We start from the raw sequence: 72,089 nt of genomic DNA, 5'->3' as shown, positions 1-72,089 counted from the left end.
TCTCAGAATGTTCGCTGATCCCCGGGAACTGGCCAGATTCCCAGGGCCCAGGAAGCTTTGCAACTTACTCCCTTTGCTGATTCTCAAGACCGACTTTCGTGGCTTCTGCTGGTCGGCAGTTTGGCGTGAAACTCTTCAGGGTCTCTGTTCAGTCAAAGGCTTATTATTGCCTCTGAAGCCTGAACAAGACTATTTTATTCACTTCCCTATCACCTGGGCAGCCTGGCACTAGTAGTGCCCCCTACCTGGCGGCAAAGGACGCTGAGTGGGGCGCCGACCACGTCTCCTGGATTGCCTGAGGGTCGTTATGTGTAAAAACTCTTCTTGGTAATGGGGAGGTAGCGGTCAGTGGTAAAAAGACATGGTCCCTGCCCTCAGGAGCCCAGAGTCTGCTTGGGGAGACCCACAAAAAAGGACAATGGCTGCACTGAGTGGAAAGAAGCACGGGAGACTCAGGGAAGGAGGGGTGGAGCCTTTGGAGGGGGACAGATAAGGTTTCCCAGAGGTGATAGCCAGTACGAAGCTGAAAGACGGCTTAGCTGGGTGAAGAAGTTGGGCGAGCAAAGGAAAGGGGATATTCTAACAACGAAAATTTCAGATATAAAGATAGAAACCCAGGGCTTCCCTGGTGGCACAGTGGTTGGGAGTCTGCCTGCCAATGCAGGGGACACGGGTTCGAGCCCTGGTCTGGGAGGATCCCACATGCCGCGGAGCAACTGGGCCCGTGAGCCACAACTACTGAGCCTGCGCGTCTAGAGCCTGTGCTCCACAGCGAGAGAGGCCACGACAATGAGAGGCCCGTGCACCGCGATGAAGAGTGGCTCCCGCTCGCCTCAACTAGAGGAAGCCTGCGCACAGAAACGAAGACCCAACACAGCCAAAAAAAAAAAAAAGATAGAAACCCAGCTCAACTACAGAAAAAATATGGGATATCCAAGCATGGACTTAGAGATGCTTCATGTATTAGTTACCTAATGCTGAGAAACACATTTGCAACGCTTAGTGACTTAAAGCAACAAACATTTATTATCTTGCAGTTTGAGGGTCAGGATTTTGGTAGTGGCTTAGGTGGGCGGTCCTGGTTCCAGGTCTCCTATGGGATTGCAGACAAGATATTGGCTGCGGCATCCAAAGGCTCGACCAGGGCTGAAAGGTCCACTCACATGGCTGTGGGCAAGAGCTCTCTGGCTGTTGGCAGGAGACCTGGGCTCCTCACTTGGGTCTTTCTTTAGGGCTGCTTGAACGTCCTCTGACATGGCAGCTGGCTTCTCCCAGATCAAGAGATTCAAAAGAAAAGAAGATAGAAGCCACAATGCCTTTAAGACCTACCTTCAAAAGTCTCACCCTGTAATTTCTACCACATTATATATATTAGAAGCCACTCACCAAATCCAGCCCACCCACAATTCCCCAATTAAGCTCCACCTGTTGAAGGGAGGAGTGCCAAATAATTTGTAGACATATTTTAAATTCATCGCACCAGGTTTGACTAGATTCAGGGATGAAAATGAGGTCTCTCTCTCTCTCTCTCATTCTTTCTCTCCTGCTTCCTTTTCACCAAAACACATGTTAGAAATGCCTTGGCTACTCCTGTTAAACCATTTCCCTCTGTTCCTCATTTACTCAATCAGTGTTTATAAGGCACTTACACAAAGCAATGATTAAGCCAAAGGAATGTATTTCTAACAATAAAATATCAGGCATTGTGGAAGGTTGGTAGGGGAGATATTTTGGGGTAAGAAGTGTAACTATCTCCTTATTCCAGGTAGAAAACTATTTCATCCCATAATAATTAAATGTAAGGGACCACCGCTTTTCATATCTTTTTTTTTCATTTCATCCTTACAGCACTTACTGGCTATGCCATCCTACATGAACACCAAGGTCCTGGCTATATGAGTGTGACCATCAATGCACAGTGTTCAACACCAGTTACAGGCTTGCAGAGCTGGGCCAAATAACCACCACCAACAGCAAGAATAGCAGTTTAAAAATTCCAGGCACTGGTCTAAGTGTTTTATCCATATTATCTTGTGTGATTCTCACAACAGCTCCAAAAGGTAAGTACTGGTATTACTGTCATTTTGTAGCTGAGAAAACTGAGGCTCAAAGAAGTTAAGTCAGTTGTTCACAGTTACATCCTAAAATGTGGTGGTTTTGAACCCAGGTAACGTGATTCCAATTGCTCTGCTCTCTGCATTCTGCTGAACTGACTTTGGTTAACACACCACATTCTAGGTCAACGACATGACCCTCTGGGTGGAGACTCGCTTATGTGGGTTGCATGTGGCCTCTCCATGTGTTCTATGGAAATGGCAGATGGATACTATTGTGAACTCCCCACGACCCCTGCGCCCTGCCCGGGAACATTTTGTTCTCCGTGAATCTCCAGGCAAGGTCAGGATTTCAACCACTGTCGCTCCCCTGGGAAATATCTTACAAGAAATAGCAAAGTAAAGCTTAGCAAAAAAAAATGCAGCATATCAGAACAGGAGAATATAGCATAACCGCGTGCATTTTCTCTCTGCATCTTCATACAGGTGCACTGCACTGAGAAGGGGCTCTGAAAGCATGCTTGAGCAGCATCCTGGGAAAGGCCAACCCAAATGTGGTCATTAGGAATGCGGTTCTCTGATTTTCCTCTTTCTGGGGCATGGCAAGGTCAAAGCTGCACACACCTGCCACTTTGAGGTCAGGTGTGGCCATGTGGCTTGCATTGGCCGGTAGAATGTGAGTGGAGGTGACATGTCTCACTTCTGGGTGGAAGCCATGCTCCCTCCCTCTGCTGCAGGGCTGGCCAAGCTGCAGATGACGCATGTTCTGTCAGCCTGGGTCTCAGAGCGGCACAGCCCAGCGGGCAAGTGATAAGCATGCAGTGAGAGAGAGAGTTACACTTTTCTTAAGCCATTGATTTTGGAGTTGTTGGCTACTAGATCATGATCTGGTATGTCATGACTGATGCATCAAGTCTGTCTGTCCCCCTGCTGAAGGAATTACCCTAGGTCTCTAATTGATCTAAGGGACAGATCATGCTTTGGAGACTGCTGTAGCTGGATTTGGGATGGACCCATTGCTTACCTCAAAGTCACACTAACCAAAGAAGATTAAAAATGGAAAATTGAAATGAGGATCATAATGGCCCTTGATCGATGCATGGATATTTAATTTTTCAAAGACTTTCTGCATTGATCATAATTTTTGCCCAGAATAACAACAAAAACTATATGTGACAGATTCTATTTTTCAATATCTACCATCCCATTTGCTCTTCTGCAATGTGACCTTGCCCTTCCTCCGTCAAGAGATGAGGTTGATTTCCCAATCCTTGATTCTAGGCTGAACTTTGAGGACTTCGAGTACTTTGACTGATAGAATAAATCCAGTGGACTTTGTGCTTTGCCTGTTCTGGGAGTAGCTCTTAATTGACTGCATCTTGTCTGCTGTGTTTAAGCTCTGAGATGAGATACCATGTGGAGAGAGAGAGAGAGAGAGAGAGGGAAAAGATATATTAAGAGGTACTATTGTGCCAGATATGTGAGTGAAGAAGCATCGTGGAAGTGGATTCTCCAGCCCCAGAGGCCCCAGCCGATGCCACGTAGGGCTAAGATGAACCACCCAGCTGGATCCTTCCCCAGATGTGTGACCCATATAATCATGAACAAAACAGATGGTTGTTTTTAGCCACTATGTTTTGTGGTGGTATGTTATGCAGAACTACACGACCACAACATGAAAACCACAGTAAAACCTGGAGATAGCTAAGGCGTGACTTATTTTCTTCTTTTAAAGGTAAGGAAACTGATGCTAAATGACGCCAACTCCTTTGCTCGGGTAACAGTGCTCCTTGGTGCAGTAAAAAGGGCTAGAACACACATCTTCTGACTATCAGCCTTGTCCAGGGTTTTTCCACAACAAAAGACATCCTGGCACATAGGATGCTTGGAGCATATTTTGCAGAGGATCTACATGAGAGGAAAATGAAGCTCAGAGAGACTGAGGGCCTAGCTCAAGGTCACCTGGGGAGTCTGGGCCACTGACCAGACATAATCCCCCACCTTTTGACTCCAGGGTCCAGTTCTCTGCCCTACAATCTTCTGATTTCTCTATTATCCGAAAGAAGAAGAGCGAATTGCTTGAACAATTAAAATGTGTTTTGTTGCCTTTGTTTCTTGGTAACACCCTGTAAAAGCAAGATCATTCTTGGGAGGGATGGTAAATAAAAAGCTATGAAAGTATTTCATTGCCACAGGCTGAACATTTGAAGGGAAATTTGCTGAGCTTGAGCCGTACTTGAAGCCAAGGGAACCGAGGAGACAAGGCAGCAGTCTGTTCCCACAGCCGGAGACCCCAGCCTCGCTCAGACCCACCCTTGGCCATTTGTTTTCTCAAGATAGAAATAAAAATATAAATATCTTGATATGCTTCATATATAATATTTAATAATTATATATATATTATAATTTATAAATTATATAGTTTATATAATGGTGTAACCATTTTATCGAGTGGTTTAAATCCCCGTTACTGTCTCCAATATGTTCTCTCACATCTTTCTCTCTCCATAATGTTACCTCTAGAAGATTTTATAGCTTTCTGGTCACTTCTTGGTCACCAGAACCCTGTTTTCAGGTGTTAAAAGGTCTAGTCAGATCTAAATAAAAACCCTAATCTCACATCTCACTTCTCTTCTTCCAGGTTAGAATGAGCCAAACTGAGGGATCTACAGAGGGAAAGGAGGGTACAGTGACCTTGTCATGCTTCCTTGATGTCCTTCCGTGGCCCTGCTGCTGGCTCCTGCTCCCACTACTTTTTCCCCCAAAGGTACACCCACAGCATCTTACCTGCTCACCTGGCGGTCACTGCTTTTGAATAAGATTCCATCAGACTGCCTCAAGCCCACTAACTCCTGTGTCCACTGGACACATGGGAATCTCATACATCCTTGCCTTACCAAATGGTGGCAGTGCAGCCACAAACTCTGTCCCATCTCTCCTTGTTCTGACATTATGGGCAGCTATTGCCAGGCTCTGCCCTCATATTTCCAGGCATGAGTCGCTAGGCTCATGTATCACAAATCACAGAGTAAATTTTCAAGGTGTATCAGTTAGCTAGTGGTGCAATAATGCTATGTAACAAACCACCACCAAACTCAGCAACATGTAGCAATAAGCACTTATTCTCACAATCGTGGGACTTCAGTTCAACTGATACAAGTTTGCCTTGTCTGGCAGCTCAGCTTCAAGTGATGGTTCTAGGTGGTCTTGGCTCCTTGCTGCTGGTTGGGCTCAGGTTTGGTTCATGTGTGTCCCTTCAGGGCCAAAACTAAAGGGGGAGCAGCTTCCCTGGGGAAGCTAAACCCGGGAGATGACAGAAGTACAAGAGAACAAACCATGCATACTTCAAATCTCTGCTAATTACCATGTCTGCTAATATCTCATTGGTCAGAACAAGTTCCATGACTGAATGCAAATCCAGAGGTGAGGAGGTAGGTGTACTCTGCTCACCATGGGGTCAAAACAAGTCACATGACCAAGTCCAAAATCAGTGGGGTAGGAAAGAACACCCCCATGGAGACGGTTGATTGGAAGGAATATTTGCTCAATAGAAATCTAGTTTACCACAGTCACTAAGATGGGATTTTGTTTCTGCAACTCAGCTTCTAGCTGGAGAGCAAACTGCCAGCCCTCCTTCTTGCAAGCACCTTCAGTCTCTCCAAAGAGTTCTCCTCTTCCTGTCTTGAGCGGGGGCACACCTTCCCCTCCACAGCAGAGGAAGGGAGGAGACCAGTTCTCGAATCCTACCTTATGTTCAATGAGCTCTCTTTGAATGACTCATCTTCTCAGTTATAAGCGGGATGGAGTATTGGTTACTGGACTGGTTTTGCTGTCTTTTAACTAGTCCTGCATGGATGTGTCTAGGGATTCTCTTTAGAACGGGTGTATATGTACCTCCTTTTGTTCTCAGCTTTGGAGCGTCAGCCAACCAGAAGAAAAGTCCAATTAGCTGGTCTCTTTCCACAGGATTATCTGTTTCTCCCCCTACTCCCCTGCAACACCAATCAGTGGACATCTTTCCATGCCAACATATAAACTCTCATTCCTTTTAATGACCTTAGAGTATTTCAAAGTATGGAGATATCATTATTTAAATACCCAAGCTCTTAAATGGTAAGAATTTAATTTGTTTTTATTGTTTTGTTATTTTGAACAGCTTTGCAATAAGTATTCCTGGCATGCATCTTTATAGCTTGTTTATTTCCATAGAATATATTTCTAATAGTGGGATTGCTGAATTAACAATAAACTCCAAAAAATAATTTGTGTTTTTTCATGGGGAAATTAAAAGCTAACATAATATTTCCATACAACATTTCTTTACAACCACTACTGCCGGAGGCATTACTCTTTTACATTTGTGTATACTGGCAATTCTGATGTGAAAGTGGAAAGTCCCAATGGTAAATCTGATTTAGAGTTGAGAAGATACAGGCAAGAAAAACACCTCAGTTGCTCCCTTTTCCTTTCTCTAAATTTTGTTGTATACATGCTTGAAAGAATGTATTGCCAGGTTGTAGTGCCAGGTTGAAAGAATATCTTAAGACCAAAGGAGAGACCAGTCACTGGAGTTTCTGCTTCTTTGCAGGGTCTCCAGATTCTTTGCAGCAGCAGCATTTGGTGTCTTCTGAGCCAGACTAACATGCCAAATGCAGGAGTGACAAGGAGGACTGTTCAGATAATACATAGCCACTTAATGGGATGGACAAGCTATAGATCATGGTTGCATCCAGATTCCCTGAATTCATCATGTACACCATGGAACATAAACTCTTATATTGAATGGTAATAAAAGGTAATATCCCAGCATCTATTCTTCTGTCTTTGTTATTTGAGTAATACTATTACATTGTAATAAATTTAAAATATTTTAAACTTATTTCTTTTCTGATTATTAAAGAAATATAGTCTCTTTTGAAAGTAGAAGAAATGTATAAAGATGCAGAGAAAGATTTACCCCATAATCTCACCACTTAGAGGCCTATAGAATAAATTTGGTGTTTTGGCCCTGATTCATACAAATATTATTGCTGAGTCTGCAAAAATGGAGTATCGCCCCCTGATGGGAGCTTCCTGAATTGCAGGTAATGCAGGTGATCGATCATTTACTAAGAAAGAAACAACGGAGAAAAGGAACTGATAGATTTGTTCACCTTTATTTCAAGACAAACGGCCTTGGAAGATTCAGCAAGAGCTGGGGAGAGGGGATGGAAGAAGCACAGGCTTGGAATCAGAGGAGGAACACAGAGGTGATGGATAAGGTTTCCCAAAACGATTCATTTATTCAACTCTCTTGTCCTAAGGCATCTCTGCTTGTTACTATTATTAAATTTCTTCATATTTCATTGGCTACAGTATAGTAAGTTGAAGACAGTGTAAACCTGCTGTTTTGATTGAGTAGCTCTTTTGGAGCAAATTGAAACATAGGCTTCCCACATTTGAAAACCAGGCAAAACTATTTACTCTTTCTAACGTTAGTTTCTATAACTTTAAGAGAGCAAGATGAAAGAAAAAAGTAACAAAGACAAACAAACCAACCTAACCACAACCTTTCTCTTTGGGTATTAGAGAACTGGCAAAGTGGCTGTGAGGAGAATCTGTGACCCGGGGACCCTGGAAATGGGATTTATTTGCAGGAGCTAAATAAAAGGGGCATGATTCTCTTCCATTTAAACCATGCTCTAAAAGGTTTCCACTTTAATTATATTAGTCACCACAGGAGGCCCAATGCTCGGGCATTGCCTAGGCAACCCTCTGTCACAGATGCTGATGCTGCGCTGGGGGCTGGGGAAGGGCAGCTGGACCATAGCAGGGATTTCTGACCTTGTCAAGTTTGAGGGTCTCCCTAAATGTCGAGCTATTTCTGGTACCTCCACAGGCTAGTGCTTGTGCTTTCAGAAGCTCTTTGTATATTGGCTTTGTTCATTGCCACAGCAGCATCAAGTTTGAAAAATGCAAGCTCGCGTGTGGAACAGGTGCTGCTACTTTCTTAGGCTGTGCTCACTGCTTGGTGAGCATGCCAATTCCAGGGGCTCTTTGGTTGCTCTGTGGCCCAATACTGGGCCTTTCTAGGCCAGGAGACCTCTGTAAGCCTTTCATGGCAACGATGGTGATGGGCCTCCCAAGACTGCCCTGGGAAAAACTGCAAAGAGGCCCTCTTACCCTTATCTCAGTGTAAAATTAAAGAGCTCATAGATGGGCAAATTCTCCTGAATGTAGGGCCTTTGATCTTGGAGTCCCTGGACTCCGGCAGGGCAGGGCATGGAGGTTGGATGAGGGGCTTCTGGTCTGCATTGAAATCCTGTACCAGATCTTGTGTGTGTGTGCTTTTCGCTAGGGTCTGTCATTTATCCAGATTCTCAAAGAGAGTCTAGGAATTTGGGAAAAATTCAGAACTGCTCTGCCTTAAAAGATGCAGGTCTCATCAAGACACGGCTGAATGGAATGATGGCAATCGCATGGATTATCATTGCAATTGTAGCAACAAATCCCAATTACTGGGCATCTGCGTCAGGCCGGTACTGTGCTTGAGGCTGTGGGGACGTATTCTTCTTCTGTAACCCGTGGTCCTCATGAGTGTCCTTCCCGGTGGGCATTACTCTCCCCTTTCACAGAGTGAACTCCTGAGGCTCAGAGTGTCAACACCTCGCCAGGGTCCTGCAGAGACAGAGTGGCAGAGACTGGACAGGGGCCCAGGTCTGGTGCCTTGATGCTGGTGCCTTTCTGGGAAATCACCCCAGGAAGGTGACAATGGTTCAAGTGAGGTGTCCTCTTGGGAATCCCTGCAAATGTGTGAGAGACTTTGCCTTCCCACCTGTCTCTTCCTGGAGAGCTGGGAGGGAGACCTTGTTTTTAGAGTTGGTGTCAATCTCCTGAGAAAATCCACACGTCACAGGCAAAGTCTCAGGTGAGGTCCCTCCAATCAGCAGGTGGGGACTTCCCTGGTGGCGCAGTGGTTAAGAATCCGCCTGCCAATGCAGGGGACACTGGTTCGAGCCCTGGTCTGGGAAGATCCCACATGCCACGGAGCAACTAAGCCTGTGTGCCACAACTACTGAGCCTGAGCTCTAGAGCCCGTGAGCCACAACTACTGAGCCCATTTGCCACGACTTCTGAAGCCCACACGCCTAGAGCCCGTGCTCCGCAACAAGAGAAGCCACCGCAATGAGAAGCCTGTGCACCGCAGCAAAGAGTAGCCCCAGCTCACCACAACTAGAGAAAGCCCACGTGCAGCAACAAAGACCCAACACAGCCAAAAATAAATAAAAAATTAAAAAAAAAATTAAAAAGAAATCAGCAGGTGGCTTCTCACCCACAAACCCACAGAGTGCTGGGCTGGTCCCAAGAGAAGGTGCCTCATTCATTTCTCTAAAGCTTAGCCATTCAATTTTGCCCACACAAGACCTCAGCTGCTTTTAAAGTGGGAAACAAACACTTGAGTTCAGGGTGCTAATGTCCAACACTGGACATCAGTGGCCCTCTGTCACTGGGGGACAGGTGCCCAAAGCCTCTGCTGAGATGAGACAACAGCACAGGGGAAGAGCCTGTCTGGACCTTGTTACAGGGTCTTGGTGGGTGTCTCCGGGTCCAGGTGAGGACCTGGGCACCTCTTTCAATGTCTTTGTCCTGCAGGCCACCTGGCAGACCCCACTCACCCTCCATGCCATCCCTTGGGTGTCACCTGCCTCCTCTGGGACCCTTTCCCGACTCCCGGGGAGTCTCAGCCCTCCTCCCAACACGACCCAGCCTGCCCTGCATGCGCTGTGCCCTTTTCACTAGGTTTCTCTCCTGAGGGCGGGACAGTGCCCCCCTCATCTCTGTATCCCCAGCACCCTCACCGTCCCCCCTCCCCCTGCCAACCTCTCACCTTTCAGCTTCACTCTCAGACTAGCTGTTAGTGAGAAAAGGGTGTGGTGTGAAGTCAGAGCCCTCACCTATCACAGCCTCCAGGGCAAGGCTGCGTTCTGTCTCAACCTCTCTGTGCCACTTACAAGCTGTGTGACCTCGGGCAAGTTACTTAACCTCTCTGTGGCTCAGTTTCCTCACCAGTAAAATGGAGATAATAATAGTGCCTATGTCATAGGGTTTTGTGAAAAGTAAATGAGCCCATACATGTAAAATGCTTGGTACAGTGCCTGGAATAGAGTCATAAATGTTAGCTCTTTTGGTCATAATTACTATTATTATTCATTTTCAGCTCAACAACCTATATATGCTCCTCATTAGCCAGAGGATAAACTTAAAATTTGTTTTTCATTGACCCCTCTAATCTGGCCGCAAATCCCCATTTAGGCTTATCACTCATTGGAGATGAAAAACACATTCCGTGTATTTTTCCTTCTGACACTTCTGGTCACCAAATGCGTGAGGGCTTTCCCACACCAGGCAATTGTGCATGACACCAGCTGGGTGTCCTTTAATTCACTTCAAATCTGACATTGTCTACCTGGAGTCAGCTTCAGATCCTACCAGGGAAGGGCTTGGTCGCACAAGACTGTCCCCACTTCAGACCTGTCACAATACCCAGGTCTTTACCTGCATTTCTGAGCCACTGGCTACACATCAGGGTTCCCAAAACCCCTCCTTGGATTTGATCATTTGCTAAAACAGCTCACAGAACTCAGGGAAACAATCACCTATGTTTACTAGTTTATTATATAATAAAGGATACAGATGAACAGCCAGATGAAGAGATATAACAGGTGAGGTCTGGGAGGGTCCCCAGTTCAGGAGCTTCTGTCCCCGTGGAGATGGGGTGCATCACGCTCCAAGCACACGGATGTATTCACTAGCCCGGAAGCTCCTAGAACCTGTACTATTGGGATTTTTATGGGGCGTCATCATGAAGGCATGATTGATTGTTAACTCCATTTCCAGACGCTCTCCCCTCTCTGGAGGATGGAAGGTGTGGTGCTGAAAAATTGCAAGCTTCCAGTCATGGTTTGGCCTTTCTGGTGACCAACCCCCACCCGAGAGCTACGTAGGAGCCCACCCAGAGTCACCTCAATAGAACAAAAGATGCTCTCATCCCTTAGGAAATTACAAGGGTTTTAGGAGCTCTGCATCAGAAACTGGGGTCAAAGGCTAAATGTTAGAACAAAAGATTCTCCTAGAGCCCCTATTTACAAGGGTTTTAGAAGTTCTGTGTCAGGAACCGAGGGCAGAGACTAATGTATATATTTCTTTTTGTTTTACACTAGTGCATTTGACACACTAGTCCAGCTTCTACCTCCTTCTTTGTGCTGTTCCCCTGCCTACTTCTCGTTTCTCTGCTCCTTTAATTCCCTTCAACTTTTGTGACCCCAGGGATGTTGCATGTCTTCCATGAAAACTGGTCTGGACACAGAGCCCAGTAGGGGTGGCCTTGACTTTCTCCCACTGCTTCAGGTGTGGAAGCCCATGGAGGGCAGAGCCTCCTCTGTCTGCTCCTCTATTTGGCTGGTGCAGTACTTGGTCAATTTTTATGGAGTGAATTTGTGGTCTACTTTGGTGTTCGGAAAGAAACTTCCTATGCCTGGCTTTATTAAGATGAAAGACCCCCTTTATCTTGATTTTCTTGGAAGGCCAAAAAAAAAAAAATCAAAGAAATAAATCCTGAAACGTCTACAGTTTTATATAGAAGGCATTATTTCTGAGCTAAATGATTTTTTTCCTAAAGGAAAATTTAGAAATTGTAGCTCCTGGTGGAATTAAAGGAATGAAAATGAAGTCATGCATAGATTCACAGCAGCTGAAGAACTCTGTTTGGGACTCTATTTTGCTACCTTCTACACTTTGGTAAAAAATTCAAGCTTCTGGGCTTGGTTCAGCTTTGCAGTAACCCGTGTCCCCTGGGCTTCTCCCCAAATTGCATCTTTTCCTAGTTTCAGTCAATTATTTTCCTTGGAGTGCATTAGTTTTTCTGAGAACTTCTACACAACCTGACTCTTCCGGTTGTTCACTGGCAAAGAAATCCTTTGATTTCAAACCAGAATGTCCTCACAGATCATTTGGAACCCAGGGTGACAGGGAAATGTCTCACTTTATCCCTTCCATCACGTCAGCCCTTCCTTTCCTCCCTGTTCCTTTTCTGTCACAGAGCTGTGCCTCTTTATTTATTTATTTATTTTTATTTATTTTTTTTAAGGAATTCCTTTTTATTTTTATTTAATTAATTAATTTATTTATTTTTGGCTGTGTTGGGTCTTCGTTTCTGTGCAAGGGCTTTCTCTAGTTGCAGCAAGCGGGGGCCACTATTCATTGCGGTGCGTGGGCCTCTCACTATTGCGGCCTCTCTTGTTGCGGAGCACAGGCTCCAGATGCGCCGGCTCAGTAGTTGTGGCTCACGGGCCTAGTTGCTCCACGGCATGTGGGATCTTCCCAGACCAGGGCTCGAACCCGCTTCCCCTGCATTGGCAGGCAGATTCTCAACCACTGTGCCACCAGGGAAGCCCAACCTCTTTATTTTTTATTGGAGTAGAGTTGATTTACAAGGTTGTGTTGGTTTCAGGTATACAGCAAAATGATTCAGTTCTATATGTATATATTCTTTTTTCAGATTCTTTTCATTATAGGTTATCACAAGATATTGAATACTGTTCCCCGTGCTATACAGTAGGTCCTTGTTGTTTATCTATTTTATATACAGTAGTGTGTATCTGCTAATCCCAAACTCCTAATTTATCCCCACACCCTGCCAGCTTTCCCCTTTGGTCACCATAAATTTGTTTTCTATGTCTGTGAGTCTGTTTGTTTTGTAAATAAGTTCACTTGTATCATTTTTTAAAGAATTTTTTGAATTTTATTTTATTTATTTTTTTATACAGCAGGTCCTTATTAGTCATCAATTTTATACACATCAGTGTATACATGTCAATCCCAATTGCCCAATTCAGCACACCACCACACCCCCCTGCCCCCGCCGCTTTCCCCCCTTGGTGTCCATACATTTGTTCTCTACATCTGTGTCTCAATTTCTGCCCTTCAAACCAGTTCTCTATACCATTTTTCTAGGTTCCACATATATGCGTTAATATACGACATTTGTTTTTCTCTTTCTGACTTACTTCACTCTGTATGACAGTCTCTAGATCCATCCACGTCTCTACAAATGACCCAATTTCGTTCCTTTTTATGGCTGAGTAATATTCCATTGTATATATGTACCATATCTTCTTTATCCATTCGTCTGTCGATGGACATGTAGGTGGCTTCCATGACCTGGCTATTGTAAACAGTGCGGTAATGAACATTGGGATGCATGTGTCTTTTTGAATTATGGTTTTCTCTGGGTATATGCCCAGTAGTGGGATTGCTGGGTCATATGGTAATTCAATTTTTAGTTTTTTAAGGAACCTCCATACTGTTCTCCATAGTGGCTGTATCAATTTACATTCCCACCAACAGTGCAAGAGGGTTCCCTTTTGTCCACACCCTCTCCAGCATTTGTTGTTTGTAGATTTTCTGATGATGCCCATTCTAACTGGTGTGAGGTGATACCTCATTGTAGTTTTGATTTGCATTTCTCTAATAATTAGTGATGTTGAGAAGCTTTTCATGTGCTTCTTGGCCATCTGTATGTCTTCTTTGGAGAAATGTCTATTTAGGACTTCTGCCCATTTTTGGATTGGGTTGTTTGCTTTTTTAATGTGGAGCTGCATGAGCTGTTTATATATTTTGGAGATTAATCCTTTGTCCATTGATTCATTTGCAAATATTTTCTCCCATTCTGAGGGTTGTCTTTTCGTCCTGTTTATGGTTTCCTTTGCTGTGCAAAAGCTTTGAAGTTTCATTTGTTTATTTTTGTTTTTATTTCCGTTACTCTAGGAGGTGGATCAAAAAATATCTTGCTGTGATTTATGTCAAAGCATGTTCTTCTTATGTTTTCCTCTAAGAGTTTTAAAGTGTCTGGCCTTACATTTAGGTCTTTAATCCATTTTGAGTTTATTTTTTTGTATGGTGTTAGGGAGTGTTCTAATTTCATTCTTTTATATGCAGCTGTCCAGTTTTCCCAGCACCACTTATTGAAGAGACTGTCTTTTCTCCATTGTATATCCTTGCCTCCTTTGTCATAGATTAGTTGACCATAGGTGTGTGGGTTTATCTCTGGGCTTTCTATCTTGTTCCATTGATCCATGTTTCTGTTTTTGTGCCAGTACCATATTGTGTTGATTACTGTAGCTTTGTAGTGTAGTCTGAAGTCAGGGAGTCTGGTTCCTCCAGCTCTTTTTTTCCCCCTCAAGACTTCTTTGGCTATTCAGTGTCTTTTGTGTCTCCAAACAAATTTTAAGATTTTTTGTTCTAGTTCCGTAAAAAATGCCATTGATAATTTGATAGGGATTGCACTGAATCTGTAGATTGCTTTGGATAGTATAGTCATTTTCACAATATTGATTCTTCCAATCCAAGAACATGGTATATCTCTCCATCTGTTGGTATCATCTTTAATTTCTTTCATCAGTGTCTTATAGTTTTCTGCATACAGTTCTTTTGTCTCCTTAGGTAGGTTTATTCCTAGGTATTTTATTCTTTTTGTTGCAATGGTAAATGGGAGTGTTTCCTTAATTTCTCTTTCAGATTTTTCATCATTAGTGTATAGGAATGCAGGAGATTTCTGTGCATTAATTTTCTATCCTGCAACTTTACCAAATTCATTGATTAGCTTTAGTAGTTTTCTGATGGCATCTTTAGGATTCTCTATGTATAGTATCATGTCATCTGCAAACAGTGACAGTTTTACTTCTTCTTTTCCAATTTATATTCCTTTTATTTCTTTTTCTTCTCTGATCGGCGTGGCTAGGACGTCCAATACTATGTTGAATAATAGTGGTGAGAGTGGACATCATTGTCTTGTTCCTCATCTTAGAGGAAATGCTTTCCGTTTTTCACCATTGAGAATGATGTTTGCTGTGGGTTTGTCGTATATGGCCTTTATTATGCTGAGGTAGGTTCCCTCTATGTCCACTTTCTGGAGAGTTTTTATCATAAATCGGTGTTGAATTTTGTCAAAAGCTTTTTCTGCATCTATTGAGATGATCATACGGTTTTTCTTCTTTAATTTGTTAATATGGTTTATCACATTGATTGATCAACGTATATTGAAGAATCCTTACATCACTGGGATAAATCCCACTTGATCATGGTGTATGATCCTTTTAATGTGTTGTTGGATTCTGTTTGCTAGTATTTTGTTGAGAATTTTTGCGTCTAAATTAATCAGTGATATTGGTCTGTAATTTTCTTTTTTTGTAGTATCTTTGTTGGGTTTTGGTATCAGGGTGATGGTGGCCTCATAGAATGAGTTTAGGAGTGTTCCTTCCTCTGCAATTTTTTGGAAGAGTTTGAGAAGGATGGGTGTTAGCTCTTCTCTAAATTTTTGGTAGAATTCACCTGTGAAGCCATCAGGTCCTGGACTTTTGTTTGTTGGGAGATTTTTAATCACAGTTTCAATTTCATTACTTGTGATTGGCCTGTTCATATTTTCTATTTCTTCCTGGTTCAGTCTTGGAAGGTTATACCTTTCTAAGAATTTGTCCATTTCTTCCATGTTGTCCATTTTATTGGCATAGAGTTGCTTGTAGTAGTCTCTTAGGATGCTTTGTATTTCTGCGGTGTCTGTTGTAACTTCTCCTTTTTCATTTCTAATTTTATTGATTTGAGTCCTCTCCCTCTTTTTTCTTGATGAGTCTGGCTAATGGTTTATTAATTTTGTTTATCTTCTCAAAGAACCAGCTTTTAGTATTATTGATCTTTGCTGTTGTTTTCTTTGTTTCTATTTCATTTATTTCTGCTCTGATCTTTATGATTTCTTTCCTTCTGCTAACTTTGGGTTTTGTTTGTTCTTCTTTCTCTAGTTCCTTTAGGTGTAAGGTTACATTGTTTATTTGAGATTTTTCTTGTTTCTTGAGGTAGACTTGTATAGCTATAAGCTTCCCTCTTAGAACTGCTTTTGCTGCATCCCACAGGTTTTGGATTGTCGTGTTTTCATTGTCATTTGTCTCTAGGTATTTTTTTATTTCCTCTTTGATTTCTTCAGTGATCTCCTGGTTATTTAGTAACGTATTGTTTAGCCTCCATGTGTTTGTGTTTTTTACGTTTTTTTCCCTGTAATTCATTTCTAATCTCATAGCATTGTGGTCAGAAAAGATGCTTGATATGATTTCAATATTCTTAAATTTACTGTGGTTTGATTTGTGACCCAAGATGTGATCTATCCTGGAGAATGTTCCATGTGCACTTGAGAAGAAAGTGTAATCTGCTCTTTTGGATGGAACGTCCTATAAATATCAATTAAATCTATCTGGTCTATTGTGTCATTTAAAGCTTCTGTTTCCTTATTTATTTTCATTTTGGATGATCTGTCCATTGGTGTACGTGAGGTGTTAAAGTCCCCCAGTATTATTGTGTTACTGTCGATTTCCTCTTTTATAGCTGTTAGCAGTTGCCTTGTGTATTGAGGTGCTCCTATGTTGGGTGCATATATAATTATAATTGTCATATCTTCTTCTTGGGTTGATTCCTTGATCATTATGTAGTGTCCTTCCTTGTCTCTTGTAACATTCTTTATTTTAAAGTCTATTTTATCTGATATGAGTATTGCTATTCCAGCTTTCTTTTGATTTCCATTTGCAAGGAGTATCTTTTTCTATCCCCTCACTTTCAGTCTGTATGTGTCCCTAGGTCTAAAGTGGGTCTCTTGTAGACAGCATACATATGGGTCTTGTTTTTGTATCCATTCAGCAAGCCTGCGTCTTTTGGTTGGAGCATTTAATCCATTCACGTTTAAGGTAATTATCGATTTGTATGTTCCTATGACCATTTTCTTAATTGTTTTGGATTTGTTTTTGTAGGTCCTTTTCTTCTCCTGTGTTTCCCACTTAGAGAAGTTCCTTTAGCATTTGTTGTAGAGCTGGTTTGGTGGTGATGAATTCTCTTAGCTTTTGCTTGACTGTAAAGCTTTTGATTTCTCCATCAAATCTGAATGAGATCCTTGCTGGGTAGAGTAATCTTGGGTGTAGGTTCTTCCCTTTCATCACTTTAAGTATACCATACCCTTCCCTTCTGGCTTGTAGAGTTTCTGCTGAGAAATCAGCTGTTAACCTTATGGGAGTTCCCTTGTATGTTATTTGTCATTTTTCCCTTGTTGCTTTCAATAATATTTCTTTGTCTTTAATTTTTGCCAGCTTGATTACTATGTGTCTTGGCGTGTTTCTTCTTGAGTTTATCCTGTATGGGACTCTCTGTGCTTCCTGGACTTGGGTGGCTATTTCTTTTCCCATGTTAGGGAAGTGTTTGACTATAATCTCTTCAAATATTTTCTTGGGTCCTTTCTCTCTCTCTTCTCCTTCTGGGACCCCTGTAATGCAAATGTTGTTGCGTTTAATGTTGTCCCAGAGGTCTCTTAGGCTGTCTTCATTTCTTTTCATTCTTTTTTCTTTATTCTGTTCCAAAGCAGTGAATTCCACCATTCTGTCTTCCAGGTCACTTATCTGTTCTTCTGCCTCAGTTATTCTGCTATTGATTCCTTCTAGTGTAGTTTTCATTTCAGTTATTGTATTGTTCATCTCTGTTTGTTTGTTCTTTAATTCTTCTACGTCTTTGTTAAACATCTCTTGCATCTTCTCCATCTTTGCCTCCATTGTTTTTCTGAGGTCCTGGATCATCTTCACTATCATTATTCTGAATTCTTTTTCTGGAAGGTTGCCTATGTCCACTTCATTTAGTTGTTTTTCTGGGGTTTTATCTTGTTCCGTCATCTGGTACATAGCCCCCTGCCTTTTCATCTTGTCTATCTTTCTGTGAATGTGGTTTTTGTTCTACAGGCTGCAGGATTGTAGTTCTTCTTGCTTTTGCTGTCTGCCCTCTGGGGGATGAGGCTATCTAAGAGGCTTGTGCAAGTTCCCTGATGGGAGGGACTGGTGGTGGGTAGAGCTGACTGTTGCTCTGGTGAGCAGAGCTCAGTAAAACTTTAATCTTCTTGACTGCTGATGGGTGGGGCTGGGTTCCCTCCCTGTTGGTTGTTTGGCCTGAGGCAGCCCAACACTGGAGCCTACCTGGGCTCTTTGGTGGGGCTATTGGTGGACTCTGGGAGGGCTCACGTCAAGGAGTACTTCCCAGAACTTCTGCTGCCAGTGTCCTTGTCCCCACAGTGAGCCACAGCCACCCCCCACCTCTGCAGGAGACCCTCCAACACTCACAGGTAAGTCTGGTTCAGTCTCCCCTGGGGTCACTGCTCCTTCCCTTGGTTCCCAATGTGCACACTATTTTGTGTGCGCCCTCCAAGAATGGAGTCTCTGTTTCCCCCAGTCCTGTTGAAGTCCTGCAATCAAATCCCACTAGCCTTCAAAGTCTGATTCTCTAGGAATTCCTCCTCCCGTTGCCAGACCCCCAGGTTGTGAACCTGACATGGGGCTCAGAACCTTCCCTGCAGTGGGTGGACTTCTGTGGTATAAGTGTTCTCCCGTCTGCGAGTCACCCACCTAGCACTTACGGCATTTGATTTTACTCTGATTGTGCCCCTCCTACTGTCTCATTGTGGCTTTTCCTTTGTCTTTGGATGTGGAGTATATTTTTTAGTGAGTTCCAGTGTCTTCCTGTTGATGATTGTCCAGCAGCTAGTTGTGATTCTGGTGTTCTCACAAGAGGGAGTGAGAGCACGTCCTTCTACTCTGCCATCTTTGTTCCTAATCTCTCATTGATTCTTATTGAGGCCTTTCTTATATATCTTGCCACCAGGTGACTCCTAAACTGCTTGATCCAAATGGAAGGTAGTGTGGGACTGTCAAATGGAGATCACGTGCATGATGCCCTGCTTTTCCAGCTTCTAAGGGATGCTCGCATTCTGTGTTCTGTGGCCCCCTTCCAGGCAACGGTTGTATCACTCCAACCTCTATCTTCACATCCCCTGCCTCTCCATTTGTATCATTTTTAAAGATTTCACATATAAGTGATATCATGATCTTTGTCTTTGTCTGTCTTACTTCACTTAGTACAGTATGATAATCTCTAGGTCCACCCATGTTGATGCAAATGGAATTATTTCATTCTTTTATATGGCTGAATAATGTTTTATTCCATTAATATTCGATTACATATGCACATATATAGTACATTGTGTGTGTGTGTGTGTGTGTGTGTGTGTGTGTGTGTGTGTGTGTATAAAATTTCACTGACCTTGGAATGGATGATGTGGTTCAGATGCGGTGAATGTGGAGCACTTGTGTCCGTGTGTGCGTGTATGTGTGTACCCATATGTGTGTGCATGAGTGTGAGTGTGTGTATATTAGTGTATGTGTGTGTGTGCATGTGACACAGTTGAGTGTGTGGGTCTGGGTGCTGCTGAGATTTTGTACCAGGAAGACATGGCAGTGGGCAGAAACAGGGGTACCTTTGGGTAGCAGTGCTCCTGCCATTTTGGGGTTCATATTATCTCTCTGTTCCCTGCATATACCACTTTATTTATCTTGGAGCAGAGCAACTGTTAAAATGATATCGATAATTTAAACGATATCAACATTTCCCCACATACCCTGTTTTTCATTATCTCTCAAAGCAAAAAGAGAGATATATAGCACAGGGTAAACTCAGAGTTTAACAACTCAAATCAATGAGCATTTTCTGAGGACCTGTGGTGCCCAGCTCCCTGTTCATTCCTGTCTCCCTGCCCTTTTGTAAGCGTCCTTGTGGTGCCCTTCCCTCTGGCCTGTGCCTTGTCCAATTCCTGCCCATTCCTCAAAGGCTAACTCTGGTCCTACTGCAGCCAGGAACCATCTTCCAACAACTCAGGCCACCATCTAGTGGGTCCCAAATGTTTGCTGGTCTGGGAGAGGGCTGCTCCTCACGGTCACCCAGAGGCTTTTAGAAAACACCAATGCCCAGGCCCCTGTGCTATACAATCTTATCAGTGGCTCTGGGGTGGGCCCTGGGCATCTGTATTTTTAAAAATCTCCATAGGTGATTCCAATGCTCACTTAGGGTGGGGGTAGCTCCAGAGGCCAAGCAATATGTCCAGTTGCTTTCCAGTTGGCCTTGTGGTTAGGAAGCAACCCGAAGATGGGAACTAACTTTATGTCTCTCTGGTCTCTCCTGAAGAGCCTAGCTGAGCTGGGGACAATTGATGTCATTAGCATTCTAGCAAATCACAGAGTCACATTCACTGATGACTCGAGTTTGTGTCCCTAGCCCAGGCCTATCCTTTGGGTCCTAGTCTTACAAAACTGTGCCAATTATTAAACTGGTGTCTCTCAGCCCTTACCTCGACTTTCTGGACTCAGTCTCTGATGCTGAGGCTGGGGCTCTGCAGATAGCATTTTTTTTTTTTGCCAGCTGGCTCCATGTGGTTCTGCTACTAGGGGACACCAGAGGAAGACTGGATGCCTTGAAGGGAGTGAAAGAAAGAGCTCCTTTCTGTCTTGTTCCCTCTTCTGGGTGGCATCACTGTCCTTCCCAGTGATGGTCCTTCCCAGGCTGTGGCAGTTTAGCTGTTACTGTCAGTTTCCAGCTCCTTTCCCCACACTCCTAGAACTGGCCTCCTGGAACTCCCCCAGAGACACCAGCACCAATCTGGCAGCGACCCTCGCTCAGAGATCTGGGCCCCAGCTCTGCAGGGCTCCTCCTCTGAGCCTCTGGTTCTGATAACCCCATCCTCTTCCCTTCATTTCCCCAGTCCTAGGGGTGACAGTGGCTCCTAGGGGTGATAGTTGCCACCTCTGTGTTATCCCAGTGTCCCTTTTCTGTCCTGAGTCCTCCAACCTCTATTGAACCAATTCCCATATTCAGTTCTCCCTGTTAAAAGGACTGGTGTGGTTTCTGTTTTCCAGATTGAATCAGGCTGATACAATAACCAGCTGCTGCTACTTGATTCTGCTCACTAGTCCCTCAAGTATCTCCATTCATCCAAGGCAGAACTCTAATGTTTCCCAAAACTGAAACTTGTCCATTCTTTCCTGTTTGGATCTGTCACCCACCCAGTGCTTAATCCAGAATCTTCGACACCATCCTTGATTACTCTCTCCTGCTCACTCATACTCACCCCACTGGTCCGAAAGGGCTCTTGATTCCACCTCGAATCTGTCCCCCCAGCCCAAGTAACCATGCTTGTGCTAACAGTCTTCCTGCCTTTTCTCTTGGCTCCCTGCAACTCACTGCCCATACAGAACCGAAAGTAACACTACTGAAATATAAATAGGGTTGTGACATTGATTGGCTTACAGCTTCCTGAGACTTATGACCTCTGTGATGGCCCACAAGTTCTGCCAAGACCATTTACCCGTCCTTCTTTCCTCCTTGTTTCTTGCAATCCAGCCTCCGGGGCTGTGTTCCTGGTTTTTTTTTTTTCTGACACAAGACCTTGGCACCTGCTGCAGCTCTATCAAGAATGTTTTTCTCCTCTGCTTGTCACATGACTGGTTCCTCTCCATTCTTAAGGAGACAGGTTTAAATTCACCTCTTGGGAGCCCTTCACTGACAGCCTCTGTCTTAGTCCGTTTGGGTGGCTATAACAAAGTATCATAGACTGGGTGTCTTATAAAAACAGAAATTTATTTCTCACAGTTTTAGGGGCTGGAAGTCCAAGATAGGGTGCCAGCATAATCAGGTTCTGTTGAGGACCCTCTTCTGGGGTGTGGATGGCTGTCTTCTCATTGTGGTGGAAAGAGAGTGAGCTAGCTCTCTAGCTTCATCTTATAAAGGCACTAATCGCATTCTTGAGGGCCCCACTCTCATGACCTAATTACCTCCTAAGGTAGTTAGGAAACACCACCACATTGGGGTTAGGGTTTCAACACATGAATTTTGGAGGACACAACATTCAGGCCATTGCACCCTCTTTAGAATCGATACCTCCCAGCTCCATGCTCCTTTCCTCCCTAGCACTTTTCATCATTTCTAGTCATCTATATACTTATATCTTTATCTGTCTTCCTCATTAGACTATAAAATATGTGGGGCAGGGACCATGCCTGTTGAATTTCCCACTGTGTTCCTTGCACCCAAGTCTCATTACAGATGTGTTAAATGAATGAATGAATCTAGAGTGAATATAAAAAGAAAAAGAAAAAGAAAAGGAAAAAAAGTAAGAAGAGGAGAGGTGCCAGAAAACTACCATTTTCTTAGCTATCAACTGTACTAATATACTGTAAGCTCTTTTCAAGTAGACACTGCCACTATTTATCTGTTCCTATAGCCATACACTGTTCTCTAAAGAAAGACTGATAGGGATGCTGAAATACGTAGATATACAGAGAGATTATGGCTGGACACAGTGGTGTATATAGATGAATCTTTGTTATATTTGGCACATAATATATATATACACACACACAAACATATATGTACTACTGTGCACATGCAGAATTACAAATCACTATATTGTATGCCTGTAACTTATATAATATTGTACATTAACTATACTTCAATTAAAAAACTTTCCTCTTTAACAGTATTTTCCACTTTGTAACATGCTTTCATGTATATTACTCATTTGAATTTGACAACAATCCGAAGAAGCAGGGAAAGAAACATTATTCTTATTTAATTAAAGATCAGCTCTAAAATACCTAATCAAGCCACATCATCATATAGACAAAGAAACTGACATCCAGCGTGAGAGAGGGACTCGCTCAAGGCCACGCAACTGGTTAATAAAGTGCTGGTATTACACCAGATTCTTGCCTCCCTTTTTATACCACAGGAAGGGTCCTGGGAGGGTGCACTCTGTGTGAATCATAACCTCAGGGAACAAATGATGTGCAAGGGTTTCTGCATCATTAAGAAATTTCATCTTGTGTTTGGAAGAACAGCTCAGCTACCACTTAAATGGGCCTCTCAGAGAATCCCACTAACTTCCTGGTTGCTGAATGCAAGTTTACACGTTCTCTAAAGAGGCAAGATCAGGGTGCTGGTGCTTATCTGATTCTGGCCATCCTACTTGGCTCTGTGAATAGGTGTGATCATTGTAATGCAAAATTCGTATCATTCTTTTTTTTTTTTTTTTTTTAGTTTAATTTCATTTTAGTTTATCAGTAGTAAAATCCCTGCTGGCATGTCATTTAATTTGCTCCCCGTGCTAATGATGATTTTGAAGGCTTTTACAGAAATGATTATATGGTAATACCAAATCTGATGGTGGATTCAAGCCATCATTTATAGTAATAGGATCATAACGAAGCTCCCTCGGGTATTCCTTCTTGTAATGCTGTTGGGAGGCGGGGCAGGAATCTGCTTGGCTTCATCTCACATTATTAGAAGATCATCACTAGGGATCTTTCACAGGGAAAGGGGCTTTTCTGGCTCTGATGCTGAGCCTCTGGGCAAAATAATGGGTTGCAAAGCCATGGTCCTCCGGGTGAAGCCAGATGAGCTGGCCACACCTGCCACGGGACAGCTCATGAAAAGGATGGGATTAGAGGAGGTGGAGACCACTGACCGCCGGTCCCTTTCCATGCCCACTCCCACTTCTGTGTGTAGACCCTCATGGTGCAAACTGACATATCGGGGGTGGGTTCACAGGAGGGTGACTCTGTGTGCCTGCCTTCCAGCAGTAGTTCCTCTGTCCCTGGTATTAACGGGCAATGTGAGTTTCACTGAGCCAGCCACTGGGACAGAATGAATGAGATGCCATCTCTGTCCTAAAGACTGGGGACCAATGAGAGCTCCTGAGCATCACGGGCTGGAAGAGATGTCTCTGTGGGGGATGGGGTGGGGGAGGAGGGCTTGGGGTTTAGTGAGAACCCAGGAGGGGAAGGAGGTATCATCCCCACTTAGACCACCTGGAGAATCAGCAAAGGCTTCACAGAAGTGGTTGAGCTGGGTCTTGAAAGACTGGTGGTATTTTCTAGGCAGCAGTGGGGTGGGGTTCAGGAGTGGGTCGTTCCAGGCAGGTGGGTCCTTGTGAAGCTTGGGTACTTCACATGGTCTGAAGGGCCTGGCCAAGTTCAGTGAGGCGGGAGCTGACACACAACTCTGCCATTCTTTCCTGCCTTGCTTCAAAGAACCATAGGGGGGTGCCTCCCACCAGGCATTCTACTGCTCTTCCTTTGCCTGGGGATCAGAAGGAGTGAGAAGAGGGAGTACTCTCATTCTTACGGCTCTGGGGCAGACCTCAGACCATGGGGTTAAAGTTATGGGAAGGCAAATTCAGGCTCAATAACTAGGAAGCGTATTCTAACAATGTTGGCCTTTTCATATTAAAATTGACTGCATAGTGAGGGAATGAGCTCCCCATCAATCAGTGACTTGCCCAAACACTGAGAGCTAGTTAGACCAAGGTCAACATGCATACCCAGGGAGCCTGACTTCAAAGAGAGTGCCTTTTTAATTTTTTTAAACCAACGCTGCCTCATACAAAACACCACAGAATTCTGAGCCTAGGATTAGGTCTGAGCTCATGGAAACGTAGCCACTTGCTGGCTTCTGTATCTTAGTTTCTATTTAATGAGCAAACAGCAAGCCATGACATCAGGCATTTCCTTTTATTAGCTCTTAGTAGACTGCTGCTGAAATGGCTTAGATGTCCCGGGAACATCGTCTACAACCTCATTGAAGAATGTGGTGAGAAAAATACATATACATATGTGTGTGTGTCTATATATGTCTATTTTGTGGCATGTCTCTGAGGTTGCTGCCTGCTCTGCGGGGGCACTCAGAAGCGTTTCTGGAGGGCAGTCTGGATATTCTTCAGCAGGCCCCACTTAGCTCGGTTCTTCCCACGCCCATCTGGTGTTACCACCTGCAATCAGAAGCAGAGAGCTATGGCACCAGCCACAAGGGAAACAGCAGCTCCCAGGAGCCTGACCCCGGCTGCGGGCCAGGCGCTACACACATCACAGCATTAACTCCTCATGTCAACAACCACATGAGGCCGGTGCCAATGACCCCATTTTACAAAGGAAAAAAACTAAGGCTCAGAAGAACCAGGTAGCTTTCCTGAAGTCCCACAGCTAATACGTGGTGGGGTAGGGATTTCACAGACAAGGTCCCACTTCTTTAAGACAGCTCAAGGACTGACTGCTGATTACTGTGTTGTGGTTGTGACCCCAGGTGAGCTTCACCAGAGATTAGCCCCCGGGGTCCTCCCCCAGTCCCTGGAAATTGCTTCTGTCACAGCTCTTATCATTTGTAAATTTCAGTTAGTGTGTTTAATTAATTTTCTTACCAGACTGTGAGCACCTTAAATGGGGTGTGGAGGCAATGACAGTCTTTCATCTCTGTAACCCCAACAGTGGTTATGGTACAGAGAAGTTTCTTAGAAAAGTGAATGAAAGGTGAATAGAACCATTATTTGTACATCTGCCAACTGTTTCTCTTTGAAGCATCACACTATCTCTGATCACAGTGAATAGTCAATGCTCCCTAGAAAAGGCAGCTTACATTGGGTAGCAGAACCCTCCTAGAAGTCTCACCAACTCAGCTTAGACGTGGAGCTCTGTGCCTTACCTTGAAGGTGGTGGACTTCTCCACAACTCTGGTCTGGCAGCATTCCTATTCCTTCCTAATACACATTTACTGAGAAGGCATTTAGGGAGTGAGGTCAAGATCCAGGTATGTGAGACAGCCCACAGGATCAATCAGGATTCATGGGGCAGATGGGGCTAGGCGTGCAGTTTGGATGAGGAAGAGCAATGTTCGCACACAGTACAAAGTATATACAAAGGCTTTTATGTTTGTATTCAAAGGGAAAGGGCAAAAAATAGACACTATTATTATTATGCTCTCTAGTTTTACAAAATTTACTTTTAGTTTTAGAGAAAACAGGGCTTCATGCAAGATAAAGATTATGTTATACCTATGATGTTAGATTATTCATTGCTGGATAAAAATGGAAATAACACATAGAGATAATCCTGATAAGGGTGGTATAAATGTGTAAGATATGCACACAGAGCTATCAGGGGGCAATGAGGAAGGAATAACAGTGTTATGGTGGGTTGGGAATTGACTCATAAAAATAGGGTATTTATGTTCTGCCTTAAAGTATAGTCAGGATCTCCAGAGATAAAGACTTGAGTGTGCCATGTGAATGGGGCAGTGGGGAATGAGGTGTGCCTGTGAATAAGAGGATCAGATGAAACAGGACAGAAGAAACAGAGAACAGAACTTGAGATACTAAAGAAATTGAAATGATAGTTGACATTCCCTCCCCTGCCCAAAAGGCTCAGATGGTTTTCCAAATGAATTCTACCAAACTTTTAAGAAAGAGTTGTTCTAGAAAATAGAAAAAGAGTAATAGTTTCCTAGTTCATTTTTCAAGCTAGTAAAATATTGATTCCAGAACCAGACAAAAGAAATAAAAGCAAAATATTATAGGTCTGGCTCACGAATGATGAGAGATGCAGTACTCCAAAACAAAATATGAGCTAACTAAGACCAAGTATATTAAAAAAATAATACATCATGATCACATAGGGTTTAGTCCATGAATGCAAGTAGAGTTTAACATCAGAAAAATCAATGTAATTAATTTCATTAATGCCTAAAGGAGAAAAATCATATGATTGTCTCAAATAATACAAAAAATTCACAAAGTTGCACAAGCTCTCAGAAATTTAGAAGTGGAAAGAATTTTCCTTAACTTAATAAGGTTTATATGTAAAAAATTACCACTGAATTATACACTTCAAAAGAGTGAATTATTTAGTATGTGAATTATATTTTAATAAAGCTTTTATAAAAAATAAAAAGTCAGAACACTGTTAAAAAAAACTATATCAAAAATCATCATAGCTCAATGGAGAAACATTAAGATCAGGAATAAGACAAGGATATTAACTCTCGCAGCCACCATTTTCTGTAGAACCAATAGCCCTGGCCAAAGCTATAAGGAAAGAAAAAGAAATAGAGGTTCAAGAATTGTAAGGAAAGAGGTAAAACTATCATTATTTATAGATGATAGGATAATACACCTGGAAAAACAAGCAGAATCAACAGAGAGACTCTCAGAATAATGAGATATTATTGATATTGCTGGAATCAAGATTATCCTATAAACACAGTAGTTTTTATTCTAAACCAGCAGTACATTAGAAAGTACAATCAGATATAAAAATAACATTAATAATATCAACTAAATCTGTAAAATATCTGGTTTAACCAGGAATATATAGTACCTCTATGGGAAGAATTTAAAAGGCCTAGTAGAGCATGTAGAAGATGATCTGAATAAAAATCAAACATATTACAAAAACATTGTCTCCAAATTAGGGACCCAGTGCCTTCCCAATCAAATTCTATCTGGTTATTTTAAAGGAATTCAATTTACTTGAAAATTTTTACAAAATTCATATGAAGGAATGCACTTCTATAATTAGCCATATAAACCTTGAAAAAGAAGGAAGGGTAACAGGCAGGTTTACCTTAGCAGTTCATTTAGACGTAGCATAAAGCTGAGGTTAAACAACAATAAAACTAGTGTGGTATTAATATAAGAACAAACAAATTGACCAATGGAATACAATAGAGAGGTCGGAGACACAACCCTAAATATATGGCAATTTAATGCAAGATTAAAGTGGCACCTTTATTGTATTCTAATGGAAAGGACATTGCTAGGTAGATGGTATTGGGAAAACTGGCCCACTAGATGGCCAAAAAAGTACATCTCTACCTAGTACTACATGCAAAGGTGAACTATGGATGGATTAAAGTCCTAAATTTGAAAGGCGAAACTAAAGTTAATAAAAGAATATGTGGAAGATTACTTTTGTGATCTAAGCCATTTTAAGTATATTTTTTCTTATTTATTTATTTTTTTAACATCTCTATTGGAGTATAATTGCTTTACAATGGTGTGTTAGTTTCTGCTTTATAACAAAGTGAATCAGTTATACATATACATATATCCCCATATCTCTTCTCTTGTGTCTCCCTCCCTCCCACCCTCCCTATTCCACCCATCTAGGTGGTCACAAAGCACTGAGCTGATCTCCCTGTGCTATGCGGCTGCTTCCCACTAGCTATCTATTTTACATGTGGTAGTGTATATATGTCCATGCCACTCTCTCACTTTGTCCCAGCTTACCCTTCCCTCTCCCCATGTCCTCAAGTCCATTCTCTAATAGGTCTGTGTCTTTATTCCAGTCATGCCCCTAGGTTCTTCATGACAATTTTCTTTTTCTTTTATTTTTTTAGATTCCATATATATGTATTAGCATATGGTATTTGTTTTTCTCTTTCTGACTTACTTCACTCTGTATGACAGACTCTAGGCCCATCCACCTCACTACAAATAACTCAATTTCGTTTCCTTTTATGGTTGAGTAATATTCCATTCTATATATGTGCCACATCTTTATCCATTCATCTGTTGATGGACACTTAGGTTGCTTCCATGTCCTGGCTATTGTAAATAGAGCTGCAATGAACATTGTGGTACATGACTCTTTTTGAATTATGGTTTTCTCAGGGTATATGCCCAGTAGTGGGATTGCTGGGTCGTATGGTAGCTATATTTTTAGTTTTTAAAGGAACCTCCATACTGTTCTCCATAGTGGCTGTATCAATTTACATTCCCACCAACAGTGCAAGAGGGTTCCCTTTTGTCCACACCCTCTCCAGCATTTATTGTTTGTAGATGTTTTGATGATGGCCATTCTGACCGGTGTGAGATGATATCTCATTGTAGTTTCGATTTGCATTTCTCTAATGATTAATGATGTTGAACATTCTTTCATGTGTTTGTTGGTAATCTGTATATCTTCTTTGGAGAAATGTCTGTTTAGGTCTTCTGCCCACTTTTGGATTGGGCTGTTTGTTCTATTGATATTGAGCTGCATGAGCTGCTTGTAAATTTTGGAGATTAATCCTTTGTCAGTTGCTTCATTTGCAAATATTTTCTTCCATTCTGAGGGTTGTCTTTTCATCTTGTTTATGGTTTCCTTTGCTGTGCAAAAGCTTTTAAGTTTCATTAGGTCCCATTTGTTTATTTTTGTTTTTATTTCCCTTTCTCTAGGAGGTGGGTCAAAAACGACCTTGCTGTAATTTATGTCATAGCGTGTTCTGCCTATGTTTTCCTCTAAGAGTTTTATAGTGTTTGGCCTTACATTTAGGTCTTTAATCCATTTTGACTTTATTTTTGTGTATGGTGTTAGGCAGTGTTCTAATTTCATTCTTTTACATGTAGCTGTCCAGTTTTCCCAGCACAACTTATTGAAGAGGCTGTCTTTTCTCCATTGTATATTCTTGCCTCCTTTATCAAAGATAAGGTGACCATATGTGTTTGGGTTTATCTCTGGGCTTTCTATCCTGTTCCATTGATCTATATTTCTGTTTTTGTGCCAGTACCATACTGTGTTGATTACTGTAGCGTGTAGTATAGTCTGAAGTCAGGGAGCCTGATTCCTCCAGCTCCATTTTTCTTTCTCATGATTGCTTCGGCTATTCATGGTCTTTTGTGTTTCCGTACAAATTGTGAGACTTTTTGTTCTAGTTCTGTGAAAAATGCCAGTGGTAGTTTGATAGGGATTGCACTGAATCTGCAGATTGCTTTGGGTAGTACAGTCATTTTCACAATGTTGATTCTTCCAAGCCAAGATCATGGTATATCTCTCCATCTGTTTGTATCATCTTTAATTTCTTTCATCAGTGTCTTATAATTTTCTGCATACAGGGTTTTTGTCTCCTTAGGTAGGTTTATTCCTAGATATTTTATTCTTTTTGTTGCAATGGTAAATGGGAGTGTTTTCTTAATTTCACTTTCAGATTTTTCATCATTAGTGTATCGGAATGCAAGAGATTTCTGTGCATTAATTTTGTATCCTGCAACTTTACCAAATTCATTGATTAGCTCTAGTAGTTTTCTGGTAGCATCTTTCGGATTCTCTTTGTAGAGTATCATGTCATCTGCAAACAGTGACAGCTTTACTTCTTCTTTTCCGATTTAGATTCCCTTTATTTCTTTTTCTTCTCTGATTGCTGTGGCTAAAACTTCCAAAACTATGTTGAATAATAGTGGTGAGAGTGGGCAACCTTGTCTTGTTCCTGATCTTAGTGGAAATGGTTTCAGTTTTTCAACATTGAGGACGATGTTGGCTGTGGGTTTGTCATATATGGTCTTTATTGTGTTGAGGTAAGTTCCCTCTTTGCCTACTTTCCGGGGGATTTTTATCATAAATGGGTTTTGAATTTTGTCAGAAGCTTTCTCTGCATCTATTGAGATGGTCATATGGGTTTTCTCCTTCAATTTATTAATATGGTGTATCACATTGATTGATTTGAGTATACTGAAGAATCCTTGCATTCCTGGGATAAACCCCACTTGATCATGGTGTATGATCCTTTTAATGTGCTGTTGGATTCTGTTTGCTAGGATTTTGTTGAGGATTTTTGTATCTATTTTCATCAGTGATATTGGCCTGTAGTTTCCTTTCTTTGTGACATCTTTGTCTGGTTTTGGTATCAGGGTGATGGTGGCCTCGTAGAATGAGTTTGGGAATGTTCCTCTCTCTGCTATATTTTGGAAGAGTTTGAGAAGGATAGGTGTTAGCTCTTCTCTAAATGTTTGATAGAATTCGCTGTGAAGCCATCTAGTCCTGGGCCTTTGTTTCTTGGAAGATTTTTAATCACAGTTTCAATTTTAGTGCTTGTGATTGGTCTGTTCATATTTTCTATTTCTTCCTGGTTCAGTCTCAGAGAGTTGTGCATTCCTAAGAATTTGTCTATTTCATCCAGGTTGTCCATTTTATTGGCATATAGTTGCTTGTAGTAATCTCTCATGATCCTTAGTATTTCTGCAGTGTCAGTGGTTACTTCTCCTTTTTCACTTCTAATTCTATTGATTGGAGTCTTCTCCCTTTTTTTCTTGATGAGTCTGGCGAATGGTTTATCAATTTTGTTTATCTTCTCAAAGAACCAGCTTTTAGTTTTATTGATCTTTGCTCTCATTTCCTTCATTTCTTTTTCATTTATTTCTGATCTGATCTTTATGATTTCTTTCCTTCTGCTAACTTTGGGTTTTTTCTTTGTTCTTCTTTCTCTAATTGCTTTAGCTGTAAGGTTAGGTTGTTTTTTTGAGATGCTTCTTGTTTCTTAAGGTAGGCTTGTATTGCTATAAACTTCCCTCTTAGAACTGCTTTTGCTGCATCCCATAGGTTTTGGGTCATTGTGTTTTCATTGTCATTTGTTTCTAGGTATTTTTTGACTTCCTCTTTGATTTCTTCAGTGATCTCTTGGTTATTAAGTAGTGAATTATTTAGCTTCTATGTGTTTGTATTTTTTACAGATTTTTTCCTGTAATTGATATCTAGTCTCATAGCGTTGTGGTCGGAAAAGATACTTGATATGATTTCAATTTTCTTAAATTTACCAGGGCTTGATTTGTGACCCAAGATATGATCTATCTTGGAGAATGTTCCATGAGCACTTGAGAAGAAAGTGTATTCTGTTGTTTTTGGATGGAATGTCCTAGAAATATCAATTAAGTCCATCTTGTTTATTGTATCATTTAAAGCTTGTGTTTCCTTATTTATTTTAATTTTGGGTGATTTTTCCATTGGTGGACTGTTAAAGTGGAGTGTTAAAGTCCCTTACTATGATTGTGTTACTGTTGATTTCCCCCTTTATGGCTGTTAATATTTGCCTTATGTATTGAGGTCCTCCTATGTTGGGTGCATAAATATTTACAATTGTTATATCTTCTTCTTGGATCGATCCCTTGATCATTATGTAGTGTCCTTCTTTGTCTCTTGTAATAGTCTTTTTTTAAAGTCTATTTTGTCTGATATGAGAATTGCTATTCCAGCTTTCTTTTGATTTCCATTTGCATGGAATATCTTTTTCCATCCCCTCACCTTCAGTCTGTATGTGTCCCTAGGTCTGAAGTGGGTTTCTTGTAGACAGCATATATACAGGTCTTGCTTTTTTATCCATTCAGGCAGTCTATGTCTTTTGGTTGGAGCATTTAATCCATTTATATTTAAGGTAACTATCGATATGTATGCTCCTATTACCATTTTCTTAATTGTTTTGGGTTTGTTATTGTAGGTCTTTCCCTTCTCTTGTGTTTCCTGCCTAGAGAAGTTCCTTTAGCATTTGCTGTAAAGCTGATTTGGTGGTGCTGAATTTGCTTAGCTTTTGCTTGTCTGTAAAGGTTTTAATTTCTCTGTCAAATCTGAATGAGATCCTTGCTGGGTAGAGTAATCTTGGTTGTAGGTTTTTCTCCTTCATCACTTTAAATATGTCCTGTCACTCCCTTCTGGTTTGCAGAGTTTCTGCTGAAAGATCAGCTGTTAACCTTATAGGGATTCCCTTGTATGTTATTTGTTGTTTTTCCCTTGCTGCTTTTAAAATTTTTTCTTTGTATTAGATTTTTGATAGTTTGATTAATATGTGTCTTGGCATGTTTCTCCTTGGATTTATCTTTTTTTTTTTTTTTTTTTTTTTTTTTTTTTTGGTTCATAAAAATTTATTAAAATTCAAAGTTGGAGAATTCCCTGGTGGTCCAGTGGTTAGGGCTCTGCGCTTCCACTGCAGGGGGCACAGGTTCAATCCCTGGTGGGGGAACTAAGATCCTACATGCTGTGCAGCATGGCCAATAAATAAAACAGGCTCTAAAAAAATTGAAAGTTGTTTCCTCTCCTATCCCATGAGCATCCATCCAGCTGCCTGTCAACTGTTAAGATGCATGACTGCTGTCATAAATGCCCTTGAAATCTTCAGGGTAACACATTTGCCTTTGCTTAAAACTTCTTGCTTCCTGCGTTGTAGCCAGTACCTCTCTTGACACCTTTATATAAAAGATCTCCAAAATTTGCACCCCAAGCAAGCCATCCATGGATAAAAACGTGTACCCAGGATCAAAAAGTTGGCCCGGACAGGTTAAGGATTCAAGTCCACCCCTTCAACTTTCAGCTTAGTGCCTACATAGTGCTTAACTTCCTGCATAGTGCCTGTTTGCCCATGGATACAGCATTAAGCTTGTGCTTTAAGACCCCAGCAGCGGTTCTCATCCCTTTGGTACACAACTAGAAAACAGACAAAGAATAATCCAATAAAACATGCTGTGCTGCTAAGTTAATCACTAATGTCGTTAAGTAGTTAAGCCTCAGAACAGAATTTTTCAGAAATCCCTTCTGCCCACTACTCTTAAACCATCACAGGCTCTTGGATTTATCTTGTATGGGACTCTCTGTGCTTCCTGGACTTGATTAACTATTTCCTTTCCCATATTAGGGAATTTTTCAACTATAATCTCTTCAAATATTTTCTCAGTCCCTTTCTTTTTCTCTTCTTCTTCTGGAACCCCTATAATTCAAATGTTGGTGCATTTAATGTTGTCCCAGAAGTCTCGGAGACTGTCCTAAATTCTTTTCATTTTTTTTTTTTTTGTTTAGTCTGCTCTGCAGTAGTTATTTCCAATATTTTATCTTCCAGATCACTTATCCGTTCTTCTGCCTCAGTTATTCTGCTATTGATCCCTTCTAGAGAATTATTAATTTCATTTATTGTGTTGTTCATCACTGTTTGTTTGCTCTTTAGTTCTTCTAGGTCCTTGTTGAACGTTTCTTGTATTTTCTCCATCCTATTTTCAAGATTTTAGATCATCTTTACTATCATTATTCTGAATTCTTTTTCAGGTAGACTGCCTATTCACTCTTCATTTGTTAGGTCTGATGGATTTTTGCCTTTCTCCTTCATCTGCTGTTTCTCTGTCTTCTCATTTTGCTTAACTTACTGTGTTTGGGGTTTCCTTTTCACAGGCTGCTGGTTTGTAGTTCCCGTTGTTTTTGGTGTCTGTCCCCAGTGGCTAAGGTTGGTTCAGTGGGTTGTGCAGGCTTCCTGGTGGAGGGGACTAGTGCCTGTGTTCTGGTGGATGAGGCTGGATCTTGTCTTTCTGGTGCGTAGGTCCACGTCTGGTGGTGTGTTTTGGGGTGTCTGTGGCCTTATTATGATTTTAGGCAGCCTCTGTGCTAATGGATGGGTTGTGTTCCTGTCTTGTTAGTTGTTTAGCATAGGGTGTCCTGCACTGTAGCTTGCTGGTTGTTGAGTGGAGCTGGGTCTTGGTGTTGAGATGGAGATCTCTGGGAGATTATCACCATTTGATATTAAGTGGAACTGGGAGGTCTCTGGTGGACCAGTGTTCTGAACTTGGCTCTCCCACCTCAGAGGCACAGCCCTGACACCTGGCTGGAGCACCGAGAGCCTGTCATCCACACAGCTCAGAATAAAAGGGAGAAAAAGAAAGAAAGGAAGAAGGAAAAAAAGAAAGAAAGAAAGAAAGAAAGAAGAATATAAAAGAAAATAGAATAAAAAAGTTATTAATTTAAAAATAATTATTAAAAAAATTTTTTAAAGTAATAAAAAAAAGAAAGAAAAACGAAAGAAGAGAGCAACCAAACTAAAACACAAATCCACCAATGAGAACAAGTGTTGAAAACTATACTAAAAACAAACAAACAAACAAACAAACAAAAAAACGGACAGACAGAACCCTAGGACAAATGGTAAAAGCAAAGGTACACAGACAAAATCACACACAGAAGCATACACATACACACTCACAAAAAGAGAAAAAGGGAAAAATATATATATATCGTTGCTCCCAAAGTCCACCTCCTCAATTTGGGATGATTCGTTGTCTGTTCAGGTATTCCACAGATGCAGGGTACATCAGATTGACTGTGGAGTTTTAATCTGCTGCTCCTTAGGCTGCTGGGAGAGATTTCCTTCTGTTTGTTCACACAGCTCCCGGGGTTCAGCTTTGGATTTGGACCCGCCTCTGCGTGTAGGTCACCTGAGAGCATCTGTTCTTCGCTCACACAGAACGGGGTTAAAGGAGCAGCTGTTTCGGGGGCTCTGGCTCACTCAGGCTGGGGGAGGGAGGGTTACGGATGCGGGGCGAACCTGCAGCAGCAGAGGCCGGTGTGACATTGCAGCAGCCTGAGGCGCGCCGTGTGTTCTCCCGGGGAAGTTGTCCCTGGATCATGGGACGCTGGCAGTGGCGGGCTGCACAGGCTCCCGGGAGGGGAGGTGTGGAGAGTGACCTGCGCTTGCACACAGGTTTCTTGGTGGCGGCAGCAGCAGCCTTAGCATCTCATGCCCATCTCTGGGGTCCGCGCTGATCACCGCGGCTCGCACCCGTCTCTGGAGCTCGTTTAGGCGGCGCTCTGAATCCCCTCTCCTCGCGCCCCGGGAAACAAAGAGGCAAGAAAAAGTCTCTTGCCTCCTTGGCAGCTCCAGACTTTTTCCCGGATTCCCTCCCAGCTAGCTGTGGTGCACTAGCCCCCTTCAGGCTGTGTTCACGCAGCCAACCTCAGTCCTCTCCCTGGGATCCGACCTCCGAAACCAGAGCCTCAGCTCCCAGTCCCCGCCCGTCCCGGCAGGGGAGCAGACGAGCCTCTCGGGCTGGTGAGTGCTGGTTGGCACCCTTCCTCTGTGTGGGAATCTCTCTGCTTTGCCCTCTGCACCCCTGTTGCTGTGCTCTCCTCCGTGGCTCCGAAGCTTCCCCCTCCACCACCCGCAGTCTCCACCCGCGAAGGGGCTTCCTAGTGTGTGGAAACCTTTCCTCCTTCACAGCGCCCTCCCACTGGTGCAGGTCCCATCCCCATTCTTTGTCTCTGTTTTTTCTTTTTTCTTTTTTGCCCTACCCAGGTACGTGGGGAGTTTCTTGCCTTTTGGGAGGTCTGAGGTTTTCTGCCAGTGTTCAGTAGGTGTTCTGTAGGAGTTGTTCCACATGTAGATGTATTTCTGATGTACTTGTGGGAAGGTGATCTCCACATCTTACTCTTCCGCCATCTTCAGAAATTCTCCATTTTAAGGATTTTTAAAACAAAACTTCAAAAGGTCAAACCATGAAAAAAAAATCGATGAATTTGATCACATCAAAATTGAAGATTTCTGCTGTTTCATGACATACACAATGAACAAAGTTATAGACAAATGTCAGAATGGAGAAGATATTAGCAATGTCTACAACCATTATCTAGACTATATAAGGTCGTACTGCAAATCACCTCAGAAAAGAAAAATGCAATAGGAAAATGGGCAAAGGATATTTAGCAGGCTATTTACAGAAGAGGAAATCCTGAAAACAACCATACGAAATGAAATTTTAAACAATGAGGAGATAGCACTTTATACCTATTGGGCTAGCAAAATAGTAAAAGCTGGATCATGTCCAATGTAGGTGGGGCTTAAGATATGGGGTCCTCATTCATTCCTTATGGAAGTGTACATGCATGCAGTCCAATCAAGTACGCACACACTCTACCCTCCAGCAATTTCACTCATGGCGTATGCCTGATAAGAGCTGAATTGTGTCCTCCCAAAATTCATGTGTTGAAGTCCTATTCCCAGTACTTCAGAATGTGACTTATTTAGAGATAGGGCCTTTAAACAGGTAATTAAGTTAAAATGAGGTCATTATGGAGGGTCCTAACCCAATCTGACTGTTGTCCTTATAAGAAGAGGAAGTTTCGACACACAGAGACACACCAGAGGTGCACTCACACGAGAAAGGGCCCTGTGAGTGCACAGGGAGAAGGCAGATGTCTGCAAGCCAAGGGGAGAAGCCTCAGAAGAAAGCAGACCCACCAAAACCTTGACCTTAGACTCTTGGCCTCCAGAACTGTGAGAAAATACATTTCTGTTGTTTAAGCCACTGAGTCTGTAGCATTTTGATGTGGCAGCCCTAGCAAACTAATACAATGTCTCAGAGAAAGTCCCATGTCCCCATTCCACCCACAAAATGTCATGAATGAGGCTGTTTACTGCAGCATTATTGGAGGTCACCTGGGTGTCCATCCTGGCTGAATAGACAGGTAAAACGTGGTGAACAAACACACACTGTAAAGGATGAGGCAGCATTAGAAGTTAGGGACTAAATGTGCCCAGCGACATGGATGGATCATTAAAAACACAGTGTTCAGGGGAAAACGGTAAGACACAGTAAGTTATGTAACAATGCTAGTATTTGTGCAAATTAATAACACATTCAAAACAATACACGCCATGTAAGAACACATAAAAGCAACAAGATGCACATAAAACATATTAGAATGGATATCTAGGGAGGATCACAAAAGGAAACAAACACATAAACAAGAAAAGGGCCTTGCATGCACCAGTACTGGTAAAGGACCATGAATTGAGGTGTCTGACTAATTCAACCTTCTGTGTATGAGGTTAAAAATGATAGGTCCAGCTTGAGCCTAAATTATACTCACTCCAGGGTTCTAACCTATTGGCAGGGCAAGTAGGGAGGGACCAATAGGGTTCTATTTACGTGAAGGATCAAGAGGCCCTTTGGAAAAGAATGAATTCTAAGGAGATGAATGCAAACCACTTTGATTTCATTTCAGGGCATGGAGTCACTGTGAGTATGTGGGTGGGTGAGCGGGTAGTTTTGGGGTAGTTATTCCGAATGTGGACTAGTGTTGGTCACTCACATTCCTCTAACCCCAACCCCTGAAGATGTGTGTCTCAGCCTAAGGCAGAGTGTCTGCAGTAGGGACAGAAGAAAAACCAGAGCGAGATTTCATGAAACCATGGTAAGATGCCCAGGAAGGCCAAGCAGCCCTGCTCTGTGGCTGGAGTTCCAGCCTAAGTGCAGCCTGAGCAGGTAGGAAGCAGTACTGCAGATGCTCAGTTTATCTGGCAGGACCACTTCCTGAGCACACGTGAGGCACTGTTGGGGGGTGGGACCCAGTATAGACTGAGAAGGAATTTGAGAGGATGGGTGGGGGGAAGGGTGGGTGCCTTTCCTGAAGAGCTATAGGGAAAGACCCAGAACAGTACCAGTTTGTGACTATTCTGGGGCCTGAATATTTACCTCCAAGTCTGATGTAACCTGGGACATCTGGTTTACATCAGATTGTGGTAGGCAGAATAATGGCCCCCCCCCAAGTCCATGTCCTAATCCCAGGAACCGGTGAACATTTTATGTTACATGGCAAAGGGGGATTAAGGTTGCTAGTCAGCTGGCTTGAAGATAGGGAGATTATCCTGAATCATCAGGTGGATCCAATATGATCCCAAGAGTCCTCCAAAGTCGAAGAGGAGGCAGAATCGAACCAGTGAGATGATGGTGTGAGAAGGACTCAGCCTAACGTTATTGGCTTTGGATATGGAAGGAGAGGCCATGAGCCAAGGAATGTGGGCAGCTGCATGAAGCTGGAAAAGGCAAGGAAATGAACTTTCCCCTAGAGCCTCCGGAAAACACACAGCCCTGCTCACACCTTAGATTTCTGATCTCCGGAATTGTTAAGTTAATAGGTAAAATTGTATTGTGCAAGCTACTAATTTGTTACAGCAGCAACAGGAAACCAGTGAGCACGTGGAAAGTTAGATATTTCATAGGAAGACTTCCTGGAAGTTAGCGAAGATTTGCAGTCAGAGGGAGACATCCAGGTGAGGAGGCTATTTTCAAAAATGGGGGCCGTGGGCTTCCCTGGTGGTGCAGTGGTTGAGAGTCTGCCTGCCAATGCAGGGGACACGGGTTCGAGCCCTGGTCTGGGAAGATCCCACATGCTGCGTAGCAACTAGGCCTGTGAGCCACAACTACTAAGCCTGCGCGTCTGGAGCCTGTGCTCCGCAACAAGAGAGGTCGTGATAGTGACAGGCCAGTGCACCGCGATGAAGAGTGGCCCCCACTTGCCGCAACTAGAGAAAGCCCTCGCACAGAAACGAAGACCCAACACAGCCAAAAATAAATTAATTAATTAATTAAAAAAAAAATGGGGTCCGTCGTCATCAGGTACACTGAGGTTTAGATGAAAAGCAGGAGGAGGAACTAAGGTCACAGGGTATGTGATTTGCCTAAAAACACATGTCTCCATTCCTTCAAAAAATATCAACAAGGTGCTGGGGCGTTAGAAGCTCTCAGCTGGGGACTGGGAGCCAAGAGATGTGAGTAAGGCCAGCACGATGCCCGTCCTCGCTGAGCTTGACGCCTAGCAGACTTGGGGCTTGGACCCAGGTACACCCGCCCAAGTCCAACGATCTTCCCAATGCATGATCTTGCCTCGCAAGAAAAATAAAAGTGCCGCTCTCACGGCTGTTGCTCTGACAACATTCTCCCAGGGTGTGGTGCCAGGTCCCTAAGGCTGAGCCCACTCTGCCTAGACTTTGCTGCATCTGATTATCTGATTATGGTACCGGGGACGAAGAGCTCCTGCCTAGGATGAGGCCTAGGTTCCCACTCAACTCCTTCGAGTTACACTAGGCCAGACTCTTTTCTTCTCTGAGCCTCAGTTTCCTCATCTGTAAAATGGAGGCAATAACTCCCTGCCTTCTAAGCAGTCGGGATGATCAGTGATAATGAATATACAGTGTCTGACACAGAGTCAGCCTTCAATAAATGAGACCTTTAAAAAGCATTAAAGTTAATTTTCATGCTTTGTCTATTAGACTTCATATAAAATCCCTTAAAAAAATCAAGCCACAGACTATGAAAATCAAATATAAAAGGTGTTATTTCACTTCCTTTACAAAAGGATGTATGGTGGAAATACTGCATTTTGGATAAGAAATGATTCTGCTGCCTTGTTACAGCATTTTAAATGAAACCTTTCAGGAATACCTGCATAGAACTGATGCTGAAGGAAAAATATTTCGATTTTATAGGAAGGAGCTAAAGTCATTACTTTTATGAAGCTTTATAAATGTCATTCAAACACACCATCTTCTTTTCATTTGCTACTGAAGCCTTTACTTATGCAAATCATGACAAATGTGAAGGAAAGCCAAGTTTCCCCTGGAATGCTAATATAATCACAAAGAGGGAGGAAGAATTACTTCTGAAGGAAAAATCTATATTGCAGCTCTGTGAGTCAGATAAAAATGAAGCTTCCAGAAAACCTCATTAGTTAGTGCTCTGCTCATTAAGAAATTGTGTTAAAAAGCAAAGAAACTTGAATGAGTTTCCTTCCCTTATAGGGAGTGCAAATTCATCACACAAACACAATTTCAGGGGGATTGTTATTTCTTGATTGATGGTAAAAAACACTTAACAGCTCTCAGGCATCTTATGGTACTTTGTAATTATTAATTTTATTTATTTAGATGTTCGTTCATAGATTCATTTGTTTGGTCACATTTTCACTCATGTATTCATTCAATAACCATTAAGAGCCATTAAGCTATGTGCACAGTGCTGGTAAAGCATTGTGGCAGAAGGGAAGATGAATTAGACGTGAATTTTGTTTTCAAGGGGTTCAAAGTTTAAGAGGGATGACAAAATATCTACCTGAGAAAGGCTGACACACTTCCATCTCTCCACCTCCCGTCCTTGTCCCTAGCATCTAAAAATGACTTAAGATACATGTAAAAAAAAATTAGTAACAGCACTGAGTGTGCCCTTCGTGAGGAATTTTAAAAAAATGAGAAAGCAGATGGAATTAGATTGAAGGAAAAATCCATAGTCAAAAGGACCTGCTGTGAAACATGGTAGCAACTGTGGGTGTTCTGTGCTCTGGAGAGAAGAGTATCAACAAGAATTGGGCTATGGGGCACCTGACGGACAGGGTACCTGGCTGGGATCTAACAGGAGGAGCAGCCAGGCGACTTTCTCATCCCACGTCCTTCCCGTGTGAGTGTCTGACCTTCGTGGAGGGGGAGGGGATGCACATGGGTGCCGGGCTCCAGAAGCAGATCATGGGGATGGGGTAGAGAGCCCCCTCTGCCCCCCTCCAGGAGACTTGCTTCTGGTATAATGACCAAGATCATAATCCTGCCCCACCCTACCTCCTGCTTCCCTTTATCACCAGAGGTAGCAACCAATCAGATTCTCTTCTACCAACATGTGACCAGAGCCCGAGGGCGTGAAGCTAGTCAGATTGTGTTGGTCACACAGAGCATGGGCCAGGAACCTCCAAAACCACACGCAAGCTGAATTTAGGGGAGGAGAAACGATGGGCTAGCTGAAAATGGTGCAGATTTAGAGAGAAGCAGAGATGGAAGGAGGGGGTGTGGGAGAGACAGAGGGAGGGAGTAGAGAGAGAGATACTGATTGAGAGATTGAGAGAAACTAATGACTTTCCAGTTTTTTTGGGTATCAGATGTGTGTCCTGGCTGGAAGTGGTCTCATGAGACTCTCCTCTCTCTCGGCTTTTCAATAGCCAAAATGAATGGACTTATTCTCTTTAATTCTAAAGAATCTCTGATTAAGACTTAATCTAGTCTGATTCCTAAGAACACCATCATGGCTGTACAGTAAGATAGCTCTAGGCAGTCTTGATATTTTTCTTCCCTTTCTCCTTTGAATATCAATAAAATTATACCCATGAATGTATTTCCCCTGGGGATGTAAAGAAGAATCAACCTTGTGTCACAAAAAAGATAGGAATAATCTTGTCCCTTCCTTTATTTGGAGTCCATCCTGGCTTAGTCACTGGCTATTCCTTAACTTTCAGATAAACAACAAATACATTTTTTTAGTATTATAAGTATATCCTAAATACTGCATGAGACATACTAACAATAAAAATTTATTCATTGCATGTGATATACTAACACTAAAAATTTATTCACTGCATGTGTATAATTATAAATTATAAATTTAAATTTATAATTAAATTTATATTAATTATAAGTTTAATTTATATTGCTTAAATCTGATACCCTATCCTTGCTTTGATTCACCACTGAGGCTAATACTTAACTCTTTTTTTGTCCTTCTCACACCACAATTATTTGTTTACTAGACCCTGAGCTCCTTGAAGGCAAGAATTACATCTTATTTTCCTCAGAACCTCTACATCCTAACACGATACCTGGCACAAATGTTTTCTGAATCAAAGCGAACTGACGATTCTCATTTGCAAAGTTGGTTGAGGCCAGGGGCCCTCTCTGTGCCCTTGAGTTAATGAGTTTTCTGGGAGTAGAGGGAGAGGTCATATGGTGGGTTCCATGACCTCACAATCAATCCTAACAGAGCTGCTTCCAGAGTGGATGAAGAACACCCGTCTGAGAAATAAAGTACACGGTACCTTGCAGATGTCACTCCACTGCCCAGGACCGTTATCGTTGATGGCTCTCACTTTAAACAGATACTCGGTGTTGGGGGTCAGGTTGTGCAGCTCCAGGTTCTGCTGCATTATGTCTCGAATTTGTCCACAGAGCTCTGTCCGCACATTGTTAGGAGGGGAATTAATGAGTTCGTAGAATTCCATCTCAAAAGAGTCCACGTCTTCTGTTGGGCACGTCCAGTAAACCTAGGAAGAAATGAACATGTCAGTGGGGTACTAGCACACGCCATTCAGCTTTCTTTCCCATGAAGATCTGTGTCGTGGACTCTCTGGGGTGAGTTTAAGCTGACCCATCCCCTCTAGCTGCTGAAGACTTTGAATGAGACCTTGTGCAACAGTCCTGAAAGGTTTCATGATGAATCCTGATGTGAGGCTTGCTATGCGTTTCAAGAACAGAAGAATGCTCCTCTGGCTTCTGTTCCTGTCAATGTGGAGGTGACCTTGTCCTCCTGACACCACTAACCAAAGTGGCTACCATTTATTGAACACATATTATGCATCAGATTCTGTGTCAGTCATTGCCTACCTCATTTAGTCCTCACAGTTCCCTAGGAGGGAGATTTCATTATCCCATTTTACAGTGGAGGCTCAGAAGGTTTACATTCAGCAATTCCAATGGAACCACAGACTACTAAAGTTGAACAGTGTATCTATTTCAACTCTCTATTTCATACACAAGGAAGTAGAATCCCAAAGAGGTGAAGTGACTTATCCAAGTCATGGAGAAGATATGTTCACACTCAAAGTATAAAATGTCAACTCTTGGGAAGAGGTATATTAACAAGTGTCAATTAGCAGATTGTGCCTGGCATATAAATATTTTATAATAATTGCATTTTTAAACAGATATTGCATGCTTTATTTAAATTTTAATAAATTTAAATGTTACTGTGTATCAAGTTAATTTATAATTACTCATAAGTATATAAATTTTAAAATTTGTATGAATTTGTATAATTAATTTATAATTTTTTAATGAATTTACACTTTTAAAACTGTACATTTACATGACTTGTTAATAAAAATTAACTTATCTTTTCTGATTATCAAAACATACTCATTTAAAATACATACCTGGAAAATACAGAAAAATTATGAGGAAAGAAAGAAAATAAACATCTCTTTTAATCCCACAATTCAGTTAATAATTCACTATATTTCTTTCCAATTTTGGAATATACACAAGCACACAAATATATATAATTTGGATTCTATTGCTCTGATTCCTGCTTTCTTTAACTTATTACATTTTATGTATGTCCCTATATCATTAAAAATTCAGCAAAGCACCATTTTAATAACTGCCCTATAAGTGATTTACTCCTTCTATAGCTGAACATTTAGGTTGTTTCTAATCTTACACTCTAATAAATAATGATGCATTGAACACTTTGGGACATGAATCTTCATTGAATTTTTAATCACTTCCTTGGGAACGAGTTCTAGAAATAAAGTTGAGTTTTTATGAAAAAACTCTTTAGGATTTTTAAGGTACAGAGTGACAAGTATAAGGCTAGCTTAAAGAATATTTCCCATGCCAAAAGAGCACTGTTAGTCAACCATCACTTGAGAGAGATGCCAACACAGATTTCGTCTCCTGCATTACTGAGCACTATGATTCCTGTGTGAATTACATCTCATGATCCTGAAATAAGGATCAATGATATTTTTACATCAAATACCACTGTTTGGCAGTAGGTTTAGGTGTCCTATCTTGAGAGTCAATAACTTGACTGGATTTTTTCTGTGTAGGGCCCTTTCTTGAGCTCATCAAGGGACCATTTATAGGTGGCATAGGGTGACTGTTCTCCGAGCCCAAGTATAGAGCAGGTATCACCAGTCCTTCCCCTCCAGAGCAAGATCCTGCCCACCTCCCAAGGGGTCTGAGTTGCGTGACATGAGACCTAATGCCATCCCTGATATAATATCACATACACTGCAGGTTTTGCTGATCGAAGATCATTTGGAAATGTAGGTTCAGCTGCTCCATTGCGGGCATCTGCTATGTGAAGGGCAGAGATACTTCTGCTGTGTCTGACAGCCCATGGGAGGATATGTTCTATATGTTCTACCTTGCAACATAAGGTCATTCTTAGGGTCAATTATAAATGACAAAACATAGATTATAATGTCTCAGGAAAATAGAAAAGTAAGGCTTGGTCAGTGTCTGGCTTTCATTTTCTTGTTTTTAGACCCTTGATACTAAATTGTGGTCTGCAGACCAGCAGCAATGCCAACATCTGGAAGTTTGTTAGAAGCGTAGAATCTCAGGCCCCACTGAGACCCACTGAAGCAGAATTTGCATTTTAACAAGATCTCCAGGTGCATATTAATGTTTGAGAACCACTAGTTTAGGATTCAAGGATGCTAAAAGTCTTTGTGAGTGTTCTCAGATCATGGAGACAAAAGATGGGCTCTGCCACATGGAAGCAGGCAGTGGGTTGGCTTGGGAGATATCCCTTTAGGACCCCAAGAGGAGGCAAGATATGCTCTGATAGAATATCTTTTTTCCTCCCTGGACTTTAATAAAACATTCTATAAACAATTCAATTTAGGTTCAGCTGGATTTGAAAGGCATGTTAAGAGATGCGCCATTTGTTCATGTTAGGCCTAGAAGGTCCAAGAAGAGTCATGTCCCCTGAAGCTGGGTGATGGCAGCTGTAAAGGTTTGTGAGACATCCACACACCTCCAATGCCACCCCCCCTTCCCCAAAAAGCTGAATCTCGGGAGATAAGAATTGGAATTCCATTGGGGATTATCCTTCGCATCTTTCCAAATCATGAAGAGTCTGGATATTTTCTTTAGAAGAAGTAGCAGTTTAGAGGAATCACAGCTGATAGACAATGGAGCCTGCTTTTCTAATTCCAATTTCTGTGCTCCCTCTACTGCTACAGGTTTTCCTCTGGGAAATATTACCCTCTCCAAGAAGTTTCTGCAAATTACTTTGTTTCCCAAATTGTGTTCTCTTTCAATAGAGAAGCTGCCTTTGAAGTGGAGTTGGGGCTTTCAGATGTACTTCTGGCTATGAGTTAAATACATTGTTTGGTTTAAAACAATCTTGGGCTACTCAAGATTTCAGGAACTTATCCCTTTTGAATGGACTGACCACAAAAGCCTAGAGGAACAGATTTGAGTGACCAGACCCTAGAGGTCAAACAAGTAAGTGCAACCTCTCCTGACTGCCCCCCTCCATTCCATAGCCCACACCCTCCTATCTTCCCTACAGGGCCCAGAGCCTTTCTTACCTTGGCAGCTCTCGGATACACCAGAGTCTGGTAGATAACAATTGGGCCTGGAGTCTTCAGGGAAGACTCATTGAACGAGTACCAGTTGTGGAAGCTGCTGCTGTTCTGCACAGGCTGGTTTTCTACCCCTGCGCTCCAGTAGGTGTAGAGGCCGTCTGTGGGCTTGGCAGGTGCAGCTGACTGGGCTCGCCCACAGGCCTCCAGACCCATCTTGGTCTTCTCACAGCCGGGGGCCTTAAAGGACAATAAGGAGGAGCTTCGCTGGTATATCTGCTGGTTGCCGAAGCTGTGGGTGCTGAAAGTGACCTTCCTGGCAACCATCGTTTCTGAGTGCAGGGGATAGGGCGATGGCAGGGAGTGCCCTGAGGAACACACCTTCTTGGGTCCTGTGGGGAAGAGTTCGTGGATGCCACTGGAGAGCTCAGCAAAGTCCAAGGGCATGCAGTTCAAGGAGTGCAGCCGGAGCTGTGGGTCTGGCCTGTAGGTGCTCTGGATGCCGTCCTCGATCTGGTCCACCAGAATCTTGGCCGACTGCAGAAACGCCACTTGGCCTGTCTCCTTCAGGGCTTCCTTGGAGTAGGCGATCAGGCCATCCATTTCGTTCACTTTCATGGTGGTGACGTACACATATTTTTCAATCTCCTTCTGCCTGGACACTTCCAGGTTCTCTATCTGCTCCATGATGGTTTTCTCTTTCTCCTGGAGAATGCTGCGCAGCTTGAGGAATCCATTTCTGATCTCTTTTCGCTTTACCTCCTTGTCAGCTTTAAAGCTGTTTTTTAAAATGTTGAATTCCATGAGGTCATTGTCAATTTCATATCGGACTGCAAAACAACCAAGTGAGTTACTTCAGTTAAATTTTTCCTTTCCCCAGATGTCAAAGCCACTGGCAAACTGGAGCAAACTAATGTGGGCTCCAAAGATGTGGGTGGAAAGGGAGGGAAACCACTTATTGCTGGGCTGAAAGATGCTAGCATAGGTTTATAAAATGAATGTTGCCTCTCTCCATACACCCCTCTCTTTCTCCTTGTGTAGTACTTCCCTTGGGTATGACAGCCATCCTTCCCTGGCATACTTCTATCTAGTAATCCCTGCAGCCTTGGGTCTAAAGTTGGGAGTTCAAGGCCACCTTTGATATTAGTTTTCACCAGACTTCACTTGTCAGCAAGTTAGACTTGAGAAGAGATGATGTCACAAAGTGTTGGATTTTCCCTGTGTGAAAGCTTAAGCTTTTGCAGGGGTGGGAGAAAGAACTAAATTTCTGATGACTACTTCTAAATACTGCCTTGCCTCGTTCACCAAAACCCAGCTCTAGACAATGGTGGCAGATCAGCCAAGTTCCCCTTCACTGTGGCTGCTCTTTGACATGTTCTTTTTCTCTGCTGGGGACTTTGACTCCCTTGGGTTCAGCTGGGCTCCCTCTCTTGCTTACGCCCTACTTCCTTTCCAGAAAGCATCTGCTGTTACACTTCAAGGAAAACCGAGTTTATCCTGCCACCTCTCACATGGCATTTGGATTTTAAGTTCACTCAGTCATTCAACAAACATGTGACACCTGTTCCATGTCACATGCTTTTCTAGGCTCTAGGGATACAGATATGAGTGTGAGAGGCCACTGGTGTTCCAGGCACACATATGCCCAACGACACTGCAGTGTGGAGGATGCTGGGGTGGGATGAGCATGTGGCCCACCTCTGTCTGTGAAATGGCAACTTCACAATTGCCATTTATAGGGTCTTAGGCATTACGCAGTGATTTATAGGATCTTTATAGGGTCTTAGGCATTAGGCAGTGATTTCAAGACATGTCAACCTTCTGTGGCCTATTCTAGAGGTAAGGTCCTCCCCATGACAGGCTGACTCTGCAGTGATTTGATGAGCTATAATCCTCTCCAAATTTTACTCAGCAGTGGGGGTGACCAAGTCATGTTTCTTAACGTAGCCCTGGGTCCACAGTAAGTTGGATCTCTGTGGGTGGTGGCACAGAGATGTGCATTACAGTAAGAGAAACGCTCGGGTTCTGGCAGACCATGAGAACAGGACCACAGCTGTCTCAGTTACCACCGTGACTAGGATGTGTAGAGGTGCTAGAATGGTGTTTGTTGAGTGAAAGCCATTCTGTCCTGTTTTCTAACATCTTTGGGGTGAACGTCAGCAGTGTTGCTCTCTGGCCTACTTTCTGAAGCCCCCATTTCCTCTGCTCACCTCCTCCCTCACACTGGCCCAGAAGGGATGGAGAGGCAATACAGATGGGGGCTGAACAGGAGACTATCAAGATGTGATTGCAGTGGTGCTGAGAAATGCTCCCTGCCCTCTCCACGTGCAAGCCCTGCTGTGACTTAGGGCCCCTGAAATTCCACTTTGCGCATTAATTCCTTTGACTCTTCAATAGTTACTCACTGTTAAAAGAAATCTGAATAGGAAATTCCTTGCTTTATTAGGGATTAGTTAGGCTTCTAATAGAGCTGTGTCTGGAGAGGTAGGATAAAAATGTCTTAGATGAGGGGGAAGAGGGAGCACCAGGAGAAGAGGAAAGAGAGAGGAGACCAGAAGCACTACTCCCCCCCCAGATGCCCCTTACAAATAAGGCAGCTTTGCAAGAGCTGGTCTTAGAACAAAGTCAAAGCAAGGTCTCTTTCAGGCACTATATTTAAAACTAGCTACTATTTATTAAACGTTTATATAGATCCAATCCATACATTATCATGTATCACACATATGGATCATATCTATATATTATCATACATTACATATAACTTCAGAAGAGGAAGATGTTGTTTCCACTTATAGATGAGGACCCTAAGGCTCAGAGAGGTTAAATGACTGCCCAGTGTCACACAGCAAGTAACTAGAAGGACCCAGGGCCTGTCCCTAATTCTATTTGTTTAACTCCAGAGCCTATGTTCTTAATTGCTCCGGTTGCCCTTCTCAGTCCTCTGTGACACCAGAATCACCTGGGGTACTTAAAAAAGAATCCAGCCAAGCTCAGGCCATGGGTCCCGCCTTAAGAAAACCCTCCAGGAACCAATGGGGGCTTCCATTGGCCTGGCAACACGGCTCCTGTAGGCTTTCTTTAATATAGGGGCTTCCCTGGTGCTGTTCCCAAATTGAATGTGTCAATTGACAAACAATGTTTCTAGGCATGGAGCAATTGAGAAATCAAGGTATTCCTGAAATATTCATGCTGGTGAGAGGTCCTGGGGGACATATTTAGCAAAGTCTGTCTCTGACCCACTTCTGTGTCCAATGGGACCTTCCTGTGTAGCTCAGCGGAAAGCTGCCCCTTTGTCAATCTGTTCAGACCTGTTTGTATGGACACTGAAATTTCTGACAGGGGAGAGGCTGGGTTGGTCTGGAGCACGCTGGTCACTTGACTCTAGGCCACCACGTAGGGAAACGGACCACAGAGGTGGTGGTGGTTCCCATTGTTTTTCAATCTCTTTATCTTTAGATTCTGGTCACTGTTTAGCAGAATAGGTTGCCAAATGAATGTTGTGGAATTAACATGGGCTTTGGAGTCAGAGAAACCAGCTCTGCCATTTACTAGGGGACTTGTGCCAATTCCTTCTTGGAATCCCAGTTGTCTATCCTGGGGGGGAATTTTAGTTCCTGTACTGTAGGATTATGGAGAGGATTAGACATAAGTCTTCTAAAAGGCCCCGGTAAAGTAGGCCTCTGTTCAAGGAAGCTATTCCCAGGGGCAAAGAGCCTAAAAGGATCCCTGAGATCCTCATGTCTAACCTGGTGGATATACACCCAGAAATTACTGGGCTCTTTGCTGAACCCTGTAAAATATCACTGTACTGGGTTCCATCATGAAAACCTGAGTCAGTTTCCCTTATAGAAACTATAACTATATTATATGTAGCCAACATAAAATAACCATGAACAGGCATGCAGAGGAAAAGCAAGCTGTTGACTAGAACATTATTGGCTATTTCTGGGCTTTCCCATTATTATGTATTTGCTACCAGTTCATTTACTGTGCTGCTTGCAACTTCAGGGGAAATTTAAAACTGAGGTAACTCTCAGCATCGACTTTATTCTTTTCCCCTTTAAATTGGGAAGATACTGAAGAAATCCATCTTTAGGGACAAAACACCTTAGAAAGGCTCACAGAACTTCAGGATACTACAGGATCAAGCTCTTCGTTCTCCAAAGGAGGAAATGAGGCCCAAGGTCATGAAAATTATAACGAAGATTATAGAATCTTTATGTACTTATTATGTGCTAGATCGTTTTTTTGCATGCTTCAGTTAGAGTATCTCATTTAATCCTCACAACCACCCAATGAGGGAAGAACAAATTGTTCAGGGAAGAACAAATCTGACATCATATTTGATCTGTTCCTTTTGCTTTAACCTTTGTGCTTTGTTAACATGTGCTTAGTCCTGCAGGCTCTGCACCTTTTGTAAAAGAATGTTGCCTATAGCCTGAAATATACAGGATAGCCTATTCTCAAGACTCTCATCTTTAAAAGTCCATTCACATAGAGATAAAAAGTTGCAGAACAGAGAATAACATTTGTCTTGTTGGAGGTTTGCAGGAACATCGTGACCTGACCTATGTGGACGGCTGCAAGAACAAAGGATACAGACACCAAGAAGCTTGCAGCAACCAACCTGACCCCTCCCTCACCTTGCTTTTAAAAGTGCTTTGCTGAAACCCCTCCAAGAGCTTGGAGTTTTGGGGGGCAGGAGCCACCTATCTCCTTGCCTGACCCTGCAATAAATCTTTCTCTGCTCCAAACTCCAACCTATTGTCAGTTTGTTTGGCCTCACTCTGTGCTGGGCACAAGAACTTGCATTGGGTAACACCATTATCCCCATTTTATAGATGAGAAAACCAAGGCACAGGGAGGTTAAGTGGCTGGCGGTAGTTGCCAGATGTGGATTCCAGGCCACTGACTTGCAGCCTGGCTCAGTGTCTCTCAGGGCCTGGACTGCCCCACCAGGTGGAGGTAAGGCTCTCTCTAAACAGATCCTCCCAAAGCACCTTCCCCATCAGTTTCCGGAGCTAGGAGTGGTGGAGGGAGAAAAGGGGACCAGGACCTGCTTTGAACTTGGCGATGGCGCTGAAGAGCGCGGCACCCCTCTCGGAGCAGGCATCAATGAGGCTTATGGTGTCGTGGCCATTGTGTAAGGCGGTCTTGCAGAAGCTGCAGAGCAACTCGTCGTCGTTCCGGCAGTACTCAATGATGCGGCTGGACGGGTGGTGGATGCAGATCTTCTCGTCCTGGTCCTCGGTGCTGGTGTCCACGAACACGTGGTCCTGCATGGTCACTTCCGAGTGGAAGGTCTTGAGGCACTCGTTGCACAGGTTGAGGCGGCAGGTGATGCAGCGCTTGTAGGCGACGCGCTGGCTGCGGCAGACCTGGCAGACGATAGGCCCGCTGGAGCGGTCGAAGCGCCACTTGAGGTAGCCATGCTGCTGCATGTAGCGCTTGGTGAGGCGTCCGCGCAGGTAGTTCTCGGGCAGCTGCATCTTGTGGCTGTAGGGCATGCAGTGCGAGCGGTCGCACACGGGGCAGATGAGGATGAAGAAGTTCTCGGTGACCTCGGCGTGCTTCTGCAGCTGCCGCAGGCACTTCTCGCACAGGCTGTGGTGGCAGGGTAGCATGAAGGAGTGCAGGCGCAGCCGGCTGCAGATGGGGCACGACAGGTGGCTGACCAGGCTGCTGTTCGCGGGCATCATCTTCACCTCATCCAGCTGCGTGTCGCTGCTCCCGATGCGCAGGGCCGTCTTGGAGCTGCAAGGGGAAGCAAACACGGGACCTCAGGAGGAGAGCTCCGTTTCTCCACCTCGGAAGGAACCGGGGTGTCACTGAGCCGCCTCGTGGTGTGATGGGAAGGGGCATGGCTGTGCCGGGGTGGGGGGGGGGCGGGATCGGAGGGATGGTGCCTGGGTTCTAAACCCGCCTCCACCATCCTTTAGCTGGGCGATGCCAGGTAAGTTAATTAACCTCTCTCCGCCTCTCTCCTCGTTATAAAATTAGTACTCACCTGATAGAGTTTCTTGAGAAAATTAAAATTGAATACCTGCACGGCCTTAGAGCAGTCCCTGGAACACAGTAAGTGCTATACAACTGCTTGTTATTTTTTGAGCAAGAGAAAAACAGTCCAGAGGGGCCTGTCAGCTGGGTCTTGGGGTTCTGTTGGCCCTGGATAATATCACAGAACACCCACAGCAGACAAGGCCATTCTGGGACTGTGATGGAGCAAAACAGAAACAAGACCGCTTCTTCATGTTTGAACTCAGACAAAAGCAAGAACAGTGTCCAAACCACAAAAATGATCAAACATCCCCTGCCCTGGTGAAGGACAGTGACTGCTGCTTTTTCACCAGTTGCAGCATCAGGTTCAACTCTGTTCTTCCCACCTTCTAGGCAAGATTTATTAAGATACCCAATAGGAGATTTACCCCCGTGTCCTCGCCTAACATGAGCCTAAATCCTGTAATAACTTAGTGATGCCTTCTTACAGAGACACCTCACACTTGCTCATGGTGTATCTCTCAGTTGTTGCACTGGGCCAGTAAATCCAGCCTCCTCCAACTACAGGTGTGTTCTTGGTGGGTTTTGCCTAGAGGGCACTGACATCCTTATTATTATTGTGTGTGAGATGGAACATATAAGAAGATGGGCAAAGTGTTCTTCCCAGGACACCAGGAGGTTAGTTCCCCAGCCAAGCCCGTGTGTTCTGACCACCAGACCTCAACTATGACTTAAGGGGCTAGGTGCTAGGGGCAGGTTGCACATGGTGAAATGCGCTGCTGTAGAGTTGCACTTTTGAGATAAGTTTCTTTACCTCTCTCATCCTCAGTAAATCAAAGCTCACAATACTACTTCCTTCATGAGGATTTTAAAGTCTCCATGAGATAATCCATGATAAGTGCTTAACTGCCTGGACATAGTAAGCATTCAATAAATGGCCACTATAATGACTCCCCTCTGTTCCCAGCCAGCTCATGTCCACAGCAGGGGAAAACAGTGGTCAAGTCTATGAAAAGTATGTGCTTGTACGGTGTGTGTGCGTGTGTTGAATCTTTGTCTAATATCTGAGGCTGATTTCATATACTGTAAGAACTATGGATGAAGTAAGTGCATACTTGTAAAAATTCAAGTGCATGTTCTAAGAAGCTACAATCAGGGCAAAAGCAGTTTATGAAAATAAATGAATTAGCCATGGGGATGGAGGTATAAAACATACTTATTTGGACCTAGAGTCTGTCATACAGAGTGAAGTAAGTCAGAAAGAGAAAAACAAATACCGTATGCTAAAACATGTGTATGGAATCTAAAAAAAAAAAAATGGTTCTGAAGAACCTAGGGGCAGGACAGGAATAAAGACGCAGATGTAGAGAATGGACTTGAGGACATGGGGAGGGGGAAGGGTAAGCTGGGACGAAGTGAGAGAGTGTCATGGACATATATACACTACCGAATGTAAAATAGATAGCTAGTGGGAAGCAGCTGTGTAGCACAGGGAGATCAGCTTGGTGCTTTGTGACCACCTGGAGGGGTGGGATAGGGAGGGTGGGAAGGAGAAGCAAGAGGGAGGAGATATGGGGATATATGTATATGTATAGCTGATTCACTTTGTTATAAAGCAGAAACTAACATGCCATTGTAAAGCAATTATACTCCAATAAGGATGTTAAAAAAAATGCTGATTTTGTGACTATTCCTATCCCTTCTTCTCTGTTTGTATTAGTGATGTCTAGGGGTTGAGTTTGACATTGTGCCTGTGTTCTCTTTTGCTTTTGCCCCTTGCAGTCCCTATATGCCCCTGGATCCTTCCCCATTCCCTTGGCCAGGGACCCAGGTCTCAGAGCCCAGGCAGTCAAGGGTGATACTCAAACATGTTGGAAGGGAGTGGCACCATGGGGACAGTGCCCGTTATGGAGACTCAGGCACCTGGAAAGCTCATCCCTTAGAGATTTGGATGCTGGTGTCCAAGCCTGCCAGACTCAATGTTCTCAGCTTTGTTCCTTCTCTGCTTTCCCAGCCTCTCTGCTTTCTCCTGCTCCAGCTTTGAAGGGATCATCTGGAGGGGGAGGGCAGATGTATACACGGGTGGATGGACTTCTCTACTTTGATAAGGTGGGACTATGAGAATCAGTGTGTAATATAAAGGGAGATAGCATGAGAAATCAGAAAGAAGGAGGGAGAGAGGAGGGTGCTGGGGAAAGAGAAAGAGAGAACAGGGAGAAGAGACAGGTGTTAATGGCCCAGGGAGTTGGGGTGAAGGTGAAAAAGGAAGTGAGGAAAACAGATGAGTAAGGCAAAGAGGGATGAATGAGATCAGAGTGAGGCAGGATGAGGAAGATGCTGAGCCAGAAGCAGTGGTGGGGAACAGGGGAGGCAGTGGTCCAGACACCAGGAGAGAGGCCAGGTGGAAGATAAGCCTCAGTGTACCCAGCGCCAACCCCCTGACACTTGCAATAGCATCTCTGACCATCATCAGAAAGCCTCAGGCTTGGACTTGGGCATTCAGTGGTCATGATTCCATGCCAAAACCTTCACCAAGCCCAGCAGCCTTGTCTTTTTGTCGAGATAACTGGCCTCTGCTCCTCTGTAAGGCGGCAGCCTCCTCCCAAATTTAGGCCTGTTCCCCTTGTACTTGGGTTCCCGTATGTCACCTGGCAAGTCTCCTGGCTTCCCTTCTTGTTCCCTCCAGGCCATTCTGCACTTTAGCATCACCTGGGGGCAGGAGAGTTTTTAAAAATTCTGATGCCCAGGACATACCTGAAGCCAATGAAATCAGAATGTCTGGGGGTGGGGGCCAGGCATCAGTAGTTTTTAAAGATCCCCAGGTGATTCTAATGCAAAACAAAGTTTGGGAGCTACTGGTCTAAGCATCTCCAAAGCACCAGTGTCATCCTTCCCTGTTGAAATGGGCTTGGTGACTCTTCATTGCTGATGTGCAGAAAATGGGGCAGTTGAGAGGAGAGAGGGGTGTGAGAGTTACTTTCTGCACCTTAGAACTTCTGCACTTGCATCCAGAACCCCTGGGTTCTCTGTTCAGGCAAACACCACGCGAGGTCCATGAGCTGAGAGTAATTTTTATTAACCACCTACAAAGTGCTGAACTGTGGGAGAGATCATATTCTTCCCCTGAATTCACTGAATCTTTGTTCACAGAATTGTTTTTCCAGCCTTGAAAGGCTTCCAACCTGCCTCTCATCTTTCCGCCTCTCCAAGTGCTGTCATCTTCTGCTACTCCAGATGCCCCTCATGTATGGCATAAAGAAACCGCCTTGGTCAGGGCAGAAAGAGGCTATGCAGTGCCTGACACAGAGGGTTAATGCCCTAAGTGAGAAACCGAGACCCTCAGTGCCGTGACTTCTGGGTAGGAACAAAGAGAAGGCTGGCAGGAGTTCATGGCCACCTGGGGTACTTACACAGGCCATAGGGGTGGAAAGCGGCCTGTGGAAGTTACTGCTTTTCCAATGAGTGTTGCAGATATCAAGGGTTCAGAGGAGGAAGAGCAATTTATATTTTTATATCACATAACAGATTTCAAAGCAATATTAACCCCCTGAATCATTGCAGGTACCATACTCTCCATTTTGCAGGACAGTGTTTTAATTTAAGCACACAGACTCTGGGTTCAAATTCTGACTGCATCTTATGAGTTGTGTGATCTTGGGCCACTCAACCTCTCAAATGCTCAGTTTCTTCACTGGTGTGATGGGCATGAGGTAGGGGTTACTTGGGGTCACGCACGTGGTTCCCAGCAAGTTGCTTATGCACTAAGTATTAGCTATTAGTATTTTGTAGAGGTGAGAGTGGTGGGGTTCAGGAGAGCTCAGCGTTCACTCACACAGCTGGAATTTGGAACTCAGGTCTATACTGATTAGTGACTGTTTAGGACACATACACTTGATTGCTACAAAGTGTTTTTTTTTTTTTTTCTTGCAGTTGAGGTAGATTTTATTGCTACATTTTGAAACACAAAAAATATTTAAAATAATAGCACCATTGAATATATGATTTTACTGTTACATTAAGTGCAAAACAGACTTTATAGTATTTTTTAGCTTTTTTTTTCTTCCAGTTTTATTGAGATAAAATTGACATATAGTACTGTATAAGTTTAAGGTGTACAACATAATGATTTGATTTACAAATACCATGCAGTGATGATCACAGTAAGTTTAATGAACATCCATCAACTCGTACAGATACAAAATTAAAGAAACAGAAAAAAATAAAAAATTAAAAAAATTTTCTTGGGCTAACAACTCAGGATTTACTCTCTTAACTTTCATATGTAACTGACAGCAGCGTTCACTATATATATATCCTGTTGTACATTACATCCCTAGTAACCTATCTATCATAACTGGAAGTCTGTACCTTTTAGCTGCCCTCATCCAATGCCCCACCCCTACCCCCTGCCTCTGGTGTGATTACACATCTGATCTTTTCCTACGAGTTTGTTTTTGAAGAGTAATTGACCTACAACACTATGTTAGTTCCTGTTACACAACATAGTGAGTTGCTATTTCTATACATTTCAAAATGATCATCACGATGTCTAGTTACCAACTCTCACCGCACAATGACAATGTAATATATTTGCACCAAGACATATTGTAACTAGAGTTAATTGCTCCCAAGTCCTTGGCCTCCCTTTTTCAGATAAAGAGGTGGAATTGGGGGCGGGGCTGCTGACCTGCCCCGTCCCCACAGCTGGCAGGGGGCCCCCCAGTTTTCCGGAGCCCCGGGGGCCCGCGTCGGGCGCGCGGCACTTACGAGGTACGGATGCTGTGGAGGCGGCCCCTGCGGAACGTGATGGTGGCGTTGCGGCAGCAGCGGCTCTCGTAGTAGTGGCACTTGAGGTTGCTGCTGGCGGTGCAACAGCACTTACAGTCGGGGTCATTGGCCCAGGAGCAGCAGCACCAGTGGCAGTTGGGGTTCTCGGAGCAGGTGCAGTGGCAGCACTGGCAATCGCGCTCATCCTTGTAAGGGCAGGGAAAGCAGGTGCAGTTCCGCTCCGAGGTGAAGAGGAACTTGCAGCACAGACACGAGCATAAGCGGGGACAACACCTCTGCCACGTACAACATGGAGAGCAAACACACATGGCGGTCTCCATGGCGCCTACATGATGGCCACCCGCTCCCTGGAGCTCTTGGTGCCTCCTCTACCAGGTTCCTGCTGTCACTTCTCCCGCGGAGGGGGTCCCTCCTCCCCCGGAGGAGGCAGTCAGCTTGGAGGTTGCAAGAGGTTGGCTGTTGTGAGGCCTTCACAGGCGGTGTCCCTGCTAGGAAGCTCATGAGCTGGCATTTACATAGATCAGCTCCAGGCCCTTTGCTTATGTCACAATCCCTGTCTCCCCACCATATCTCACCATACAGGATAGGAGGGAGGGTGGGATCTGGGGGCTAGTGGCAGGTGGGCTGGCAGATACTCCCTGCTTCCAGAGGACCAGCTCCAGAGGAGTGTCAATGAAAAGAACATCCTGTCCAGTATCACACTTTGGGTTACTGGGTGGATTTCAGAAGCTATTTCTCTTTGCTTGGTCCTTTTCCTGCAGCTTGGGTAAGTTGACTTCAGGGTTATGTCTTCCTGGGCTGAAAGGTCTGGGTATGATGCTTTGGAAAATACAGACTGACATGATATTCCTCTCCTTGGGCTTTTTTTGTATTGATAGAACTCTTTATTTGATGAACAAAGTGCAGTGTTTCCAAACAATAATGCCATATATAAAGGGAATCACCATTTGGAGAAAGAATTAAAGGAAAAACAGATATAGGTTCTTTAAGGCACTTCTGTCAGTAGTGGTTGAGTTTGTCAGTTGCTGCATAGTCACTGATGATTTTTATGAGGCTTCAGGCGTTAGTCACTGTGAATATTTCTTGGCATTTTTTGCAGCCTCGTGGGGTTAGGCTGAGACTAAAGCTCTGTTTCCTACACCCCTGCCCTCTTCCCCAGTCCTATCTCACTGTACCCCTTTTATCAAGAGGCTGGAACTCTACATGAGTCTCTTTATCTCTTCTTTTAGTATATGCTCAGCATCTCTAGAAATGACCTTCTATTTTAGGAGAGAATTTTGCTTTCCACTTTATGCAGCTTGCAAAGATTGAAAGAGCAGAAATTTCATTATCATACCATATATATGATATGAACACTGTCTTATTTTTTTCCAAAAAGAAGCAGAGGTGGGAGCTGAATTTGGCTGTAGGAATTTATTGCATAATATATTATCTCTCCCTATGATTATCACCTTTATAATAAGAAAGAACATTCACTGGGTGCTAACTGTTCCAGACACACTTTGATTTTAGATTCCTACAGATGAAAATTTTGGATCATAGGCTATGTGCTTTATTTATGTATTTATTTATAATTACTAAATTGCTTACTTAAATGAATATGACAGTTCATACTGACAGCAGTGGTGTATGACAGACACTTTTTCCCCACATGTTTTCTCAAACAGAATTTTATCAGTATTCCTATCTGTTCTCTAGGCACAGAGGTTTGAGTTTCACTCCTGAATTTATTTTCATCATTGGTCTGTGCAAGACTTCCTCTTTTTAAAAAGGGAAATAAAATTTTTATTAAGATATAATTCACTATTTTAAAAAATTTATTTATTTTAATTAATTAATTTTTAAATTTTTGGCTGCGTTGGGTCTTCGTTGCTGCACGAGGGCTTTTCTCTAGTTGCAGCGAGTGGGGGCTACTCTTTGTTGCGGTGCGCAGGCTTCTCATTGCGGTGGCTTCTCTTGTTGCAGAGCACGGGCTCTAGGCTTGTGGGCTTCAGTAGCTGTGGCTCGCAGGCTCTAGAGCGCAGGCTCAGTAGCTGTGGTGCACGGGCTTAGCTGCTTCGCGGTATGTGGGATCTTCCTGGACCAGGGCTCGAACCCGTGTCCCCTGCATTGGCAGGTGGATTCTTAACCACTGCGCCACCAGGGAAGTCCCATAATTCACTGACTATTAAACCCACTGCTTTAAAGTGAACAGTTCAATGGTTTTTAATATATTCACAAGATTGTGTAACTATCACCACGATTTATTTCCAGAACATTTTCATCACCCAAAAAAAGACACACTGTACTCATTAGCTATCATTCTCTATGCCCCAACCCCACAGCCTCTGGCAGATATTAATCTATTTTCTGTGTCTATAGATTTGCCTATTCTGGACATTTCATATAAATGGAATCATATAATATGTGGTCGTTTGAATCTGGTTTCTTTCACTTAGCATAATGTTTTCAAGGTTCATGCATGTATCAATATTTCTCTTTTTTTTTAATTTTTTTTTTAATAAATGCCTTTTTTTTTTTAATAGCATATAGTTGAGTTTTTTCCTTTTTTTTTTTTTTAAATTTATTTATTTATTTTCGGCTGTGTTGGGTCTTCGTTTCTGTGTGAGGGCTTTCTCTAGTTGCAGCAAGCGGGGGCCACTCTTCATCGCGGTGCACAGGCCTCTCACTGTCGCGGCCTCTCCCGTTGCGGAGCACAGGCTCCAGACGCGCAGGCTCAGTAGTTGTGGCTCACGGGCTTAGTTGCTCCGCGGCATGTGGGATCTTCACAGACCAGGGCTCGAACCCGTGTTCCCTGCATTGGCAGGCGGATTCTTAACCACTGCGCCACCAGGGAAGCCCCAATATTTCTCTTTTTTATGACTGAATAATATTGTATGGATATACCTCATTTTGTTTACCCATTATCAATTGTTGGACATTTGGATTGCCTCCACTTTTTGGCCAATATGAATAACGTTACTGTGAACATTTGTGTACAAGGTTTTGTATGAACATGTGTTTTCATTTCTCTTGAGTATATACCTAGCAGTGGAATTGCTGGGTTATATGGTAACGCTATGTTTAACTTTTTGAGGAAATTCCAAACTGTTTCCAAAACAGCTGCACCATCTTACATTTTTACATTCCCACCAACAATATTATGAGGGTTACAATTCCTCTACATCCTTACCAAAACTTGTTATCATTTTTTAAAAATAATAATTATTATAGCCATCATGGTGGGTATGAAGTGGAGTCTCATGTGGTTTAGACTTGAATTTCCCTGATGACTAATGATGTTGAGAACATTTTGATGTGCTTATTGGCCATTTGTATACCTTCTTTGGAGAAATGTCTACTCAAATCCTTTGTCCATTTTATTTTTATTTTTTTTTAAAAATTAATTAATTAATTAATTAATTTTTGGCTGCATTGAGTCTTCGTTGCTGCACATGGGCTTTCTTTAGTTGCGGTGAGCGGGGGCTACTCTTTGTTGTGGTGCACGGGCTTCTCATTGCAGTGGCTTCTCTTGTTGTGGAGCATGGGCTCTAGACATGTGGGCTTCAGTAGTTGTGGCTCGCAGGCTCTAGGGCACAGGCTCCATAGTTGTGGTGCATGGGCTTATTTGCTCCACAGCATGTGGGATCTTCCCTGACCAGGGCTCGAACCTGTGTCCCCTGCACTGGCAGGCGGATTCTTACCACTTTGCGACGAGGGAAGTACCCCTTTGCCCATTTTAAAATTGAGTTGTCTTTTTTATCGTTGAGTTGTAACAGAGTTCTTTGAATAATACAGATACTACACAGTTACCAGATATATGATTTGTAAATACTTTTTTACATTCTGTTTTTAGTCTTTTCACTTTTTTTCACATTGTCCTTTTTTAAAAAAAAATTTTATTGGAGTATAGTTGATTTACAATATTGTGTTAGTTTCAGGTGTACAGCAAGTTCATAGTGTCCTTTGAAGGACAAAAGCTTTAATTTTGATGAAGTCTAATTTATCTATATTTTTGTTGTTATTGCTTGCTCTTTTGGTGTCATTTAAGAAACCTTTGCCTAATGCAAGATCATGAAGATTTACACCTATGTTCTCTCTTAATACTTTAGAGTTTGAGCTATTACACTTAGATCTTTGATCCATTTTGAATTAATTTTTTAATTTGATTTGAGAAAATCCATTGACCATAGATGTACAGTTTACTACTGGACTCTATTCTATTCTTTTGATCTATATGTCTATCCTTATGTCGACCACACTGTTTTGACATTGCAGCTTTGTAGTAAGTGTTAAAATTGGGAAATGTGAGCTCTCCACATTTTTTTTCTTGTAAAGATTATCTTGGATATTCTGAGCCTCATGTATTTCAGTATAAATTTTAGGATCAGCTCTTCTGTTTTTTCACAAAAGGCCATTAGAATCTTGATAGGGATTGCATTTAATCTTTAGATGACTCTGGGGAGTACTGCCATCTTAACAATATTAAGTTTTCCAATCCTTGAACACAGGATGCTCTTCCATTTATTTAGTTCTTTTAAGATTTCTGTCAACAATGTTTTTTAGTTTTCAGTGTACAAATCTGGCACTTATATGGTTAAGTTTATTCCTAAGTATATTTTTTGGATACTACTGTAAATGAAACTGTTTCTTAATTTTATTTTTGCATCGTTCTTTTTTAGTGTATAGAAATATAACTGATTTTTCTATATTGGTCTTGTATCCTGCAACGTTGATGAATACATTATTAGCTCTAATCTTTAAAAATATTTTTTTAATTTTTTAAACTTCATGCCATCTGTGAATAGAGATACTTTTACATGATGTTTTTGAATATGACACCAAAAGCATAGGCAACAAAAGCAAAAATAGATGAGTGGGACTACATCAAACTAAAAACTTCTGCACAGCAAAGGAAACAATCAATAGCGTGCAGAGGCAACCTATGAAATGGGAGAAAATATTTGCAAACCATATATTTGATAAGGGGTTAATTTCTAAAATATATGAAGAACTCATACAACTCAAGAACAAAAAAAAGACCCAGATAGTCCAACTAAAAAATGGGCAAAAGACCCGAATGAGCATTCTTTTTCCAAAGAAGACATACAGACAGTCAACAGGTACATAAAAAGGTGCTTAACATCACTGATCGTCAGGGAAATGCCAATTAAATCCACAATGAGATATCACCTCAGGAAGTGGAGAAAAGGGAAGCCTTGTGCACTGTTGGTGGAACTGTAAAATGATATAGCCACTGTCGAAACAGTATGACAGTTTCTCAAAAAATTAAAAATAGAACTAGCATATGATCCAGAAATCCCACTTCTGGTTATATAGCTAAAGGAAAAGAAATCAGTATCTTGAAGAGATGTCTGCACTCCTATGTTCATTGCAGCATTATTCACAATAGTCAAGATATGGAAACAACTTAAGTGTTCACTGACAGGTGAGTGGAAAAACAAAATGTGATCCGCACACACACACTCACACTGGAATATTCAGTCATAAAAAAGGAAATCCTGCCATTTGTGTGACAACATGGATGAGCCTGCAGGATATTATGCTACGTGAAATAAGTCAGACAGAGAGAGACAATTATTGTATGATCTCACTTATATGTGGAATCTGAAAAAAAAACGTCAAACACATAGAAACAGAGAGTAGAATGGTGGTTTCCGGAGGGGTGAGGGGATATGGGCAGATGTTGGTTAGGGAGTACAACCTCCATTTATAAGGTGTATAAGTTCTAGGGATCTTATGTACAGCATGGTGAATAGAGTTAATATTATAGACTTGAAATTCGCTAAGAGAGTAGATCTAAAGCATTCTCATCATACCAAAGGTTATGGATGTATTAATTAGCTTGATTATAGTAATCATTTCACAGTTTATATGTATATCAAGTCATCAAGTTGTATACTTTAAATATATACAATTTTACCTCTTAATTATTCCTCAGTAAAGCTGGGGAAAAAACAAAATCAACATACAAAAATCAATGACCTTCATATATACAAACAAAAACAGAAGATGTAAAAGGAAAAAATACCTATTTACATTCACAAACAAAACAAAAGCAAAAAACAAAGTATATAGGTATAAACTTGACGAGAAAAGTTCATAATCTATATCAGGAAAGCTCTAAAACACCCTTGAAAGACTTAAATGTAGACTTGAGCAAATGGAAATATGTACCATATTTATGGATAGGAAAACTCAACGTCATAAAGATGTCAGTCTCCCTAAATTAACACATTCAATGCAATTCTGATAAAAATAGAATTTTTTTCTGAAGCTAGAAGTGTTGATTATAATGTTTACTTAAAGAACAGATAAGCAAGAATAGTCAGGAAAATTCTGATGGAGAATAGAAATAAGGGGTGTACTTGTACTAAATATTTTTTAAAAATTTAATGCCTCTATAATTAAACAGCATTGGTGTTGGTGAAGAAATAGACTGACACTGAAAGAGAAATAGAAAAATCCAAATAGAACAAATTGCATATGGAAATTTAATATGTATAAAAAGGCAGCAGCTCAGGTCAATGGGGAAAAGACAAGGTATTTAAGCTACATGGTTAGGAGGATTAGATAGTCTTCTGTAAAAAAATAAAATTTAATCCATTTTTCACACCAAGATAAATGCTGAATGGATAAGAGATTTAAATGTGGTGAAAAATTAAATCATACAAATAACAAAAGGAAACATGGATTAATGGCTTTATAACTTGGGAGTGGGGAAAACCTTCCTAATTATGACAAAAATGCAAGAGCAATAAAGGAGAAGATTGATAAATTTGATTACATAAATAAAAATATTTTAAAGGACTGAAACAAAACACAAACAAAAAAGTGAAACAAAACCCTCACAAAAATACCAAACCCACCCACCATTAACAAAGTAGAAAGAAAATGAAAAATTGAAAACAATGTGTGTACTATTGGCAAAGATTTGATATCTTTAACATCTAAGGAGCTTCTAAATATTGGAGATGGAAAAGATCAGGTTTCCTTCAGAAAAATGAGCTAAAAATGTGAAGTTTATAGAGAAAATGTTATTAGCCTTTAATCAATATAAAGGTTCTTACCTTTGTTCATCATAAGTGAAATGCAAAATAAATCAACACTTGAGATACCATTTTCCACCCATCAGATTACCAAAATTCAAAAAAATTGAGAACATACACTCTTGGCAAAGCTCTAGATGAATGGAAGTTCTCATATATTATTGGTGAGAATGTTACAAATGGCACAAACACTAAGGAGGGGAATTTGACATAATTCTCAAAATCTCATCTACCTGTTAACTCAGCAATTCTAGTTCTAAGACTTTCTCCCAAAGATATACGGACAAAAATACAGTAAAGATTTGTTCATGGTGTTATTTATTACAGCACTATTTGTAACAGCACAAGACTAGAAACAATCCAAATGTCCATCATCAAGGAATTGATAAACCGAAGTACATCCACACAATGGTATCTAATGCAGTTATATAAAAGAATGAGAAAAGACCTCTGTTGACTGTTTCAAAATGATTTCCAAGATATTTTTCTCAGTGCAAAAAGGTGTAGAAATGTGCGTATAATATCCTACCATTCATCTCAGAAAAGGTCTTAAGTCATTGGCTTAACCTGACATATGAGATAGAAGGATAAACCAAAAATTTAGATTTATGAGGGAGTGCAAGAATAAGGTTGAGGGGAAAATATATCTTAATTTATAGAATTGATTTAGAAACCACTTAAATATTTTAAATAATTATAACACAAAATTAAACTAAAAAGAGCAATCCTAATATTAAAAGCAAAATGAAAAAATGAGCCTGTGACTTGAGTTGGTGGCATAGCCATACAAAGAGGAATTAGCTTAAGTTAGTTTATTTTTTTTATTAAAAAAATTTTTTAACATCTTTATTGGAGTATAATTGTTTTACAATGGTGTGTTAGTTTCTGCTTTCTAACAAAGTGAATCAGTTATACATATACATATATCCCCGTATCTCTTCCCTCTTGCGTCTCCCTCCCTCCCACCCTCCCTATCCCACCCCTCTAGGTGGTCACAAAGCACTGAGCTGATCTCCCTGTGCTATGCGGCTGCTTCCCTGTGCTATACTAGCTATCTATTTTACATTTGGTAGTGTATATAAGTCCATGCCACTCTCTCACTTCGTCCCAGTTTATCCTTCCCCCTCCTCGTGTCCTCAAGTCCATTCTCTAAGTTAGTTTAAAACACGGTAATTTGATTGTACATTCCCAGTGGGGTTTATCCCTAAGTAGAAGCAAAACAAAACAAAACAAAGAGAAATCTTATGTTCTTTCAGTAATCATATTGTTAATGGTAGTGTTGGTATTGTTATTCTGAAAGGGTTGTGTGTGTATTTTTCAATAAAATAAATGAGAAATTTTGTTGATGTCAATGGGAATCACAATTTTTGGCATGGGAGAAAACACACAGATGGATGACTGCTGAAGTTAAGAAAATCAGTAGTCCTGATTTCAATTAAAAATACCAATATCAACTCACAATGTATTTTACCTGAAAAAAAAATTTCTTAACTCTGGCCACTGAAAAGGTCCAGAAACCACGACTTACCCACTAATAATGAACCCCCTTGTGGTCTCTGAATTTCAGCAAAACGAACCAGCGCTCTTCGGAGAAATGGGTGATCCCAGGTCTGGGGCAGGAAATGTACAAGACAAATGTGGGTTTAGATCTACATTTTACAAAATTCCACAGGTCCCTTTTGGCACTAGTTCTTTTAGCTTTGCTAGAGGATATAGGAGAAGAAGAACAGCATGCCAGCAGGGCAGGGGAAGGTGTGACAGCTCAGGTATAAAGGAATGAGACCAAATGAGTGGGTATAGTGATGCTGTAGTGCACCATCCAGGTATCCTTGTTAAGTCTGAGATACTCATTCCTCTTGTTGTCTGGAGTGTTGGCTGCTCGCAGCACACACCTGAATCTTTCTCTGTAAATTGCTTTCAGTGGAGGGGAGCTGCCTTGCCAAAGATTACACCCCTATTCAGGGAGCAGTCCTGCCTAAATTGGGACCACTTTAAAGGGCCATCCCAGCTACTGAGGAAGTCCTATTGGAATGGCTGAGGATTCCAGTTGTAACTATATTATAGTTTAGCTCTTCCCGCTGCACAATCCTGTTTTCTTCACTCCCTAAGAACCCTCCCCAATAAACCTCTTGTGCATAAATCTCCATCTAGTAGTTTGTTTCTTGGGGAACCTGGCCCAAGAGATGGGTATGGGAGCCATTCTGGCTTATAAGCCCCACCCCCATATAAGCCAATATGTTTTATTTCCTCCCAGGGGAATAACTTCCAGGGGTCCTAGCAAGGGGCATGCACAGTTACGAGAATGCACTGCATTCAGAGAAGCTCAAACTATGGATTTCCCCTAGGTATTTATTTATAGTTAATTCATAGTCCTCCAGGCAAGGTGTAGTTTACTAACTAGAAGTCATTTTGTAAGCAAGGTTGCCTGGTAACATAGATGACTTCCACCTTTATTATGTTTCCAGGGGAACAGAGCTAGGAAGTTAACTCAAGGTCATTTTTTTCGTAGAGAAAGAGAAAGAGTTTGTTAACCCTTCATTCACATTTAAAAACCAATGAATTCATAAAGATAACCAAAATAAAATAAAAATCCCAACAACGCTCACTTAGAGGATACCAGGAAACTAACTTGTTATTTTGAAACCTTGTAATAAAGGGAGAGAATTTATTTAGACTCTGTTGTATGAACTATGCGTCAGGATAATGAGTTGATAAAGGGAATTTTCTCTTTATAGAAGTATCCCGGCTAATAAATGAAGAGGGATGGAATTGAAATATCATCCATTGCAACTCCTACTGAAAAGATGAATCTAGACAATATCACCAGGGACTGCTAATAGATGATTATATTAAACAGTAAATATAGGGACTTCCCTGGTGGCTCAGTGGTTAAAAATCCCCCTGCCAATGCAGGGGACACGGGTTCTAGCCCTGGTTCGGGAAGATCCCACATGCCGCCGAGCAACACAGCCTGTGCGCCACAACTACCGAGCCCGCGTGTCACAACTACTGAAGCCCACGCGCCTAGAGCCCGTGCTCCGCAACAAAAGGCAAAACAATGAGAAGCCTGTGAACCGCAACGAAGAGTAGCCCCCGCTCGCCGCAAATTGAGAAAGCCCTCGCGCAGCAACACTCCACTAATATCCTCGACTCATGAACCCTCAGCCTCTCCTTGTACTTCTTTGGTGTTGGGAAGCTTTTTCCTTCTGCCTGAGGAAGCCCATTTCAGTTCAGTTTGGGAGATCTCTAGTTCTTGGGAAGCTCTTGAGTCAATATGCAGTAAGACTCAAGGAAACAGAGTCAGTTTGGAACTGCTATAGACTGAATATTTGTGTGCCCGCCAAAGTTCATGTGTTGAGACCTAATCTCCAGTGGAATGGTATTTGGAAATGGGGTCTTTGGGAGGTGATTAGATCATGAGAGTGGAGCTCTCATGAGTGGAATTAGTGGCCTTAGGGAAGGTGGGAGGGAGGGAGATGCAAGAAGGAAGAGATATGGGAACATATGTATATGTATAACTGATTCACTTTGTTATAAAGCAGAAACTAACACACCATTGTAAAGCAATTATACTCCAATAAAGATGTTTAAAAAAAAAAAAAAAAGAAATGTTACCACCTTCCAGTTTAGCAAGTATTTATTTTACTGAGCACCTACTATATGCCAGGTATGGTGCTAAGCCCATGAATAAAAAAAAAATCATCTTCATTCCTAAAAAAAAAAAAAAAATCCCAAAGAATTCTTTGCCCCTTCTGCCATGTGGGGACCCAGCAAGAAGACTTCTACCGATAAACCAGGAATGGGTCCTCACCAGATCCCAAATCTGTGCCTTGATCTTGAACTTCCCAGCCTCCAGAACTGTGACAAGATAAATTTTTGTTGTTTAAGCCACTCTGCCCATGGCAGTGTGAATAGACTAAGACAGGAACTATATCTCAGGGTTGGGAACAAGGTTCTTCAATGTATTACTTTCTTCTTATGAAATCATTTTGGTTGATTTTTATTCATTAACCAATCTGGGGGACATTTATACTCCCAAATGGTTGACACATTTTTTTTTCTATGACATATTCACATGTTTAATTCACAGTAAAAGATTTTTGAGTTCCACAGGAAAATAAGTAGTTTCTTGATTGGGTTAAGTAAACAACCTATTTAATTTGTATTAGCTCCAAGCTACATTCAAAACCTCATATTTCTCTTGTGCTAATTATATGACAGGGAACATTAGCCTTATTATTCAGAACTCTCATTTTATGACAGCCCTGAGTTAGCGTAACAGTAACTGGTCAATGTCATTTACTTGAATGATCTGAATCCTTGCCAGGCCAGCGAATCCTGTCTTCACTGGGTAGAAAGGGTTCAGTAGTTGGGTTCCAGGCATCAACACTCCCTGTAGCAACCAAATTTCCCCTCAATAGTTAGGATTAATCATCCCAGGCAGAAGAGTAACCCACTTCTTTGCTTGTTGGATCACTAACACGCAGAGTCCAATTTGACCAGCTCTCAATCTTGACTTTCAATTCAAAGGACTTCCAGTGGCAAGTCATCCAGTGGCAAGACTTCCCTCTTGGATCTAAGCCTTGTACAACTAGTAGAGCCCAAAGGTATAGAGACAGCAAGTAAAAATTCTGCAAGTGGATTGTCAGGTGTAATCATGAGAAGGGCTACTCCTATTTTCATCTTGTGATTCTCAGACACATGTACACTAGCTGTAGGGAAAACTACCATATATTGGATATAGGTTCAAAAACATCCTTTAGGAGAGTACCCCAGTCTTGCAAGGTATTGTTTCCCAACTGGCTCTGTGCTGAGTTTTCAGAAGGCTGTTCTATGATTCTATGAGTCCAGTTGCTTCTAGGTGATGGGATAGGTGGTAGGACAGGTTGGAATTCCATGAGCGTGAGCCAGTGCTGTACTTCTTTTGCCGTGAAGATGAGTTATTTGGTCAGAAACAATGTTGTGAGGGGTAATGAGACAGTGAATAAACATTTAAGTTCACGGATGGCTGTGGGCTCAGTAGGGCTGATCCATATTCAGTAGAAGGACCTATTTCAGTGAAGTCACACTGTTGCTCCTCTAGGATGGAAGGGCGGCACGGTAACCACTGTACCACCAGGTGACTGGATGGCTCCCCAGGGAGTGGTGCCAGGTTGGGCTTCCAGCATTGATCTCTGCTGTTGGCAGATCACCACTCAGCAGTGGTTAGGCAGGTTAGAATTGGTGGGGGAGGTCCATTTTGAGCTCACGTGTAGTCTCCATCCCTGTCACTACATTCAGGGGCTCGTTGAGCAAGCACTGCAGTGACTGGGGCAAGAGGTTGACTGACATCAACAGATTCTATTTTGTCCCCCTGATAATAACAACCTCCTTTGAATGAGCATTCAGATAGATACACATATCCAGATGTTGTGTCCATTTTTAGAGGTCCATCCGCATACTTTCCCTCCAGACTTCCTGGTCACCAATTCTTTTCTTTCCAAACACTGACCTTATAGCCAAACCTTTAGCCACTGCCTCTGAATCAATGTAGGCTCTAACCTTCTGTGAGTTGATTCATCTGGCTTCTTCCTGCCCAACCTAGAGTACTTGCAGCTATCTAGATACATTAATTCTTCAGTAGGTTGTCAACCTTTTTCATTCCGAGGGATGCTGTGATCAATTATCCGTTGCCCAAAGTCCCATGGGGTCAAAACTTTGATAGCCACTTTATCTAACTTTCCCAGCATTCTGGTTACACCATCCTTGTTCCTGGTGATTAATTTCTACCACCTGGTCTCTTTGCTCTTTCCAGATCCCATTATTTCCATTAAAATAATGGAGCGATTAAAATGACGATGGTATTGCACATCTTATGTTAAATTTATTCCTGAAAGAATAAGTTTGTTGACGCACTGTAACTGAAAATTTAAATTTCATTTTCCATTTGTTTTCTGCTGAACTTGATTTTAGTGTATTGAATTCATATGCTATGAACTTGCTAAATTCACTTATTAATCCTAATAATTTCATTGTAGATTTCTTAAGATTTTCTACACCATCATGTCATCTGTGCATAAATACTTTACTTTTTCCTTTTCATATTTTTTCTTACTTATTGCAATGGCTGGGAATTCCAGTACAATGCTGAACAGAGGTGGTGATAGTGGACATGCTTGCTTTGTTCCCAATCATAGGGGAAAAGTATTCTATCTTTTACCCTTGAGAGTGATGTTGACTGTAGTTTTATTGATATTGATTGAGTTTTTAAATTATATTTCTTTTATAAGTTCCTTCTGTTCATAGTTTTAAAATTATTAATGGGTGTTACTTTATCAAATAATTTTCTGCTTTTATTGAGATAATCAAATGGTATTTTAAAAAATGTTCTTAATTCACAAATGAGACCATCTGTCCTTTGAGTTTTCATTGCAGGAAATTTTTTTTTTTTTTTACTACAGATTCAATTTCTCTAATAGTTACAGGGCTATTCATATTATATATTAAGTCTTGACAGTTTTGGTAGGTCATGTTTCTAAAGGAACTTATCTATTTTTTTTTAACTTGTTGAATATATTGGCATAGTATTCATAATCTCTTATTATTTAGTATTTACAAGATTTGTAGTGATGTTTGTGCTTCAATTTCTGAAATTGGTATTTTGTATTTGTTTCTATTTTTTCTTGTCATTCTTACTAGGGATTTTTAAATTTATTAATAAAAAAACCTTGGTTTTATTGATTCTATTTATTATTTGTTTGCAATTTTATTGATTTCTATTCTTATTTTTTATTGTATGGTGGTCAAGAATGTACTCTGTAAGATTTCAATTTTTTGAAATGTCTTAAGCCTTGTATGATCCAACATATGGTCTAGATTGGAGAACATCCTATGTTCATTCTTCAGTTGTCTATAAATATTAATTAGTCCAAGGCACTCGATAATGTTCTTATCATCTGTATATTTAGTGCTTTTTTTGGACTAGTTCTTCTATAAATTACTCAGAGAGGTGTCTTGAAAATTTCCAACTATGATTGTGGTTTAATCTATTTCTTTAGTTCTGTCAGATTTTGCTTTATTTTGGAAGCTCAGATATTAGGCGCATACACATATATTAGTGCCTAATGAATTGGTTCTTTTAGCTCTCTTTTTTCTGCAATAGATATATTTATTTATTTATTTTTATTTTTGGCTGTGTTGGGTCTTCATTGCTGCGTGTGGGCTTTCTCTAGCTGTGCAGTGAGCAGGGGTTACTCTTTGTTGCAGTGCGCGGCCTTCTCATTGCAGTGGCTTCTCTCGCTGTGGAGCACAGGCTCTAGGCACGCGGGCTTCAGTAGTTGCAACCCGCGGACTCATTGGTTGTGGCTCACAGGCTTAGTTGTTCTGCAGCATGTGGGATCTTCCTGGACCAGGGCTCGAACCCACGTCTCCTGCATTGGCAGGCAAATTCTTAACCACTGCGCCACCAGGGAAGTCCCTGTAATAGGTATTTTTAAAAATATGATTCCATCATATTAATTAACCACCAATTTTTAAATGTTCAGTATTTGATGGAGTATCTTTTTGCTTTTAACTTATTTTTCCTTTATATTTAAAGTTCATCTCATGTTGACAGCATATAGTTAGTTCTTGCTTTTTTATTCAGTCTGACAACCTCTGACTTTTTTAAAATTGAGGTATAGTTGATGTTTAATGTTATATAAGTTACAGGCGTACAATATAGTGATTCACAATTTTAAAGGTTATACTCCATTTATAGTTATTATAAAATATTTGCTATATTCTCTGTGTTGTACAATATATCCTTGTAGCTTATTTTATACCTAATAGTTTGTACCTCTTAATTCTCTACCCCTTTATAGCCCCTCCTCACCTTCCCTCTCCCACTGGTAACCACTAGTTTGTTCTCTATATTTTTGAGTCTGTTTCTTTTTTGTTATATTCACTAGTTTGCTGTATTTTCTTAGTCCATTTATATTTAATGCAATTATTGATGTTGGATTTAATTATAATATCTTATTGTTTTCTATTTGCCCCATCTGTTGTTTTTATCCTTTGTTCTCTCTTTCTTATCTTTTTTTGGGTTAATCAAATAGTTTTTAGTATTATACTTAAGTTCTTTAGTAAGATTATTATAACAGTTTGGTTCTATTTTACCACCAGTCCTTTGTGCTATTCTTATATATTATATTTACATATGTTAAAAGCCTGCAAAACAGTGTTATATTTTTTGTTTTAGTCATGTCTTTTAAAGGAATTAAGATTTGTATAATATCTTGTATTTACACAATCTTTACTTCAGTTCTCTTCAGTCTTTCTGTGTAGATTTGAATGTCTATCTGATATCAGTTCCTTTTAGTCTGAAGAACTTCATTTAGCATTTCTTGAAGTATTATTCTCATGACAGCAAATGTTCTCAATCTTAGTTTATCTAAAAAATGTCTTTATTCACTTTTATTTTGGGGGGGGAATATTTTCCACAGGCTATAGAATTCTGAATTTTTCCTTTCAGCACTTTACAGATACCACATTTTTGTACTTTGATCTTGGTTGTTTTTAAAGAGAACTGGCCATCATTCTTATATTTTTCCCCTTAATCTAGTGTGTTGTTTTCTGTGACTGCTTTTGAGATTTTCACCTATCTTTGGAATTCAGCAGTTTGACCATGGCATGCCTAGCTCTGATTTTCTTAGTATTTGTTTTGTTTTGGTTTCTCTGAGCCTCAGGATCTATAAATTGATGTTAACCAAATTTGAAAAAAAGTTCTGCCATCATTTTTGAAAATGTCCTTTTCTTCCCCATTGTCCATCTCCTCTCCTTCTGGGACTGCAGTCGCTTGTTATTGTCCCATAGGACACTGTGACCCTTTCATTAAAAAAAATTCCTTGTTCTCCATGCTCTTCACATTGGAAAACTGATATTGATCTCTTTCAAGTTCAATGACTCTTTCTTCTGCTATTCCCAATTTTCCATTAAGCCTATCCAGAAAAGTTTCATGTCAGCTATTATACTTTTTAGTTTTTAATTTTCTATTTGGTTCTTTTACATAG

General features: G+C 41.9%; 1 protein-coding gene and 1 long non-coding RNA gene across 2 annotated transcripts; both read right to left on the bottom strand.

Annotated features, from left to right (window-relative positions):
- Positions 1–23,625: 23,625 nt before the first annotated feature.
- On the bottom strand, positions 23,626–57,041 carry TRIM42 (tripartite motif containing 42). The gene is made up of 5 exons (XM_082461365.1): positions 55,991–57,041; positions 50,283–50,980; positions 45,233–46,056; positions 41,948–42,172; positions 23,626–24,759 (listed from the first exon to the last, which is right to left on the bottom strand). Exons 1-5 carry the CDS (start codon positions 56,329–56,331, stop codon positions 24,673–24,675), a joined length of 2,175 nt encoding a protein of 724 aa, XP_082317491.1. The 5' UTR covers positions 56,332–57,041; the 3' UTR covers positions 23,626–24,672.
- LOC309660547 lies at positions 32,477–33,118 on the bottom strand. The gene is made up of 2 exons (XR_014263449.1): positions 32,779–33,118; positions 32,477–32,748 (listed from the first exon to the last, which is right to left on the bottom strand). It is a non-coding gene; the product is annotated as an uncharacterized lncRNA (long non-coding RNA).
- Positions 57,042–72,089: the final 15,048 nt, after the last annotated feature.

Source organism: Balaenoptera physalus (genome assembly GCF_965194825.1).
Source record: "Balaenoptera physalus genome assembly, chromosome: 4".
Classification (NCBI taxonomy): Eukaryota; Metazoa; Chordata; class Mammalia; order Artiodactyla; family Balaenopteridae; genus Balaenoptera; species Balaenoptera physalus.
This window is presented reverse-complemented; position numbering and strand designations above follow the sequence as displayed.

Excerpts from the sequence above, each read along its gene's own strand:
- TRIM42 (XM_082461365.1), bottom strand. The coding sequence starts at position 56,331 with ATGGAGACCGCCATGTGTGTTTGCTCTCCATGTTGTACGTGGCAGAGG. Across the intron at positions 50,981-55,990 it reads CTCCACAGCATCCGTACCTC|CTCCAAGACGGCCCTGCGCA; the intron begins GTAAGTGCCGCG and ends TTCCCCTTGCAG. Across the intron at positions 42,173-45,232 it reads TGTATCCGAGAGCTGCCAAG|GTTTACTGGACGTGCCCAAC; the intron begins GTAAGAAAGGCT and ends ATTTCTTCCTAG.